General features: G+C 41.1%; 2 protein-coding genes across 3 annotated transcripts in view; one reads left to right on the top strand and one right to left on the bottom strand.

Moving 5' to 3' along the window:
- Positions 1-9,657: 9,657 nt before the first annotated feature.
- RUBCN (rubicon autophagy regulator) lies at positions 9,658-39,732 on the top strand. Of its 2 annotated transcripts, XM_044670017.1 has the most exons (21): positions 9,658-9,711; positions 15,459-15,542; positions 16,993-17,152; positions 17,620-17,726; positions 18,411-18,567; positions 19,171-19,713; positions 21,424-21,468; positions 24,067-24,162; positions 24,910-25,025; positions 25,686-25,890; positions 26,421-26,522; positions 27,130-27,204; positions 30,038-30,098; positions 30,868-31,000; positions 32,283-32,428; positions 33,097-33,161; positions 33,907-34,145; positions 34,772-34,833; positions 35,649-35,802; positions 37,009-37,102; positions 37,549-39,732. In XM_044670017.1, exons 1-21 carry the CDS (start codon positions 9,673-9,675, stop codon positions 37,710-37,712), a joined length of 2,847 nt encoding a protein of 948 aa, XP_044525952.1. In that variant the 5' UTR covers positions 9,658-9,672; the 3' UTR covers positions 37,713-39,732. The 2 variants fall into 2 exon arrangements, with proteins under 2 accessions (XP_044525952.1, XP_044525954.1); XM_044670019.1 differs by lacking the exon at positions 27,130-27,204 and having other exon boundaries at positions 9,673-9,711.
- Positions 39,733-44,507: 4,775 nt separating this feature from the next.
- Positions 44,508-68,193, bottom strand: part of LOC123242340 (deoxyribodipyrimidine photo-lyase) — a 28,757-nt gene continuing 5,071 nt past the window's right edge. The window contains exons 4-10 of the mRNA XM_044670016.1: positions 67,621-67,803; positions 65,428-65,586; positions 61,839-62,037; positions 59,324-59,476; positions 53,691-53,812; positions 52,741-52,900; positions 44,508-45,901 (exon numbers count right to left, since the gene is read on the bottom strand). Coding sequence (XP_044525951.1) covers positions 45,756-45,901; positions 52,741-52,900; positions 53,691-53,812; positions 59,324-59,476; positions 61,839-62,037; positions 65,428-65,586; positions 67,621-67,803 — 1,122 coding nt within the window. The 3' untranslated portion in view covers positions 44,508-45,755. The remainder of the gene's footprint in view (positions 45,902-52,740; positions 52,901-53,690; positions 53,813-59,323; positions 59,477-61,838; positions 62,038-65,427; positions 65,587-67,620; positions 67,804-68,193) is intronic.

Below are 68,193 nucleotides of genomic sequence, written 5' to 3'. Positions count from 1 at the left end.
TGACAAAAACTTAGAAAAACAGGAAATTGGTATTGGAAATCAGGTATATCATGCCTTACACCAAGTTAAACCCTAGGTGGATATATGACTTGGATATAAACAGTGACATAAGCTAATTAGAGGAACAAGGAAAAAAATTACCTTTCAAATATGTGAATAGGGAAAGAGTTCATGTCCAAACAAATGATTGAGAAAGTATCCTAGAAGATACAATGGACAGTTTTGGTTATTCAAAATTAAAACATCTTTGCACAAACAAAATTAGTACAGTTACAATTAGAAGGAAAAGAAATCACAGGAAAAAATCCTTACAGCAAATTTTTCTGACAAAAGGTCCACAACCAAGCTATATAAGGAATTGATTCAAATTTATGTGACTAAGATCCTTTAATAGATATGTGGTCAAGGGGGCAGCTGAGTGGCTCAGTGGGTCTTTGAATTGAGAGCCAGGCCCAGAGATAGGAGGTCCTAGGTTCAAATGTGACCTCAAACACTTTCTTGCTGTGTGGCCCTGGGCAATTCACTTAACCCCCATTGCCCTTACCACTCTTCTGCCTTGGAACCAATATGCAGTATTGATTCTGAGAGGGAAGGTAAGGGGTTTTTAAAAAAAATTTTTTAATTAAAAAAAAATAGCTACATAGTCAAAGGAAAGAATAAACTTTTCCCAAAGGAATATATCCAGAAGCTATCAACATCTATACCAAAAAATGCTCTAAATCACTAATATTTTAAGAAATAAATATTTAAAGCAATTTTGAGGTTCAGAATGACATGTTGGAGGAACTGTGGGGAAAATGAAGTGTATTATTGATGGACTTATGAATTGATCCAACCATTCTGAAAAGCAATTTGGAATTGTGCCCAGAAAGTTACCAAAATGTGCGTGCCTTGTGACCAAACATCATCTACCTATGTATTACTGGGCCTATACTCCAAAGAGATCAGAGAAAGAGGAAAAGGGCCTATGTATACAAAAATATTTACAGCACCTCTTTTGATAGTAGCCTAAACCTGGTAACTAAGAGTGAGTTCACCTCTTGGAGAATGGCTAAACAGATTGCTGTATAAATGTAATAGAATGTTATTGTGCTATAAGATATGAATGAATGGAAAGTTTCAGAGGAAACTGTGAAGAAGCTTTTATCCATTGAGAATGAAGTGCTCAGAACTAGAAAACCAATTATAAAATGGTAACCAAAATTACAACCAATGTAATGCTAAACCACAGAGGACTGGAAATATAACTTGCTACTTATCCCTTGCCAAGAAAGGGGATAGATTTAAAAGGCAGAATGACATTTTCAGATAGCAACAGGTTTGAAAAGTTTTTTGGACTATGCATATTTGTTATGATGGTTTTCTTTTTTGTAATTGTTCACTGTGGTGGAGTGATAATAATGTAAACAGAAAAAAATTGGGGTGTAAAGAGATTATTGCCTTTTGAAATAATAAACTATCAGCATTTATCAAATGGTTTCTGGGGGTCCTGAGATAGCACTCCTTCTCACTCTCTCATTTGGGTGCTTTTAGGACAGAAATCAAAAAAGGATTTTCCCAATCCTGTTGAGGGAAGTTCCTCTGACACTTTTTTCTCCCTTCTGTAACTGCTTTCTGTACCATCTTTGCTTCTATGTGAATGTTACATTTCGTATCAAACACTTTGGAATCCAGATGTATGAAGCATGCAGTGTAACTATTAAGTTTTTATGTAAAACTTTATGGTTTATAAAGTCTACATATATTTTATTTGCCAAATATATTAATAGAATTGTAAGGTAATAAAAGTTTTTGTGTGGTTTAAGGAATCCTCCCTCATTGGGTAATCCATTCTGTGCTGGGGGCACTTTGTATATTGAGAAGAGTCTCTTTTCCCTCTCTTGCTTCCCTGGCAGCCATAGTGTTATAAAGACTCAAATTATTATTCTTTGAATAAAAACGTTACCCCTGTTCTTTCCAAAATGCAGGTGGGAAACTTCTTGTACATTTTGTGTGAGACATTTCACTTAAAAACATTTTTTTATTGATATCTTTTGCTTTTAATTCACCTTCATTTACAAATAGACCTTGAGACCCTTATCTTCTCTCTTAGAATCAACACTAAATATTATTTTCAAGGCAGAAGAGGGGTAAAGGGCTAGGCAATTGGGGTTACTTACCCACATACTTGTCACATAGCTAGGGAGTGTCTAAGGTAAGATTTGAACTCAAGTCTTCCCAAGCCTGGAGCTCTATCCATTGTGCTATCTAGCTGCTCCTAGATCTCTTACTTCTTGTATCAAAGAATTTTTTTTAAAAAAAGGAAATAAGGGGTCGGGGACAATTCAGCAAAACTAACCCAACACATTCAAGTCTGACTATATAAGCCAGTGATTCTCAAAGTGGGCACCACTGCCCCCTGGTGGGTGCTGCAGTGATCTAAGGAGGCGGTGATGGCCACAGGTGCATTTATCTTTCCTATTAATTGCTATTAAAATAAAAATTAATTTCCAGGGGGCTAAGTAATTTTTTCTGGAAAGGGGGCGGTAGGCCAAAAAAGTTTGGGAACCACTGATATAAGCAATAGTCCATCACTATAAAGAAGTGTATTTTCTACCCATTGGAACCAAGCTTAGTCAATATAATTACATGGCATTCACTTGCTTGTTTTTTTTTTTCTTTTATTACTTTGCATCTGATCATACATGTCTTTTCATCCATGCTGCCCTAAATTCTTTGTGTTTGTCATTTCTTAGGACACAATAACATTTTGTTATATGCCACAATTTGTTCACTCATTCCCCAATGGATGGAATTAATTAATACCTAATGCATGTCCTTAAGTGACAAACTCTTAAGAGCATTTAACAAATGGGGCTGGCACATAGTAGGTGCTGTGTAAATGTTTATTCCTTTCCCTTTCTCCCTTTTGCTCTACTCTGGACAGTTTTACCTTTTCTAAAATGAGAATCAAGGTAAAAAACTTATGCCTTAGAAGCAGCCAGATGTCATAGTGGATAGAGTGGTGAATCTGGAGTCCAGAATACCCGAGTTCAAATTTGGCCTCAGATACAGGCTTTGTGTCCCTGGGTAAATCTCTTAATCTCTGTCTGCCTCAGTTTCTTCATCTGTAAAATGGGACGGGGTAATAGTAGCACCTACTTTGCAGGGTTGTTGCAAAGATCAAATGAGATATATTTGTAAAGTGCTTAGCAGATTGTCTAGCCTACTATATAGTAGGTGTTATGTAAATGTTTACAACCTTCCCTTAGGCCTCCAAGTTTCTGAATGGTTCTATTCAGTAATTATTGGTCAGGCATCTATTTTGTATTCATCACTATGCTAGAAGCTATTTGAGTATAAAGGAAATATAAGACTCATCTCCTGCCCCAAAGAAGCTTACAGTCCAGATAAGGAGAGGAATCTTTGTTATTTTAGGTCAGATTAGTATTATATAAAGTAATCAAAGTGAAAATAACTATGTTCAAGGAGCAGTGAAGGCCTGACCTAAGTGAACAGACTTGAAGAGAGGCAATGGTAGTCGATGGTTGGGGAGGTGGTGTAAGAGGGAGATTTTAGGTATTTATAGATATGTATTTGAACTGTGGTCGCCAGGAATCAACAATTCAGATTGATTCCATAATTAAAATAGACCCAAGGCAGGATCTGGTTTAAGGTAGTTTATTGACAATTAGGAAAGTAAAAGGTAGGTAAATAAAGAGAGGGAGAGGCCAGTCCAGACCTGCAGAGGCCTGGACGGAGAGAGAGGGTTAAAAGGCTAATTAAACTAGTCTACAAGCCACAAGACCTTAGAATCAGAGCGGCTATAAGCCTACTTAAAGGCAGAGTTTGGAAACGCCGAGGTAGGCCAAGGAAGTCAGCCTAACTTACCCACGTGACAATTCAGAGTAGAAGCATTCTGAGGTCTCAGCTGAGCACCTTCAGCCCCAAGTCCAAAGCCAGAACTCTTTTACCAGGTTGTAACCCACATATTTAAAGACATAGTGTCTCTCCTCATTTCCTGTGGGTCCACCTCTAATTCAAGTGGACCAATGGCAGTCTCTACACTGATTTGGACTGCCCAAAGGGCAGTCCCTTGTTCTTGATTTGATACTTATTGTCACGAGTGATTAACTATCTCCACTTCCCCTGAGGGAGGTGGGGATGATATAATCTAGATGCCTAGGGTAAGTAGAGTTTTGACTGTGAATGGGCTAGAGCTAATTTCATTTACACAGGGGTTGATTCAAGAGGGGAAGAAAGTCTTTTTTCAGAGAGTGGTGTTTTTTTTCTTATTTTTAAAATTTGAGATGCCTGTAATGTTATAAATTCTATACCTTTTCAAGTAGAAGATGAGATCCAGGAGCTAGTGAAATGTTTGACGTGACGTACTGGCTTGAACTGAAGTCAATTCAAATCCTCTACTAGGATTGTTGTGGCTGTGTGCTTCCTCCTAGTCATTTATTTCTTTTCAAGGAGCATCATAAAAGGATAGATAGGTGAGGTCTGTTAATGACTGCAGAAAAGAAGAGTAGAAAGTAGGTTTTTCCTGAGGTGAAAAGCTTATGGGGGGGGTGGGGGTGGGGGGGCGCAACTGTGTAGCTCAGTGGATTGAGAGCCAGGCCTAAAGACAGGAGGTCCTAGGTTCAAGTCTGGCCTCAGACACTCCGGGCTGTGTGATCCTGGGCAAGTCACTTGACCCCCATTGCCTACTCTTCTGCCTTGAAGCTAGTACACAGTATTAATTCTAAGATGGAAGGTAAGGGTTTAAAAAAAAAAAAAAAAAAGCTTATCCCCCTGAGCCTTGTGGTTGGTATAAACTGATTTTTCTGTACTGGTTTAATGATGATTGACATTTGACATTTGTGTAACTACTCCAAAGTTTATAAAGCATTTCTTTCCCCAGAGTTCTCAAAGATAATATTTTTAAAGTATTTTAGTATATTTGCTATTATTATTACTTATTTATATTAATTAAAAGATTTATAAAAATTTTAAGGATGAGCAGACAGACCAAGGCTGACTTATCTAAGATTACCTTAGTGTTGGAATCAAGCTTTGAATCTAGGTTCTCTCTTGATACCAAATTCACTACTTTTTCTCTTATTCCTGGCTACTTCCCATTAATTAAGACCAGACGACATTCATTACTGTAGGATCCTGTATCCACAGGAATAGGGGAACATGTTCCAATACCTACTAAGGATGGTGAAAACCTCAGATAAAAACTAACCCCTTCTGACCCCAAAGATATGTGCTCTCTCTCCCTGCTCCTGCCTAGTTAGCTTAAGGCTTCCCCCAAACAAATCCTAAAAAAGTTGAAAGTGGCTACAGGGGGGCAGACTTCCTGTGCTTCCAGGGGACTTCCAGCTCTGAGTTGACCTAGAAGAACTGAAACCTAGGAAAACAAATTGTAGATAAGGGGATCCTATTGTACCTGGCAAAGGTTTTACATTCTAGGAACAATAATTTACTGGTTGGGGCTGAGTAGAGTATAGGGGCTCTTCTGTTACTCTCCCTTAACTTTGACCTTATTAACTCAAAGTGATGAGATGCCTCTTTTGGACCTTGTCAACTTGGAAAAACACAGAACCACTAAAGTAGTCATAAAACCAAATCTTTAATCAGGAAAGAGACAGGTCCATAATAACTGGCTGCCACACAGACTCAAAACTCTGGGACTCTGGGGACAGTGTCTCTGAGAGAATCACTGGCTAGATGATTCTCCAAAGAACAACAGAACAAAAAGATCTTATATATCTTTTGGAGAATTCAGTACAGCAAACATACATCAACAGGTTACAAACAGACTTGAGGAACAGGCTGTAGCCGGAGGCTGAGATTTCAGGGAGTGGTCTACTGCAGTGGATTCAAAAAGGAGGGCTCCTGCACAGGTGTTCCCCTTCTTGAGAAAGGATCTCTGATACAATGGGGGAAATTTCTAAGACAAAAAGGGTGATTGAGGACTTGGGCATTTCTGTCACTCCCATTCTGGACACTTAATGGATGCTTGGTGATTCCTTATTCAGTCTTAGACCAGGTCAGTTTTGGACTCCCCCTAAAGGCAAATTCCCAAGGGAAAGGGACAAATTTAGGGTTTCCAGAATTCATGTTGACAATCTCTTCACCTTAGTCAGTTCTCCACTCTTTTCTCCCATCCTTCCCCCAGCTTGTTGCTGGTATGGTCTCCTCCTATTCCCATCCCTTCAGAGCCAAGTATTCTCAAAGTAATGATTAGTTAATCTGGTAAATTAATTGTACTAACTTTTTTTGTGGGAAGGCTTTATAGGAGCTCATTAGGGCTTTTCTTCCCAGTTTCTCTGTGGCAAATGCCTTGCATGGGCTTTCTCTTTAATCATTCTGTTATTCAGTTGCATGAGTTAAATAAGATTATAATGTATAGACCAGTACAAATATAAAATCAGGTATTCATTGAAATTCATATATGTATATAAATAAAATATAAAAATGTAGCTCTTCAAAAAGTTTTTTATTCTTTTTTTTTTTAAACCCTTAACTTCGGTGTATTGGCTCCTAGGTCTTCAAAAAGTTTTTAAAATAAAATGTAATTAATAAAATTTAATAAAATATTGCCCTAAATGGTTCTTTTCCCATGAAATATTGCTAGCCCCAGGATGTATCTCAGGCATAAATCATCGAAAGTGATGCCATAAGGCCATTATGCTGAACCTATGGCACGTATGCCAAAGATGGCACACAGAGGCCTCTCAGTGGGTCACTCAACCTCCTCCAAGAAAATCCTGGTCTGGCCCCTAGTCCTTGGACCAGGTGCCTAAAAGGCCTACCAAATGCCTGAAGCTTCCAGGAAATTCACATCCACTCAAGTTCTAGCTGTAGCCTTTCACTTTTACTAAATATCCCCAGGCCCACCAGTATAAGTGCTTTGTTAAGGGTTGGATCACTGACCCTTTTCTTTTAATATGACTCATACATTGTGTAAAAATTGCACTGGGAAAGCTGTCACTTCCAGGAAGGGAATGATGATATATTCCTCTAATTATGTATACTGGTATCCTCAGTGGCCATGCCTCTGCTTGCAGTTGGTGGGGGGGCAGGCACTGGCACCCAGTCTGGGGGTAGGGTGGGGCATGACAAGGGATCCCTAACAAGTTCCAAAAGGTTGCCTGCCACTGCCATAAGGTATATATCATTTTGTTGTGGGGTGCAGAAGTGAAACCCAGGGGTTCGGGAAGGATACCTTTTGCAAGAATGCAAGACTCCAAAACTTAGTTTAAAAATAAAAAGAAAAATTTATTAATTTGGAAGGTAATGTTGAATCTGGCCAGGAGGGCAGCATAGGTGAAAGCCTGTCTCCTAGGTGGACCAGCATGGGTGGAAAGCTGCTCCTTGGAAGGACAGCATGGATGGAAATGCTGTCCCCCGAGAGGACATCAATTCTGGGGTTTTTATACTCTTTACAACAGTGAAGAAGTGACTCTAGAGTGTAAGCACTGGTATAAGCACTGAAGCAAGGAGCAAGGAGGCATGGGGTGGTTCTCTGGGATTTGGAGGACAGATGAATGAGGTGTGTCTCTTTGTCCATTTTAAATCAATGGGACAATCAAAGTAGGTTAATCCTTAAGGTCACATATTTTGGGTTGGGAGTCCCCAGGTGTCAGAGAGTAAAGGAATTTCCATCAGTCCTGATGTGGCCCTCTTACTTCCTATCCACACCCTACATAGGTAATCTCTGTGATCTATTTGAAACAATCCTTTCTGCTCTGTCAACTTGAAATCTGGAGACCCCAAGTTTGGCCTTATCACATGAGAGTCATCTCAAGGGAGATTTCAGACTTAGCCATTTCAGACTGAACAATAGAACAGAAAGTACTTGGTTATCCTAGTTTCCTGGGGCTAGCCAACCTAAGCAAATGCTAAGTACCCTTTTAAATCTTATTGTATCAGAGATTTGTTCCCAAGAAGACCAATACCTGGGCTGGGACCATCTTTTTAGTTTCTCTTGTAATCAGGCCACTCCCTGGTACCCCATCCTCTGGCAGATTCCTTTCCCAAGCCATGTTTGTGTCCTTTCAGCATAGTTTTAGCTTCTCATTTCCTTGTAACCATGCTAATGCCAGTCAATTATATTTCCCTGTCCCTAAGTTCCCGAAGTTCTATTGTTCCCCGCATTTAGCATGTTCTATTGTTCACCCGAATTTAGCATGGTGATACTCCCAGGGATATGTTCCCAGAGTAGTCCTTGGCATTGGGCTCTGTGTAGCAGCTGATTGTTGGATCTATCCCTCTCCTGATTAAAGACTTGGTTCTTTTGGCTACTTTGAGTAGTTCTGTGTTTTTTCCAAGGTTCCATGAATGCCCTGTTAGAATAGAAACTCTTTTAGGAGAAAAGTACTAGCTTGTTTTTGAATACACCCCTAGTATTTAGCCCAATGTTTGGCACTTGTAATAATTCCATTTTCCACCTCCTCTAGACTGAATTCTTTAAAAACAATTAGGTAAAAACCTCTGATATAAATATCATTTCTGAATGAGTATATATATATATAGAGAGTAGTCTTCCACCTATCTCTATAGGATTTTTGTTGTTTTTTTTTCTTTACTCAGATTTCAAGTTTCCTTTGAGAGATCTTTTCATTTATATACGTCAGATCATATAGATTATCCCTTGGATCTCTGAATTTCTCATGCTAGTAAGTTCTTACAGCAGGAAAATATTCCATTAATTTCTTATACCGTATTTTTCCCTCAGTTGATGAGTACCTACTTTATTTCTAGTTCTTTAATTATCAATGAGTACAGCCATTGGACCTTTGTTTTTGGTTGTTGAATTCAGAGTCACAATATTGATACTAGATTTTCTTATTGAATATAATGTAATCTATTATATTGGAAAAAATATAATCTCCTGAACTTGGCATTGAGGCCTCTTCCTCAACCTGCCCCAATCTATCTTTGTGGACTGTTGTATACCATACATATGAGCCACATTAAACTATTCTTTCTGTAAGAGCCCTGCACTCTCTTCTTTCTGTACTCCCATCATTCCTAGTGCCTGCAATGAACTCTGTTTATTAAATCCCCTATGGACTATCACTGGTACTATGTTTTCCCTGAAATCTGCCCTGGCCATTAGTTTGCCAAGACATATCCTTGTCTTCCTTTCCCTCTTTTCATAGTTTTTGTGTGTATGTGCATTCATCCTATTAGATTATGAGCTTCTTGAGAACAAAGCTATAGTATCTGTTTTGGTATCTCCAGTGTCTTGTGCCTAGCAAGTTCCTGACAAGTGTTTATTTTTTTTTTATCACCTATCTTGTTTAGATTGTTGTTAAGATTTAGTTAAATAATTAAATAAAATTAAATAGTATGAATTCTTTTTATAAAATAAGCATTTAGATAAATAGTATTTATTATCATCATTAATAATTACATCACTGTCACAAACCTGATCATGTAAGAGTATGACATTAACAAGTTAATAGAAATAGAAACAGGACGTGGGGCAAAATGAGGTACTCTGGTCCATTGCTGCACTTGAAGTAATTAGCACTTGGTACAGCGATGTTTTACCTATAACATGTTTAATGTCATTGCAGCAAGGAACACTGGAAATTACTGAGTAATTTGAAGACTACTGTGGAAGGTTTGGTGTCAGCCAATAATCCCAATGTCTGGTCCAAATATGGAGGCTTGGAGCGACTTTGCAGAGACATGAAGGGCATTCTTTATCATGGGCTCATCCATGACCAGGTATGCCAAGACTTTCTTGTTTGCCAGAAACACTTATTGGGAAGAAGGGAAAATTACAATTGAGTTGGGTAGTAAAAAAGGGAGAAAATGGGCAGGTAGGTCACTGGATCTGAATACCAGAAAGTAAGTTAATTATGTTATAGAGGTTCTTCAGTTGTAAGTTTGTTTGTTTGGGCTTAAAAACACATAGTAATGAGATTGTTCCTTTGAGAAATACAAGATATAATATGGTAGAGTTGGTCCTTGACTTGGGCAGAATCTTGATCTCTATAGTTGTATCCATTTTGAGGAAATTTCCTTTTTTTTCTCCTGGAACCAATCTGTTTGAACTGAACAATGAAGTGGTTTAAATATTATGACTTCTTTATCGTCTCCGCATTCTAAGTTCTCTCCTTTACTCTGTAAATTAGAATCTTGAGTTTCTTTTCCTAGTTGAGTTACTTACATTGTCTTCATGTTGGTAATGGGGAAAATTAGCCATGTGAACTCTTGGCATTTTCTTTGCCAAGGCAACTAGAATACAGAATGAAAATGCATTTTCAGAGCAGAAGGATATGGTGAGAGGAAAGAATTAACATTTATAGCTCTTGATGTCAACCAGTTCCACTGCAGAGTAACCTAGGAGATTCTTAGAGATGTTATTGGACCCTTTGGTGAAGTCAAAAAATATTTTTTTGAACTTTTTTTAAACACTTAATGAATTTTCAGTTAATATTTTGAGAAGTTTTCAGTTATAATTCCCTACCCCACCCCAAGAATAAAATGCCTTTGGGATAATTTTCTTTTATGTAAACTTCAAATTTTGAAGTTAGAAAATTCATAATACCATTCTTGGCAATAAACCTTGTTACCATGCTTTTCAGGGGGACCAGTCCTAGGTAAAATTTGTTAAGTCAGTGGGAGACCCTATGATGAAAACTGTCAGGAAGACCTGTGTTCAAACTACTGAATCTCACAGGACTCAGGCTACTCTCCAAGACTTCTAAGTTGTATAGCAGATGTGAATTTGCATAGGCAGAAAGAGTCTCCTCACTTTTCTCTCTGTACTAGTGAAATCATAAGTCCAGATCTGTGTACACCCTGTGCTTTCCCCTACAAACATACTACCCCCCAACACCCTTTTTAAAAATTGAAAGTTGTGTCTTTGATGGTCTCCCATTTCTTCAGATTCTTCTTTCTTTTCTTTCCCAATCCCTAATTTCACTTTAGAATTTAGGGACCTTGTATTGCTTCCAGTAGAGTCTAACAAAGCTTGTGTTCTTCTCTATTAAAACTTGTTCTTAACTCATTTTTTTAAAAGATCTGATGAAATAATTTGTATTTAGACCTCTTAATTTCCAGGGTTATTTGTATTTTAATTGAGAGCAAAATTTTGGAAACAGAAGGGTAGATTTCTTTTTCTTTTTTTTTTAAACCCTTACCTTCCATCTTGGAATCAATACCATGTATTGGCTCCAAGGTAGAAGAGTGGTAAGGGCTAGGCAATGGGGGTCAAGTGACTTGCCCAGGGTCACACAGCTGGGAAGTGTCTGAGGCCAGATTTGAACCTAGGACCTCCAGTCTCTAGGCCTGACTCTCAATCCACTGAGCTACCCAGCTTCCCCCAGAAGGGTAGATTTCTAATGGTTGTATTTCAGGGAACAGGATGAAATTTTTAGGGACAGAGAACAAAGAAATTGAAGTGATTTGTTTGTCCCCCAATAGTGTATGTTCCTAAGATTAGCCTAGGGGTGGATCTGTTACCTTCTCAGCATACCACTATTTGTCTCCTAACCTCACAGATAGGCAATTAGAGACAAAGGAGAAAGGAGTCCTTGAGACTTCGCTCATTTCTCTGCTATTCTTGAAGTAGACAACTTCCTTTGGTGCTGAAGGTCTCTGTAACCCACATTACACTACAAGAGGTTGCCCAACTTCTCATGGCCTCTTAGGATATAATGCTGCTTTTCATCTCACAGTTTTATTTAGGATGGATTTCCCTTAGGAATAGGAGGTACTAGACCACTGTGACATCAAGGATAGTCTACTCCAATGCATTCATTTTACAGGTAAAGAAACTGAGAACTAGAAAGATGAAGTGACTTGCCCAAGGTCATACAGGGAATGGTAGAACCAGAGCTAGGATGTGATCCAAGACTTTTGACTCTAGAATCTTTGTATTTTCTACTCTTGAAAGTCACTAGTATAGCACTCTTAAAGTCTAGTCCAGACATCTTCAGCAAAGACTTGTTGGATCAGTGAAGAAGTAGGTGTCACTCTTCCCTTATTTGCCATTCTCCTCCAAATAATACCCACTTCCCCTTTCCTTTGGATGTAAAACCCCATTTTTAAAAGCGTAACTCTCAGAACAGGATCTAGAAATTGGCAGTTAATTTACAATGAGAACAGTATGTAGTTAGATGCTTCTGGAAAGAAGAGGTCTGAAAACTACATTTCGTCAGCAGATTGTTGTGGGGTTTTAATAATACAGAGTTTAGGCTAAGGCAGCGTTTTCCAAAGTATGCTCTGGGGACCCTTTCAGTGGGTCAGTGAGCTCAAAGCTATTTTCATATTAATACCAGGACCTTATTTGCTAATTAAAATATTCCTCCCTTTTCCGTATGCATAGTTGTGTGTGAGAGCAGATTTTCTTCATAGACTTCAACCAAAACCAAATGTTATAATAAACTGAATGCAGAAGAAGATATGGAATTCTAGCTATCTTCTGTCTAGCTTGCGAGATATTAAAGAAATCAGCAAAAAATTTGTAAAGTAGTGTCATTCTTCTCACAGGTTTTTTTGAAAATAGAGTTATTTTTCATAAAAATATGCAGTATTATTTTTATTGGTTTTGATTTCTGGTGTGCAAATCTCAATGGATAAAACAACAAATAGATCATTAGATAGCCACAAAACTTCGTCCAGGTCCTCATTAATTTAAAAAATTTTAAATTTAATATTAAAATAAAATTTAAAAAAATTTTTTTTAATTTAAAAAAATGTATAGAGGTCCCAAGACCCAAAAAGTTATTTGAACTTCTGGTCTGAGAGTTGGCTTAGATTAATCTTATGTTAATCAGTCCATAAACATTACTTATGGGCACCTGATAGGTATCTGTGATATAGTGCTAGAGATACAAAGAAAGTTAAGAAGCAGCCCTCCTCAAGAACCTCAGAGTCCAATGAAAAAGACAACTCTGAACAAATAAGCTATAGACAAGATGAGTAAGATAATATTAAAAGAGGGAATATAGTAGGTTAATAAAGGATTTTGTCTTTTCTGTTTCAGGCTTATTTGAAGATAGAAAAAAAAATAAGTATTTTATCAGTTATTCAGGAGAATTTTTGCCTTTCCACGCTTGCCAAAGAGATCAGTTTTCATCTTTATCATCTTCAGAAAGCCTAGATTTCTCTATGAAGTGCTGTATAGAAAACTAATTTTTTTTTTTATTTTAAACCCTTAACTTCTGTGTATTGACTTATAGGTGGAAGAGTGGTAAGGGTAGGTAATGGGGGTCGAGTGACTTGCCCAGGGTCACACAGCTGGGAAGTGTCTGAGGCCAGATTCGAACCTAGGATCTCCTGTCTCTAGGCCTGGCTCTCAATCCACTGAGCTACCCAGCTGCCCCTAGAAAACTAATTTTGAGAAATTGTTTTTTAATAAAATCTGGGAATTATGCAGCACCAAGATTAGAGGATAATTCACATCAGGTCACATTTCACTTTACAAAATTATTTGCTTCAGGTATTTTTTTAAAACAACTTTTCCTGTTTTATATGTAATTTAAAAATAAACCTAGAATACATATGTAGACACATTTTCTCTGGGAGTTTAATGACATAAACAGATGCCAGGGACATCATTGAGTAGAGATCAAGAAGAATAAGACCATTTCCATGGAAATTACATGTCTGGTGTCAGGCAAAAGTGATCAGTTCTTCTCTGATTCTGCTAGGAAGCTTCATGGGAGAGCTGTGACAAGTATAATGGAAGATTCAATGGGTTTGAAGAATGAAAATTTAGGTTTGACTCTTGACTGTCATTTACTGCTTGCATGACTTTTGGCAAGTCAAATGACCTCTCTGAGTTGCAGTTTTCTTATCTGCAAAATAATATCTATTTGATCCCTATCATCTTAAAATCCCATGATCCTTGAGGTTGTAATGGAAACAATAATGTTTGTCATGCTGTTTGGAAGCAGGACACATGAGGGTCAAGAAATTGCTACAGATGAGGCTCCATAGCAGAATGGGACAAATGCATGGTGTTTCTGGGCTCAGTAGAATAATAGAACTGAGTATGAAAAACTAGTAAAGTGTAGTCCAGGATGTTCAGATGAAGCTTCATTCAGATAAAGATATGTTCAATCATCCTTCTATAATAGTGACTAATAAATAGTGGGACCAAGCCAGTGATCCCAGAGGCAAACTGTTGGCTTTCTCTGAGTCCAACCTAATAAAGCAATGTGGGAATTTCCCAGGGAAATAATTGAAAAATACCCAGCATGGCTGTGAGCAGCAGCACCATGATATTGGCCCTGTGGCCAATAACCAATAGCAGACTCTCCTTCTGCCTCATATTTCACTATTTGTAACACACAAAGGAGACATGGCATGAGGCTAATATTTATTAGTAAAGTACGATGTATGAAAATATCCAGTGAAAATGATATGGCTAATGTAAAACAGCATTACTTTTTACTGTTGCTAATAACAATTTAAAGTCTATACAGTGAGAAATACATATCATTTCATGTAAAAAAAAATTCCCCTCCCCCTCCAAAATCAGTGCTAACTGTAAACCAGGTAAAACCACTTCACCTTTTATCTCCAGACATAATACAGAATTAAGGCATTCTGAGAAGGAACTTCTAAAAGATGTAGACCAACCTCATTTCTGCTCCACATTCCTTTACAAGTTCTCTGTGAAGAGTTTCATTTCCCCTTTTCATTTCCTCACAGAAGACTTAAGACTTTCAAACTTCTTCAAGTTGCAAACATCATCAGAAAACTATTCTGGGCAAGCAGTGATACATCCAACTTGGACTTCCATTGTACTTTCAAGTAAAGGGTCTTTAGAGAGAAACACTGAGAGCTTTAGGAAGGGGCATTACTGGAACCTTTCTTCCTTTTCCTCTTCAGTAACAGATGGGAAAGGGTACCAGAGGGGATTAGTTGACAGAATAAATAAGATTTGCTAACCTAAATTTTTCCTTTTCCTTAAAAGAAGAAGCCAGAGTACAGAAGAGCCAAGTTATTTGCCCAAGGTCATTTGGTGGCAGAGCAGGGAAGGGAACAAATTCTCAGGGCGGGTCTGCCTCAGAAGCAGCTTCTGGTCCCAGACAGATGCCAGAAACCTGACTGTACTTGGGTGTGATTCTCTACTGCTTTGTTTCCTCCTGCCAAGTAGGCAGCGTACACCAGTGTCAACATATTTTGACGCCTTTCCCATCATAAGACTGTTAGATCTTAGATTGCTAATCTATAAAAAGCATTCCTCCTAGACCCAGGGTGACAAAGGAAAGGCTAATTTTTCCCTCAGTGGCTTGGAACTGCAGGAGGGACTGATTGAAGCTATATCTCTTTGGCTTTCAGTCTGGTACTGCCTGCCACCTTAGAGAAAAACCTTTTACAAGCCAGCAGGCATGTGTGCACATAAGATATAATATAAGGTGTTTTTGGTGATACAAATGTTCTCTCCTGGTACATCAACACTGCAGCTGGCGTGAGGCCAAGATAGTATCTCACTGTGTGTGTTCCCTGGGCAGGTATGCTGCCAACAGAATGATTACTGGCAATTTGTGAAGGACATTCGGTGGCTCAGTCCTCATTCAGCCCTTCATGTAGAAAAGGTAAGAAATGAATTTGAGGGAGATATTTGGGCATGCGGGTGGCAAAATAATATCAAGTGCTTGCTAAGGCTTTGGCCTAAGCAGTGGAGTATGTATGTGTGTATGTGAGGAGGTGTATTGGGGGCAGAGTTCTTATTAACTACATAGGGTAAGAGAAAACCTATTTCCTGGAAAAGGAACTGGGCTGGAGTGGGAGGGGAGAGTGCCTGTCTTATTTTGAGCAGTGAAAGGTTTGAGGTATATGGTCTCTCAAGTTCTATCACAGATCTAAACCTGTAGTCCTGTGAGACATTTATGGATAGTTACAGAGAGCTATGGACTAGAAGGAAAAGTTTCCTCTTCTCTCAAGTGAGGAGTGGTATTAAATGATCCCTAAGGTTCTCTTTTCGATAGAAAGCTATGTATGATCCTGTAACCTAAGGATTGCCTCTGGCTTATATGAACAGAGTTTGTGGATAGAAGATAATAGTGAGGGATTACAGAATCCAGGGCTATTGGCAACAGCAGGAAAGAAGGGACAGGAAAAGCATTTGAATATAATATTGATAAATTTTAAGGAAAAGTAACACCAGTAAGAGAGGAAATAGCAGATTTCAGAGACTCCCTTTTCTCAGAACTAGGTAGACCACACATTAACCTGTGACTATACCATTGCCCTTATCCTCCTATCTCTTTTCGAGTATAGGCTGCTGATTATTTCAGTAGAATAATGGCAGAGAAGGAGAAATAACCCAAGATTTTCCTTACACCTAAATTAAAATGTGTCCCTCGTCCTCTTGAAGAGAAGCCAGAGCGTTATTTGACCTAATCTGGTGCCCTTATCCAGAATTTTTCTAAGATAGTTTTCCCCCCAAGATTTCTGAAACATCTTGTGGGGGAGGCCATTCTCTTTGCAGCTATCTAGCATTGCCGACCACATGAGTCAGTCCACTTTCTTGGGCTTTTCTTAAGTGAAGTTAGGAGGGGGAATGTTGCCAAACCATGTAGGTACATCATGAGCTTTTTGGAACTATTTATCTGGCCTTAACTGCTTTTCCCCTCTGCTGACTGTAATCTGTCATTTGTCTGAGATATTCCTCCCTACCCTACCTACCAGAGAGAGAGAGAGAGAGAGAGAGAGAGAGAGAGAGAGAGAGAGAGAGAGAGATCGAGATCTCTGAATCAGGGAGCCCTGGGTTCAAGTCACCTCTGGTACATTTTACCTACAATTCTAAATAAGTGACTTAACCTCTCTGTGCTATTGAAAAGTCTGGGCCAAACAACAAAAAAAATGGTATAGAGACCCTTACTAGAGATCCTCTTCACCTCATACCCCATTCATTGACCCAGGAGTTTTAGGTGGTATGCCCTTTCTCCCTCCATTCAGTTCCAAAGGTTCTGACAGCCCTTGAGCTTTCTGTGATGATGGATGAAGCTTTCAGTCCTAACATATGCATGTGCCTCTTGTCAGTTCATCAGCTTGTATGAGAATGGCCAGCAGAGCCCAGATGGTGTGAGGAATCAGGCCATCGCAGAACTGTGGCTGCAGCACAGCCTGCAGTTTCATTGCCTCTCAGCTCAGCTACGGCCCTTGCTTGGAGACAGACAGTACATCAGGAAATTCTACACAGGTAGGCAGAGGTCCATGAGTCTTTCCTTCCTCCGCCCCATACCATCCTCTTTACCTTTGTAAGTTCCAAGTTACCTCTTACCTTTGTATGTTCCAAGCCAGTGGCTCCCTGTGTCCATTTCAGGTGTGTACATTCCTCATCAGAGCAGTATTGCCAGCACTCCCTCCCTCCTCACTATTTTACATAACAAAGCCAGTGTTTTACCATATGGTTCTCATTTGTCCTCTCTCTCACTGTCTGTCTGTCTGTCTGTCTGTCTGTCTCTCTCTCTCTCTCTCATATCAGCATTTTATGCATCTGTTCCTGATTCTCTTTCTCCCTTCATAAATTGACTTTGTTTCTCCAAGGCCCATATTCCCTAGTCTTTTTCTGTCTAGAGACTGGTTTCTAGCTCCCCTCTCTGCTCTGTGAAGTTATGGCTGAGAAGGGAATGGGTGGGTCCTCCTGAGTTGCCTTTCTCTTTGTAGAGGCTGCTTTCCTGCTGAGTGGAGCTCATGTCACAGCCATGCTGCAGTGCCTAGAGGCAGTTGAGCAGAACAACCCCCGGCTCCTGGCTCAGATTGATGCATCCATGGTAAAGAGACCTATGAGGAGTTAAACTAACTCTTGTCCTATTGCAGCCAGTGTTCATTTAGGGGTTCAGGAATAGAGAGGAAAGATTAAACCCCCAATCACCACCCTATTGTTGGAAAGTAGAAGTGTCATTAGGTGGACATTAGGGATGAAGAATCTGGGAAAGGATTAGTTTGAAGTCTGCTTTATATTTTGAGGGATTGGTTTCCATTTAAGAAAAAACATTAGCATACTACCAAAAGGTCTCCCATGTGAATAGGCTCCTCCCTAGGGAAGAAGGCACCTACCAAATTTGGGGTGCAATGGGTAAAGCCTCTGAAGGATGTGGGACATAGGGACTGTACTGATTCCCCTAAATCTGTTGTATGTTACACATGATCAGTTTTACCCTGCAAATATTGAGAACATTAGTTTAATTCTTATTTATCAGTCTCCCAGCTCTCCTACTTAGTCATATGCTCCTGATCTGACCATTTAGATTTTTGCAGTTGAGGTCAAGATTTCCCAGACCTTCGTTTAGTTGTAGAAGACGGGATGCTGCATTGTTTGACCACAGGTTCAGGCTGCAACAGTATCCTGAAACCAGAAGCTGGCTTTCTTTAGGGGACATGGGAGCTGCTGTGTCTATAGACAGTCCTCTTCCTTTAGGAGCCTTGTCCTTGGCTTCAACCCTGCATCTTTTCAGTTTGCCAGGAAGCACGAGACCCCACTTCTGACGACCAAAAGCCAGAGCCTGACAGCACTGCCTGGCTCATCTAACACACCTCCTGCCAAGTATGCCCAGCACTGTTACTTTGGCTCCTTTTCAGGCCCTTACCAGTCTACCCCCATCCACAGCACAGGTGAGAGAGGCTAGGAGGGTGGTAGGGATCCCATGTTCCCTGCTCTGGTGGATGTAGAATATGTTGGGTGGGTGCAGTTGAGTGTGTAAGTTGTGATTTGGGCTTTTAAAAGCTCCCTAAACCTTGTTTACAAACTTAATCTTCTAGAGCAGGATAAATAGGATAGATAAAGGTAGTGAAAAGAGAAATGTCTTAAATTTTTCCTGATTTTATTGGCCACATGCCCAGGAGAGACTTTTTAAAAAATGATTTTCATTCTATTATGCTTCTTTCTTCCATGGTATAATAGAAAAGGTTCTGGATTTGAAGTCAGGGCCTGAGTGTGAATCTAGGAACTGCCACTGATGGTGTATATGGCATTGAACAAATCACTCAACAGTTCTGGGCTTCAGATTCCCACATAAAATGAAGGGTTGAGCTAAATGACTTCTTGGTCTCATCCAGCTCTAAACCTCTGATCTACTTTTCTTACATATCTAGCATATCTAGCATGAGATTGGGCATCTTATATAAATACAAGTGGATTGTCTGGTTCCTTTGGTTGTGTGAGCATTCTTTATAACTACTATGTGATAACCCTTGCCCCTTTTCTTTGTATCCTAGAAAGAAGACCCACTTCCTTCTCCCTCTCTGGCCCTTCACGGAAACCTCAAGAAAACAAAGAGTCTGTCACACTGGCTGGAGATCGATCTTTCCAAGGCTCTTTAACTCTTTCTGTAGTCTCAGCATTGGCCAGGGATTCACCACCATCCCCAAACGACATGAGCTCTAGTGCCCTGACCAGCCCCAGTGAAGAACCTTGGACCAGCAGCCAGGATGACCCCCAAAGTGATGCCAATGATGGGCCTGAATACCTAGCCATTGGCAACTTGGGCAATCGAACCCGAGCTTCCAGCTGTCAGAGTAATAGTAGCACCACCACCAAGAGTAGCAGTTCTAACTTATTCTCTTCCAGCAGCTCCCAGAAGGCCAATTCTCCTGCTTCCTCCATAGGGGAGCAAGAGGGAGTTGGTCAGAGTCAGGTGCCCGGGGTCATTCGTAGATCCAGCTTTTCAGAGGGCCAAACACTGAATGTTTCTGGTGGAGCCAAGAAGAGCCATACCCGTTCACATTCTGACACCAACATAGCTTCTAGGAGAGTCCCAGGTAAATGAATGGTTAATTCACTTCTCTCAGCCTTGTTGAATTGAAATTGGGATAGGTGTAGCTAAGAATCTCTAGATCAGGGGTTGGCAACGTATGGCTCTTTCTGCAGGAGCCATAAAGTCAATTTTTTTTCAGGCACTGTTACAGGAGCGCGCACTGTGAGCACTGTACAGATCTCACGAAATTACAATTTAAAAAATGTGGCATTTATGGCTCTCATGGCCAAAAAGGTGCTGACCCCTGGTATAGATTAAAGGAAGCTCGCCAATGCTGATTATCTTGTAAACATAATCATTCAATGCTCAGCTAGGGGAAGGAAGTCTTCTGGCCTACCTGATTCTGTGGGTCTTTGACTATTATCTTCCTTTTCTTACCAGTTTCTAAACTGGATTGACTCTAAATGGATTAAATAGCCTTTCATGGGTTCTTTTCCCTTGACCTTGAGCTCTAATGGAAGTCAGCTCCCATGGCTATCAGAGGTAATGAGATTATTCCCTTAAGAAGTCCCCAACCCCTTAAAATCAGATAAGCTACAATCCAAGAACTTTTAAGGGTGGTTTCACTTAATTCCTACTTCTTCCAGTATTTCCTTTGCTTGGGTTAGTTTTGTACAGAATGCTGCTTTGAAAACAATCCAGTGAGACATTAGGGTTTGTTACTGGAGAATGGAGGGTAGAGATGTTAGGAGTTGGGGAAACCTTTGTGACCTAGTAAATGGAACTGAGGGGGCTGGCTCCTCCATTATTAGTTCTGTTTGAGTGGCGGTAGGGCAAAAGAGTACTAACTTCCTATACCTTCCTCATATAAAGGCCATATAGCAGCAGGGAAATGGGGATTGCCATTTGCCCCATCATCATCATCATCATCATCCCCAGGCTATATGGATAGCTGGCAGCCCTCTAGTGGGTTTTCACTGCAATGGCATTCTCACAAACTCAAAAAGCTGACATGAACCTCTTGTTCTTGAAACCAGCCTTGGGTGGGGAAAATCCCCATTTAGAAAAGAAAGGACAGGAGGAGAGCCCTGACCAGCAAGTGGGGCTGTCTTTGGTTTCTGGTGTTATTCCTACAGATTCTAAAGGTTTGTTTCTTGGAGGTTAGGAGATGAAGTCTTCATCCTCATCTGCCCAGATACAGCATAATTCCTTTGACTATGTTGTTAATTTGGCTGATCAGGAGAAGTCTTAAGAAAAATTCTGAAAACAAAGTCCTTTTCCTATTTATTCTCATAGTGACACCCCAAGAGCAGTTCTTTGTTCCAGAATTTTCTCTAGTATCTGATGCCTGCTCTGCTTTTGTTCACTGACCTGTGGCCATATACTTTCCTCTGCCCCTTATTCCTGAATCCATGCAGAGGGGAGCACAGAATTCCAGAAATGGTGTTAGAAGAGGGAGCCAGGGAGGGTTTTACCATCAGGATAGGCCATTCCCCTGAGATGATGAAAGAGGTTCTAAATATAGTAAGTAAAAGTGCTCGCTCTCTCCTGTCTCCTGCTGCGTGTCTCTCTCTCTCTCTCTCTCTCTCTCTCTCTCTCTCGCTCTCGCTCTCGCTCTCGCTCTCGCTCTCGCTCTCGCTCGCTCTCTCGCTCGCTCTCTCGCTCGCTCTCTCGCTCTCATCTCTCTCTTCCTCCTTCCCTCTTTCTCTGATCCTCTGTCTCTTTCTCCCTCTCTCATTGTTGTCTCTGTATTCTTTCTGCTTTCCATCTACAGAAGGCCTCAGGAATATCACCATTATAGTTGAAGATCCTGTTGCAGGTTTGGGAGCCAGCACTGTTGTTCTTTTCTCTTCCTTCTCACCTGCAATTATTTATTTGGTCTGACTCAGAACCTTCCATTACATTCTGGTGTTAAATCAAGTCTGGTTAGTTTGGATCACCTTTGCCCTTCTCTTCTATAGCATTTCCTATGTTTCAGGCACTGGGCTTAAGTGCCAAGAATACACTGAAAGGCAAAAAACACTCCCTTTGCCTTCAAAGAGCCCACACTGTCTAATGGAGGGGGAGACACCATGCAAATAACTATGTACATACAAGATAGGCAGTCTCAGAGGGAAGACACTAACAATTCAAAGGGTAAGGTGAGTCTTGAGGAAAGTTAGGGAAACCAGGAGGCTTGGCACCAAAGCCAGCTTGACTGACCCCTAAGGGCACTTCTGTTGGAAGTTAAGTGCTTCAGTCTTTTGGCAGCTTCTAGAAGTCAAAAATTATCCACAGAATTTTTCCCATTGAAACTGAGACCTATAAGTCATCCAGAGATTTTACAATGGGTTGGGTGGCACAACTTCTCAGAGACTAGTACAAAACTATAGTCCTTCCCTTGAATTAACACTAGTTTGTATTTTTCTTCCTATGGCCCAGAAGCAAGTGCTGCATGTTCCTTACCACCCTCATTTCTTTTTGCCCCTATTTCCATTTTCTATCACTCTCCTGTCTATGATTCTTTTGTTTTTGTTTTTTCTTTTCAGCCACTGCTCAAGATATTCTCAGTGAAATAAGTCTTGTTCATGTGGTCTCCAACATGATCATTTATCGAACATCAAAATTGTGTCATGGGGTTTCTATTCAAGTTTAGGTGCTACATTTTAAAGTGGGGCACTAGCAAACCAGATGAAAAGCATTCTGAAAAGCATGTCCTTAAAAAAGAATGATTGAAAAAAAATAGGTATACCTAGCCTTGGAAGAATGAGACTAGTTGGAAGTATGGTAGTTGTCTTCAGCATTAGCATTTTTAATATATTGGAAGAAGCATTGCCCTTGTTCTCTGTGTCTCTAGAAGACAAAACCAAGGATGGAAGTCATGAGAGGGGAGATTTTAGCTTAACTTAGAAACAAAACTCTTAATTCTTTCAGTCTATACAGTTATGGCTACCTAACAACGGAATGGGTTACTAGTAGTGAGGTCCCTGTTGCTTAGAGTCAGAATTACTATCTGCCAGAGGTATTGGGGAGGAACTTTTTCTACTGCATAGTAGGCTGATACATTCCTAGTGAAAATTCTGTCATTTCTGGGTCACTAGGCATTCCATTCTATGACTGCCTAAGCACAACAGACTAATGACTGATTATCTAGCACTGACCTCAATGACATGGCTTTATTACACACTACTAGCCTTGACATTCTCTCCTTACTCTGGTGTCTGCTGGTTGGGGACACATAGTTTGACCAATGAGATCCTTTAGACCTCAAAGTCGAAATCCTACACCAAGACCTCACCAAACCATGTGATAGATAACAGGCCATAAGTAGAACAGCTGACAAGTTGGTGTTCTTTGTCAAAGAGGAGAATTGGATATCACTTATCCTTTATTCATCTGCCTAGAACACCCTCCTTTTCTCTTAACAACCTTGGGCTTTACTCTGGAGGCTCCTTTCCTTTTTTAGCAGAGCTCTCCATGACTACCTCTGTAGAATACCAGAATATGTTTTCTTGCATGTAGTCCCCAGTGTTCCTCATAACCCTTTAATGTCAGGACGGCAAGTAACCAACTTCTGTCACAACTCTGATAATGCTGGATATAACCAATTCTGTCTTGGATTCACTTGATATTTTTAGCCATGGCTCTCCTATTTTTTCCTTGACTACTTGGTGGCATTGCTTTTAAAATGACTGCTTGATTTATTTCAGTCCAGGAATAAGTTTAATTTGTATGTATTAAATTTGCAGTCTAGATCAAATTGTGTAAAATATAATTGAGTGGCCGGTGCAGGCCTTTTTGTGACTTTGAAATCTAACATTCCGGAAAGAAGAGAAGTTTGCATTTGTTTGCCTTCCTTTGGCAGTAAAGAGGTGACTTCTGGAGTCATTTGCCCTAAATTGAGGATGTTTGGAGAGAGATTCCTTATTGGAAGATAGGTGAAATAAATTGGGATGGTTTTTCTAGTAGTCATTTACCCCTTTGCATAAAAAATATGCTTTTCCCCCCTCCTGCATGTTTTGAAACAATACAATAGCTATCTAGATAAGTCCATGTCTGGTGTCTTAGTCATTGAAACACTAAATGATCCTGGCGCTTAGCCAGAAATTCCCTAGAAACAAAAAACATTGGGTAACGAAGAGAAAGATGATGGGATAACTGATTCTTAAACCCCTTTTGATTTGCTTCTCACATTTTTATCTACTCTTGCTACCTTCTCTCTTACTGTTGGAGACTACTTGACTTGGCTTCATTTCTCTTCTCCATGTGTTCCTGGACTGTTTCCCTGTTACTATGCATTCTCCGTATTTTGTCAAAAGAAATAGGAGTGGGTACATCTTAAAGGCTTAAGTTCCAAAGTTGAAAGGGGATATTATTCCACTGTTTACCTCATTTTTTCTATCTTTTTTCTCCCTTGGACTGCTGGCTGATAATCCAGAATCCAGAAATGATAACTCAAAGATGAAAGCACCCATCTCCTCCTCTGTCCGAAACAGTGAAGTCAGTACTCCCAGCTCTCTGGACATGGAATATGGTGAGTGCAAGAAGTACCAGAAAAGCCAGGGCTGGACAGGTGTTGGGGTATGTCTTGTTTGTTTGCCATCTTAATCTCCCTGCTTTAGTACTGAACTCTGGCACTCTAGAATAGCTCAGCTGTGTAAAAGGTACATTCTGTACAGGCTAAGTTTTCCTTTTGCCATTCCTAACTGGTGTTATAAGTCACACTTTTCTGTTACTTTCCTTTCTTGCTTCTCTTCCTTGACCCTTCTCTTCTCTCCTTCTGTGGGGTTTTTCCCTTATATTGCTACTGATGATCTAGATGGGATGACCAGGATCTCCAGCAGAGTCAGTGGAACCTTGAAGATGCCCCATGGAGACCTTGAGTAGATGACTAGAGAAACTGCTGTGCCTAGAAGTCCTCAGTGTTAGCAGGGGTACCATATCCCTTTCTGATTTTTAGCAAAGGAATTTGGGGCATGGGGCAGGAACTATCTGTTGCAGTTGTAAGCAGAGAACTACTCATGCTCCATCTTTGGTACTCCCAGAGATCTGGCTATCCTCACCAAACTTTCCAACCAAGAGTTTCAGTGAACTGGGCTTCCTGAGGTCTAGAGACATTCCCACAAGAAATAGAGACTTGTTCCATCTGTCTCGGTTCTTATGCCTGGAAAAGGCTGGGAGCATCTTTGCTATTGCAGATACTTTATTCTTTGACATGCAAGCTCCTGAGAGCTGTGTCCTTATTCAAAGCTGACCACATTTCTGCATTATTCTTTCCCAGATGGTAATCAGTACCTGTGTTCAGGGGAAGGCATGTTCCGAAGGCCTTCAGAAGGACAGTCCCTCATCAGTTACCTGTCCGAACAGGATTTTGGTAGCTGTGCAGACCTGGAGAAGGTAAAGAGGCCCAGGGGCTAAAGCTGAGGTGGAAAAGGCTGGCTTTGGAGGCCATGGTCCTCACTTGAAGCAACAAAGGGATTTTAAAATGAATGTGGTGAACAGAAGCTAGCTCAGGTCCATGTCTGGCTAGTTTTACAGGGACCGTTTCTCCCTGAATCTGAATAGTTCATCCCTGCTTTTTTTCTGGAAAGTGGACAGTGAGGACTTGCATCTTGGGGTGTATCATCTGGTCATTGATTTTGTCACTTAAGGCTCTTTCTAAACTCCCTTCTAAGTATTTTGTTACAGCTCATAGAACAATAGTATTCACTGTTGTTTGTGGCAGACTATAGGAAAGATTCTACTGTGCAGGCCCTACACAACAAAAGATGGCTCTTGGTCCTCTGCCATGGCTTTTGTTTCTGCTGGAAGTGATTTAGGAATAGATGGGCTTTGGAGAACTAGAGGGAAGGGAACTGCTTTGAAATGAGGTGGAGCTTGGTTGCCAGAGATTAGGGTAGAGAGAACATAGAAGAGAGTTTTCCTGGCAGTCAGTTCTTTGTCTGGTAGCTTCTACAGAGTGTGATGAGCCAAAGCAGTAAGTGTCTTGGGAAACCAGTTTTCAAAGGTTTAATCATTGAGACCTGTAACATTCCTTTGGTACATTCCTTGTCCTAGGAGAATGCCCACTTCAGCATCTCAGAGTCCCTGATTGCTGCCATTGAATTAATGAAGTGCAATATGATGAACCAACACCTGGATGAGGAAGAAGAGGATGACAGTGATAAGGAGATCCAGGAACTGAAACAGAAAATCCGTCTTCGGCGGCAACAGATCCGCACCAAAAACCTCTTACCTGCCTACCAGGAGACTGAGCATGGAAGTGAGTCTCTGACCTAGTCCTAGGTTGCCCTGCCCTGCTTGCTTTAGTCTAGCCCTCTGGGGATATCTTGGGTTCATTTGGAACATTATTCTCTCCCTGTCCTGCTCCTCTCCATCATCTCATCTCTGTTGTTCCTACAAGACCCAGGATGTCAGGCTTGACCTACCCAGGCCCCATCCTGTTTCTTGTCAAAGGGACTACACTTTCCCTAAGTTGGTTCCTGTGTTCCCAGGAGCAGTTTTTTCTTTCCTCCTTTGTAATATGCTAGGTAACTCAACCCTCTTGGAAGCCAAGGCCACAAGACCTAACTTTGCAAAACAACTTTACATTCTGTTTACAAGATGGATTCTGAAATGACAAACTAGTAAAACATTCCCATTTTTTTTAGCTTGTTTACCATTTAGGGTTTCACTTTTGAGTTTCCTTTTGAGTTTCTGTTGTCTCCTATTCCTTAGGACCTCACAGCACTACCCCTTCTCCTGTTGCTCTATGGCAATTTTGTTAATGACTTCCTCTCACCCCAAAAACAGGCTTCCTGGTCACTTCCAGCAGCTCCCAGTTCAGCTCACGTGATTCAGCACGACTCTCTGACTCTGGTTCCACTGATGAAGTTGATGAATTTGAGATCCAAGGTAAAAGATGTCACACTATTAGATACAAATTTCTATTGTTTTCTTCCATCAGGCTTGTATCGCAGCCTCAGGAATCTACCTTAGGTAGGCACTTACTTAAAATGAAATATGTTCCCTATAGGAAACTAGCTGATGTGATTATTCATAGCCACTTGCTTGCTGGATTAGACCTAGCTCTCAAAGACTCTGGATTCCTGATCGTATCGATCTAGGGAACACATTTGCTTATGCAGATTTCCAGATGTAGTAACAAGGCAGGATCATTTTTTTTTCAAGTTGGTAACAAGTAGAGCATTTGTGAACTTACCAGAGCAATGGTTGTCATCTTGCTTTAGGGAGCATGCCTTCAGAGGGGTTTGGAGAGATGTAATCAAACTATGTTTGAGCTCTAGTGGGTACTTGCTCTCTGGACTTGACTTCAGTCTCCCAAGGAAGGCCAGAGTTTGATTTGGGGATGTCAAAGTGAAGAGTAAAAGCCTGGCATCTGGAAGGAAGTAGTGGGCTCCAGTCTTGTTCCTAACTTAATCCCCTTTCCTCCCCCTCCCCCATTACTTCTTGCTCTGATCTGAGCACTGAAGTGCCCCATTTTGTTACCATTGTCACACAGATGGTAGTGACGGGTCTAACCTGATTCACACGTCAAAGAATGGACTGTCAGTGTCAATGGCTTCATTGTTTTCAGGTAGCCTGTGTTAAGAGTGTTCTCTGTGTGTGTTTATGTACGTCTCTAGCACATATTTGTTCCCTATAATTAATGTAGCTCAGTGTCAGTGTTCTGGAGAATGGCCAGGCTCCTTGAGGAACTAGACAGAAACCTGACAATGGAGCCACTTACGTAGAGCAAGCCTCAATGAGCTCCCTGCTTCCAAAGTCCCTGTTGGATATAGAGCAAGACTACTTTTTAAAATAACCTTTACCTTCTGTCTTAGAATCAATAATACTGAGTATCAGTTCTAAGGCAGAAGAGTGATAAGGGCTAGGCAATTGGGGTTAGATGACTTGCCCAGAGTCATGCAGTTAGGAAGTATCTGTGGTCAGATTTGAACTCAGGACTTCCTGCCTCCACCCCTGACTTTCAATTGACTGAGCCACCTAGTTATCCCCTAGAAGAAGACTTCTTAAGCTCACTACCTTCACCATCCTTGTCATCCTTGTCTTGTGGTTCTCTCATTCTTTCTTGCTATGAAAATTCCAAGGTAATTGGTGAACTTGGGGGGAAATTGGAGATGAGAAGTCAAGATTTCTAATTTAGTCACTGGTGCTGTCTGGGTAGAAAGATTATATTAAAGTGGTGTGATAGGGATTGTGGAGTCAAAATTCAAGAGGCCTATATGGTTTGCCTGTACTTAATATGGGCTCTTTCCAAGTGGATAATGGAGGCTTGATTATGACCCAAACTACTAGTTCTTCTCATGAGCTTAACTGCTCAAAGGTAGACCATATTCTCCCACAGTTATGATATGAAAACAGAATGTTTTATTAAGTAGCTAAGCATACAGATTAATAAGTAGTCACTTTTACTTGCAATTAGAAGCAATACAAAAATACAATAGTTTAAATACCTTTCTCATTCATCAACCTGTTATTTGTCATCATTTAGTCTCTCTTGAGGAATAGAACCAACTTACCCTGGATCCCATGCCATTTTAATATTAAAAGATTTTCCTCAACAGTAAGACATTTCCATTATAGCTATATTCCCTTCACCATGGATAGGCTGTAGGAGCTTGGTGGCAGAAATTCCAGAGGGTGAGATTCCAGGCAGAAGGTATGGCAACATCTGGAGGGCACCGTGTGTATCCAGAATGTCCCAAGCATGGTTGTTCATGTGGAGATCAGGCATGGTGGGAGATAATAGAAATGGAGATCTGGATCAAGTTATAGGGGAGCTTGAGTATTGGACCCAAAGTCACAGCTCCTTCACAGTAGGTTTTTTGAGCACTTGGGGAAATACATCAAAATTTGGCAGATAACATTTTGTGGCTGAGGACACTGGAAATTTCAGGTGTTTCTTCTGCCTATCCTGTCACATTTTCTTCTTACCTTGAAAAGAACTAGTTATCTGAGGATTATCTTTTTCTTTTTTTTTTTTTAACATAGCAGCCTCTTCCATTTCTGGGAAACATTTACCTCTTAAAGTTTCTGAGAAATCTTACTTCGCTTCCTTTTTTATACTCTGGGGTCCTAGAAACTTTAAAGTTCAGTCAGCTCTCTCTGTTACAAGAGAGTGGAAGTCACTCTTGTGGGCTTCATTCAATTCGATGTACAGGGGATAGAGCACTTGGGTTTAGAGGATTTGAATTTGAATCCCAGCTCAGTTTCTTAATTGCCTGTTTGACTCTGGACAAGACAGTTGACCCCTCCAAGCTTCAAATTTAGCATTCAGATTTATTTTTGTAAAATATCAAGATTGGACTAGATCATTACTTCAGGTCTCTTCCTACTCTGAATTCTTTCATCCTAGGAATTTTCCAGGAAATTATTTGATTAAAAATGCTCTAGCTCATCTAAGTGAAGGACATACTCTCCTATGTCCACCTGCCTTGAACCCCCTGCCAGATATTCATAACTTGAAAAAGTCGTCATGCACCCACAAGAACACCCAAGCATATATCAACATGAGCATTAAAGTTCAACATAAAAAATTTGTGTTAAGGGAGAACAGGGGGAATAGTCAGACTTGGAGATAAAGTTCATCATGGATGATAAGTTTAGGGCTGGATTTTGAAGGAGACAAACAAGAGTGATGGGAGCATTTGGGTCTTCCTGACTTAGGTAGACCTTCGTTTGGGTCCCCTTCCCCCCCTCCAGATTTCAAGAATAAGTGTATAGGATGGTTGAGGATACTTAGAAATTTTCTCCCAAAAGATAAGAGGGCTAAAAAGATTTACCAGCTTCTCATTAACTTAAGCCTAAGAGTTCTAGGAAGGAATACATACACTATCTCCTTTCAGATCTGTGTTTTACCAAGATTTTTCTTTGAAGATTTATTCAACTATTTAAAAAAATGTCTTTGCTTGCTATTTCCTGGGATTATGAAGCCTGTTTGGCAACATCTTTCATCTTTTAGGAACTCTGCCCTAAAGTCCAGAGATCCATCCAGTTCCTTCCCTGCCCCCCCCCCCCCTCGGCTCTTAGGATACATTTCAGAATTCACTGGGGCAATATCAGAAAGGAAATGTCAAAATAGAGTTTGTTGCTTTTGATCTTTTTCCTCTACATTTTTATATGCGTTTATGTGAGTCCATAACCACTCTGTCACTCCTGGTGCTGTGCATAGTATCACTGGCTCAGTCTAATCCTCCCCCGATGCTGTCACCTGTCACCCCTGAACTTGGAGATATGCCTAGAGCATCACTGAACCTTTCCCACCTGAGACCCTGCTTCTTACCTTCTGTAGATGACAGCTTTTAGTTATCCCCTGCCGAGCATCTCTCTGGCAGTGGCATGTATTGATTGCCTGTCTCCTGGTCACTTACCCTCTTCTCTGTCCCTCACATTTTGTCTTTGTTCAGATGCTGACATCAGGAGGAGCACAAGCTCCAGCAACAGATCCCACTTTTCCTCAGAGTCCTTGTAAGTGTTTTCCTGTTAAAATCTCCTTCCCCATGGTATATGGAGAAACCATCTGGTCTCTTGGGAGACAGGGGCTTTTAAAAGCCCTTGGCTGCTTCCACAGTTAAGGTCACAGGTCTTCTTGGCTCTGTTCTGTAATAGTGAGAGTGGGAACAATAACATTGCATGGTCACCTGTTCAGAGGAGCAGGAAGAAGATTCCTGCTTTGAGAGGGAGGGGGGACTTCCTCTAGGAGTAAATGAGACACGTTTGTAAGGTTGATTAGTACAGTGCCTGGCACAGAGTAGTTGCTATACAAATGCTTATTCCACTCCTCGTCTAACCCTCCCTCCCTCTTGAGATTCTAGGATTCTGTTCTGAGATGCACTAGGCCCTAGTACTAACACATACTTGAAATGGGGGCGGCATTTCTTAAGTGTAAGTGGTTACTGGACCTTAAACCCAAGGCCACTGCTGTGTCTTCCATACCATAAATCAGATTCCAGCTAAGGAAGCAGTAGATCTTAACTTCTGAATATGAAATAAGAGAATTTTTAAAAAACAGACTTAGAGTTGAAATCACTTTTAAGTAACTATCCCCCAGATAGGATGAAAAGAGAAGCTAAAAGAAAAAAAAATTGACACAAACTGGCCTACAATTCCTTATTGTAGCCCTTATTCACACAGTCTGGGTAAGAAATAGGGGGGCCTCCATCTGACCCGAAAGCCTTCCCTCCTTATTCTCAATGTTCATGTTCTTAGTGTTCCCCCATCTTGTTCTTACCACTAGCTCCCACAGCTTTCTGCATTCCACATCAGCTGAGGCAGTAGCCATGGGACTTCTGAAGCAGTTTGAAGGGATGCAGCTCCCAGCCGCCTCCGAACTAGAATGGCTGGTTCCTGAGCATGATGCCCCACAGAAGGTAAAGGTCCCCCTCACACTCCTTTCACATTCTCCACCAGACTGCCTGCCTCACGCAACATTTCTCCTTTCTTCTTCCAGATCTTTTGCCCTGGGGTGAAGAGGCATGTTCTCTGCCCAGGGTTTTCCTATCAGTTGATAGGAAAAGGAGGTGGGTTTTATGGCCACCACTTTGGTACTTATAGGCTACACATTAGATTGAGCATTAGAACTCCGACCTTCTGTGTCGTGTCAGTCTTCCATCAAGGAGGACAAGCCAACTGCCTAAAATCACTGTGTATCACCCAGCTGTGTCTGTGAGGGAGTCAGGGCCAGGCTTACTGGGAGAGCCAACTTGCCTCTTCATCCTAGAGTACTTTTTCTATTTTCCATTTTGCTTTTGGGGTGCTAGCTAGTGATTGGTGAATTTTGACCCTAATCCTAGTCTCCTCTCATCCATAGGAAGAAAAGCAGAGTGTCAATAAGATGCAGGACATTCTGTCAAATTCATTCAGAGAGTGGCCAGCTGAGTTTGGGGTCAGTCTCAGGCTTTATGTTCATTCCATAGCAAATTCAGGGACCCATTCCTGTCCCTATCCCATCACCTCACATTGAACCTGTAAGGAGCATGAGTGTAGCTTCCCAACATCCTCCAGAGCAGGGGTTTTTTTAACCTGGCATCCAGAAACTTCTTTTAAAATATTTTGATAACTATTTCAGCAAAATAGGTTTTATTTGTAACCATACATATTTTATTGTGTGCATTTAAAAACATTATTCTAAGGAGGCCATCCTTAATTATTACCTTTGACACTGACAGTCAAAACCAAAAGATAATTACCCCACCCCCGATATTAAAGCTAGGTCTGGTCTGGCAACCTAATGATCTCCTCCCACTGGGCCATAGTTCTCCCCAGAGGATAGCCACAGAATGTTAACAGCAGAAAGCAGGCACTAAATTAACAGGGTCCTTTGGGGAGATTGTTGGGAAATTCTGAGAACCAGTGCCCTTGACTCAGAAAGACCAGGACAGAGCCCAGGAAAGGCAGGGTGAAGACAGAACTGCTCAGAAAGAAAACTAGAGTTACAACTGAGGTGTCTTTTGCATTGTTCACAGGCAAAATCTGTGCAATAGTTCATAAACTCTTAGAGGGTAGGGGCAGTTTCATTTTTGTCTTTGTAATTCCTTATACAATATCTTGCAAGTAGTATGGAACTTAATATTCCTGTTGGTTAATCAACAAGTAAGAGATGGATTTCTTGACCTGCTATCCTCCAGGTCACTCTGTGCCTTTGTCTTTTAGCTCCTGCCCATCCCTGATTCATTGCCCATCTCACCAGATGACGGGCAGCATGCTGACATCTATAAGCTACGCATCAGAGTTCGAGGGAACCTGGAGTGGGCCCCACCCCGGCCCCAGATAATCTTTAACATTCATCCTGCCCCCACGTAAGCAACCAGTGAATACATATTTTTTGTTTTTGTTTTTCAAAAGGTGCTGGTGATTTATTTGCCAAAGGTCTTTCACCCTCTTCAGTATGTGGCTCCATCAACTATGGTACCCTACCATCACATCTAGTTCTCTATAAATAAGAAAAGAACACACCCTATCCTGAATCTTATTTTTTCAAAGTATTGATTAGTGACTAGTCACTAGCTCTAGCACCTACCCAGAATTACTCTTTAAAGAAGATTGCCAGCCACTGGCAATCTTTGGCTTTCAGCCGCTTTTCAGTAGTTTTGAGTGGTTTCTATTATGTTTTTACAGTATTTTGTATTTAGTGTTTTCCTTCTATTCTGTTATTGCCCTTCCTTCCCTGCTTTTTGATCCAATATTCTGAAAATGAAGGCTATCTATTGTAAGTATCCTTTTCTTAAATTACACCCTTAATTCCTCATGTGTCAGTCATGATCCTTATAAGTCTCTGCCAGTCTGCTCTTAATTGGGTCCCAAAAGTCAGATAACCAAACCAAATAAGCATTTAATCTTTTCACTGTAATCTATCCTTGAGAATTAAAAGTCCAGTGTTAGTATCTTGCAGCCTCTTGAAATGGAGATATTCAGGATGGACTAGCCAAGAGTCTGTCAATCCCTGACCCATTCTCTCTTCCCACAGAAGAAAAATTGCTGTGGCCAAACAGAATTACCGATGTGCAGGGTGTGGCATCAGGACAGACCCTGGTGAGTCACTTCTTCCCATTTTGCTCCATGGATTTCTCTTTCCCTATGGCCCACAAGGAGACAAGGAGGGATGTTGAGAAAAGAGGTGAAAAGAAAATGATGGTACACTATCTAGGGCAGTGATGGGCAACCTTTTGAGCCCGGTGTGTCAAAATTCGCCAAAAAAACGAGCATAACTTGGGTGGTGTCACCTTGAGAAAAAATAATTTTGCAATATTTATAGTTTAAATAACAAAAATGTATAATTGTAATATATAACTGTATTTAATAAACCAAAAATTAATTATTTAACTTACCTGCTTAGTGACAGTTGTTTTGGCCTACAGACCTACGGCACAGAGTGTCTGCACTACTCTACAACAAATGTTTCATCCTTGGCATGTGGCTGTGTGTCATCAAAAATGGCTATGCATGTCAGTGCTGACACACATGTCATAGGTTTTGCCATCAGGGATCTAGGGGAAGGAGAAGAACAGACTTAGGAAAGGGTGATATTTGAAGAACTCTGGAAGCCTATGAGAACACTATCAGTTGTCTGAGATTGTGATAGAGGAGAAAGCTAGATGTTTTCAATCAGATCTCTAGAGGCTAGATCCTTAGTCAGCCTTCTGGGTGGGATTCTATTATTCCCCTTCCCACTAATGTCCCAACTGTTCCTCACCCTCAGTCAGCTACGAGGCTCTAGCTTTACTATTGCTCTCTACTATGACCTTACAAATGTGGCTCCCACCTTCCTGCTCCCCAGACTATATTAAGCGGCTCCGGTACTGTGAATATTTGGGCAAGTATTTCTGCCAGTGCTGTCATGGGAATGCCCAGGTGGTCATCCCTAGTCGAATCCTACGCAAGTGGGACTTCAGCAAGTACTATGTCAGCAATTTCTCCAAGGACCTGCTCACCAAGATTTGGAACGATCCACTCTTCAATGTCCAGGACATCAATAGTGCCCTCTATAGGAAGGTCAAGCTGCTCAATCAAGTCCGGGTAGGCCATGCATGGGGAAAGATCCCATCCTAGATTCTTTTCTCTCTCATTGCCTCTTGCCTCCTCTCTTTTGTACACCAGGCAGGGTCTGCATATGCCTTCCTACTTTTCCTCCTCTTGGCCTTGGACTTCCAAGTTAGATTCCTTTCAGCAGCTTCATCCTCCCTGAATTCTCTGCACCTTCCCAGATATTTAGCCTAAGGCAAAATCCCAAACCCAGAATAGCCCTGACTACCTGCCCCAGAGAAGCAGATTTAACTCTATGGACATGAGTCACTCAAAAGTATTGTTCTCTGGTAGATTTAAGTATTTAGTATCTGGGGTGGCCAGACTTTCTGAGTTCTCTTTCCAGCTCAGCCATCAGCATTGTGCATAACCTGGAAGACCCAGGTTCCTCAGCTCTGTCATCATTGGACTGACTGCCCTTAGAGCAGGTTGGAATGAGGGATTGGGGGTGGAGGTTGGAGAGGGACCAGGTCTTCTTAAATCCATGGTCTGCTGTATTTCTTAGGAGCCTTACAGCATAATTTCATGGACAGGGAGGTTTCCTAAGTGCCAGGCAGTCAGCCTCTTCTGAAGCCCTGACCTCCCTTGTTCTTTTCTCCTTCTCTCACATCTCTGCCCAGCTGTTGCGGATCCAGCTGTACCACATGAAGAATATGTTCAAGACTTGCCGGCTAGCAAAACAGTGAGTCTAGTGGGAGCACTACAACCCTGGGATCCCTTCCTAGCAGCCACTCTCAAAGTGCTGGGAGTCAGGACTTCTTCACACCTAAAAATTATTGAGGATCAACCCTGAAGGGCCGGCCATCCTTTACATGGGTTAACTGTATTGATAGTTACCATATTATACATTAAAATGACAAATTTTAAAAATAATTTCATCTTAACGTCATTAAAATTTATTAAAAAAAACTATTTTCTGAAACAACTCTGAGGAGTGGCATCGTTTTATATATTTTTGCAAATCTGTTTGAAGTCTGGCTTTAATAGAAAACAGCTAGGCTTCTCATCTGTGTTTCAGAATTTAATCCATTGTAATATGTTACTTTGACTGAAATATGTGAAGGAAAATCCAGTCTTTGAGGAGTATTTTAATAGGCAAATAATATCTTAACCTTACAAACCTTCCTTTCCCCTCTCCATAAGACCCCCAGGGTCTGTGAACCACCCTTTGCGAACCACTGCTTTGTAGTTTCTTTGTTTCTAAGCTTCCTCTAAGTGAAACTCAGACCATTAACTCTTGGGATATCTGAAAATGGCAAATGACCATGAAGACTCCTTTGGTGATGGTGCCTGGAAGTATGAAGGAGGGCTGACATCTGTGCCCCATTTAGTTGGAAAGAGTCCCTTTTTAGGTATCTCCTCGCTGTCAGGGTTGGAGATGGCAGGAATATGCTCTGGCTGGAGCTTGAGGATCCATAGTTGCCCATGATGGGATCCTTTTTGGAAAGGATTGTTTCTACAGAACCTCACTCTGATCTCCCTCCTATGTCCTCACAGCCTCCTGGATGCCTTTGACACAGTGCCAGGGCACTTGACAGAAGATCTCCACCTGTATTCCCTTAATGACCTGACTGCCACCAAGAAGGGAGAGCTGGCACCTCAGCTTGTGGAGCTCGCTGGGGCAGGCACCACACATGTGCAGCACTGCATGGTAGGAAACTTCTTGCTTTTTGATTCATGTGAAATGCTTTGATTGATAGTAGTTGAGTTCTGAGTTATCAGTGAAGGAAATGGCATAGGGTTGGTTTCTACTAGATGATAATTTTTTTTTCCAAGCCCTTACCTTCTAACTTAGAATCCATACTAAATATTGGGTCTAAGGCAGAAGAACAGTAAGACAATTAGAGTTGTGACTTGCCCAGAGTCACATAGCTAGAAAGTATCTGAGTCAGATTTGAACCCAGGACCTTCTGTCTCTAGCCCTGGCTCTATGTATTAGATCAGTGATTCCCAGAGTGGGCACTACCACCCCCTGGTGGGTGCTGTAGGGATCCAGGGGAAGTGGTGATGGCCACAGGTGCATTTATCTTTCCTATTAATTGCGATTAAAATTTTTAAAAAAATTAATTTCCAGGAGGCTAAGTAATATTTTTTCTGGAAAGGGGGCAATAGGCCAAAAAAATTTGGGAACCACTGTATTAGATTATTCTTGAAAAGGTAAAAAGAACAAGAAAGAGAAGCAAGCTAGAAGTCTTTAGTCTTGGCAGTGCCCTAGTACTAGTACCTAGTACAAAGGCCTGGTGTCCCTATTGCCTAAAATCTAGAGATCCCTTCCTTCGATGCTCAGAGAATTCCTATTTTGAGTTTTTAGGGAAGGGGTAGAGAATCTTTCCTGGGCTTAGGAAGATGGCAAAGGTTTCTACTTCCACAATGGAGAGATGGCCTTATCCTTTATATTTAAAGGTTGTGTCCTTAGGACATTTCATCTTTAAATGATGATCCAAACCTGGAGCCCCATATTTAGGATGTCCTAGATACAGAGAATTTTGCTAAGTGTCCCTGATAGCACTGTCATTTCTTCTTTATTCTCATTGAGATTTAGCCCAATGATCAAGGGCTCCAGGGATCCAGTCTTGTTGGCCTTTCCAAAGCTTCTGTCAATATTCTTGACTCATATTGCTAGGTTTAAGCCCTTTTCTTCCCCATGGGGATATAGAATTTGCCGCAGATGGAAAGAAGCAAGTGAGTCTGAATCTCGTGGCCACAAGGAGAATGCATTCAGACTTTCCAACCTGGGCACTGTGGTCCTGACCCCCCAAGCCCTGCTCCTTGCTCACACTGCCTTCTAATCTGATCTTGTGGGATTGGCCCCTAGTATTGTGCCCTTCATCCCTTTCCCTTCTGTTTTCTTCTTCAGCTCTGCCAAGCCAAGGGCTTTATCTGTGAATTTTGTCAGAATGAGGATGATATCATTTTTCCATTTGAACTTCATAAGTGCCGGACCTGTGAAGGTGAGGCTAAAGGGAAAGGGGAGAGAACAAAGGTAACCCATCTCCTGTTGTCCAGAGTTACCTTTTGGAATATTGAAAAGGTTAATAGCCTGGGGGTCAGGAAATCTTGAGTTCTCATCCTTACTCTACCACTGACTGCCAAATGACTTGAAACAAATCTCTTTAAACTTTTGGGGAGGGGTTTGCTTTGTTTTCTTTTCATCTAAAATAAAATATGTGAAATAAAGGAGTGAAACTAAGTGATCTCAGGAGCACTCTCCCCACTCCAAATTTCAAATGTCTTTTTGTTTTGTTTTGTTTTGTTTTGTTTTAATGAACAAGAACTACCTGTGTTTTTCTGGTAGTCCTGTGCTTCACTTGGTGTGTGAGTAGTAATTAATCCAAGCTTAGTGTAACAGAAACTTGTTCTCTTTGTTTCTCACTACTCCTGCCCCAACCCCATGTAGAATGTAAAGCTTGTTACCACAAAGCCTGCTTTAAATCTGGAAGCTGCCCCAAGTGCACACGGTTGCAGGCCCGGAGAGAATTGCTGGCCAAGCAGAGCCTGGAGTCCTGTGTGTCAGATTACGAGGAGGAGCCAGCTGAAGCTGTAGCCCTGGAGGCCACCTGAAGAATGGCATGTGTCACAAGACACTCAGATTGGAGCCATCCCGTGGACTCTCCCCCTTCCCAACCTACCCACCATCCTGGGGTTTTTTTATTTTATTTTTTATAACTAATATGAGCCCCTCATTTGGCACCTTGCCTGGTATGTGCCAGGTTACTGGGCTCCCTGAGGATTTGTTGGGAACCAGGCATTTCCCCCAGAACTGGCAGTGGTCAAGAACTGATGGACCTGATTTCCTTTGCCACCTTCTGATCCTTCAGGGCTTGCCTGCCGTTCCTGACCACTGCCTCATGTCTTAGTACTTTTCCTACTCTTTTCCTTTTGGTACTTCTGAACCAAGGTTCTCCCAAGTCTTTAATAGAACCTACTTGCTTCTCCTTTCCTGCTAAAACAGGAAATGGGTTTTTTTCCCCCCTCACTTTCTTAGAAACTCTGGAATTAGGTTAGATTAAATTCTGAGGAGGGTCAGCATGAAGCAGAAGCAGCATCCTAGGCATGTTGCAGTTGCTGCAACTTCCCAGGCAAATTAGAGGGCCTTTTCAGGGGTGGGGAGTGGGGTTGGCACAAGGGAGAGGAACACAACAGCTCTCTGATGGCAGCCCCTGTAGCTTTCCAACCGAAGCAGGAGTAACTGATGTGGCAGCTCATTGCCTTCTTTAAAGAGGTAGGATTGAAGTGTGGCCATCCCATTCCATCAGCCCTTGCTGCATGTTCATATTCTAACCCTAAACCACTTCAGCATTGAGGTACAGGAAGAAGAATCTTTGATGATCAGGCAGGTTCCCTAATACCAGTATAAGTTGAGTGCAGAAATCCTGCTGCCTTGCTTGATTATGGGAGGCCGTAGGTGAGAAAGTAAAGTCCAGTTCTCCTTCCTCTTGGTGTCTGATGGGGAATCTGGTGCCTGGGGTTTGCCCCTCCCCCTTGTCTTCATTCCTTTCATGGTAGGTACTCTACCTTAGGTGAGACGCAGCCACGCTGTGCTCCAAGGGGATGGGTCCATGTAAGCTCACAACGTAGTCCTTCTTTCTCCAGACACAAGTTAATCGTTGCCAATTAATGCACTTCCAAGCCCTTAATCTAGCCTGCTAACGCTCAGCTATCCGACTGTCCTTTTCATTTTAAATTATTTTTTCATTTTATGCACTTCGAGGAAAAGTTTTCAGTTTGGAAATGTGCGCATTTGTGAGGGTTTTTGGTTACTTTCACATCTTTGCTCTTGATATCTGTGCCCATCTCCACCACAAAAAAGCCAATAGCCCCAGACTTTGAGGATTGCTGCTATGGACTACATTGGGCACTTCTGTCTGCTTGTTCCTGTCTTCCTACTGTTGTGTGTGTTTAACACGGGCAATTTTGCCTGTGTGTTGCCTCAGGAGGGGGAATGGAAAGTTGTATGTGGTTAGTGGAGGCTGATAGAATGAGTGAGACTTAAGCAAGATAGAAAAGTCTCAGGGAAAGAAAAAACGTAATTAGAGCATGGTCAGAGCTGGGACGAGGAGGGAGAGCTAAGTAGTACAGTTTCTCCAGAGAAGACTCAGACCAGTGTAGCTGCGAAGACCCTGGTCGTTATAGCCGCGAGTCTCCAGAAAGCCGATTGTCCAGCCCTGTGGCCTTACTCTGCCACAATGCTGAGCACAGTGTTTACCACGTCAGAGGCTGGAGATGAGCCTAGAAGAGCTGCTGGTTTGGAGCAGCAGTGATCTCGGCCTCCAAGATGGACTTGCACTACCAGGCCCCGCGTCCTTGCTCTCCTTCCCCACACTGCCGGAGGAGAAGCGTCCCGTCCGATGCCCTGCCTGCTTGCCTTTGGCTAAGGTTTACAACAGGGAACACTGCCCTCCTCTCCACGGCCCAGTTGGGGAAACTTGCAGTTTTCTGGTTCTCCTTTTATTTTCTTCCCCTGCACTCTGGGATGTTGATCTGGTTTAGTAACTGTCAAATCCCTATCACCGTCCAAGTGGTTCCTTGTTTTTTTGGGGGTGGGGTGTAAGAAAGTGGGGGTGGCAAAAAGGAGAGAAGGATGTTGTATATGGGGGAGGGGTGGAATGTGAGAATGTTTTGAAAGCACTTTTTCCATTTTTCAGTATCTGAAAACCCAGTATTCTGTACAAGGAGGAACTTCTCTATGCACTGACTTAGTGAGGGGGCCAGATAGAGGAAGCACTGAAGGAAGTTTCTTACTCCTGTATGGAGTGGGTAGCACTAAGTGTCTTATTTCCTGGGAGGGAATGAAACACAGCTGCTTAGGAAAGTGGGGATGAGATTCAAGACATGGCAGAGGGGTGGAAAGTAAGTGTTCTACGCTAATGAGGCTGTTCTTGACTTTCTACACCGAAGTTTTAGAGCCTGTTGTAATAATGTTGTGATTAATAAAGTGTTGAGTGTAAATAAAGATGGTCAGTCTGTATGTCATAAAGTACATTGTATTTGGAGCTGGATTTTCACTTGTTGTATTGTACTTCTTGCACAGCCTAACAGTCCAATGTCACCTTTAATAAACTAAGGAAATGAAGTTCTTCTTGTCCTCTCCTATCTTTGTTGTGAGGGTCCCACCAGGAGCTAAACATGTCTGAGAATGGGCAGGTTTCCCAGTTTGGACCATGATGAGGACTAAAAAGGACTGTCATCCTTATCAGATATCAGATTAGTTTGGCTAGAACTTGAGCAACTCAGCCTCTTTTGGTCCAGCAGCTTCACCCATCACACCTGTGTTCATCTATTAACACCCCCGCCCCAGGCATCTTGACTTCTGTCTGAGGTTCTCATCTTAAAACTCCAGCTGCTTGTTTAACATTTCCACATGGATATTCAAATCCTTAAATTCAATTCATCTAAAATCAAATTTTATTTTCCTTCTTAGGTTGGTTCCTGATCCTGCCTAGTCTATTTTTATCTGAGAAACTGGGGTAGGGGGAATAGGGTGTTCTGGGTTGTATGTGCAAGTGTGTCAGAAACCGTTTTTTTTATTGACTTCTTAATACAAACATTTTTCTAGTTTAGAGGAAGAAACAGGTAAACTGGCAGTCTTCTCTTGCCCACATGACCTCCCAAATTTTGAAGTAACATTTATAATAGGAATAAGGAAATTCCACCCAGTGATAAAAGTTACACAACTGAGGATAAGGTGAAAGTGAACATGTTGATTCCTCAATCCAGAGCAATAGTTAATCTTAGAGGATAGCTTCCCTACAACTACCACTCAGTTTCTCTTATTCTTACCTCCTACTCCCCTAGTTGTATACAGGGGACCTAATGTAACCCAAGACAACTGGAATCCCCACAGCCGAATATTGACGTAGAAAACCACAAATGAGTGATCTATGTTGTACTGGGTCTTTATTTTATTAAGCATTTCCCAATCACATTTTAGTCTCGGGGTGGAGGTGGGATGCAGTTACATGTAGTGGTTCATCATCCTTATCCCTTCAGAGTATTTGGAAAGAGAATAGGTTCTACTCCCAGGTAGATCTGTCAAAGGCCTCTCTGCTCTTGTCCTTCCTTGATGGTCATTACTGTAGTTTACACATGGAGGGAATTGTATATGGGCTCATCAGAGAGGGCAGTGGTACATTTTTTCAGTATCCATAGTTGAGGAAAGACAAGAAAGTAAGATATGTGTGTGTGTGTGTGTGTGTGTGTGTGTGTGTGTGTGTGTGTGTGTGTGTGTATGCAGGTTGTCTGAATATGTAGTGAGCCCATTGCAGGGTTAGCTATGATTGGAGGTTTAGCCTGCCTTTGTAGAGAGTAGGAAAAGGGCCATGCCTGCTTCCCCATCTGCTCTTCTCTGGATGCAACTTAAGAGACCATCACACAGAGAGTAGATCTATTTGTCCAAGCAAAGAAGCAGACATGGGAGAGGTTATATGGGTTTAACTAAAAGAGGAAAGTTAGAAGAATAAGTGAGCATCTCAGCTGGGAGCAAGATAACTCAGCTCAGCCTTAGAGAGAGAATGAATGATCTCACCCAAAAGGGGATCCTCAAATTCTCTAGAAGAATTTTACAAATCCTGGAGATCAGTACTTGTCTACAGCTTAGCCACTGAAAGTCTTCATTGGCTCCTAGGTGGTCCTTTCTCTCATCACTAAACATTTATTAAATGCCTACTATTTGCCAGCCATTGTGCTAAGCATTGAGATACAAAAAGAGGCAAAAGAGAATCCATGCCCTCAAGGACCTTACAAGCTGATGGGAAGACAACATGCAAACAAATATGTACAAAGCAAACTATACAGGACAAATAGGAAATAATTAACCCAGGGAAGGCTCTAGAATTAAGAAGAGTTCAGAAAGGCTTCCTGCAAAAGGATTTTAGTTGGGATTTAAAGGAAGCCAGGATATGATGGTATACTTAGAGAATCCTAGAAAATCAGCTAAAAAGCTAATGGAAATAATTTTAGCAAAGTTGCAGGATACAAAATAAACCCATATAAATCATCAGCATTTCTATATATTTCCAACAAAACAGCAGTAAGACTTAGAAAGAAAAACTCCATTTAAAATCACTCTAGACAATATAAGATATTTGAGAATATTTGCCAAGACAAACTCAGGAATGATTTGAACACAACTATGAAACACTTTTCATACAAGTAAAACTAGATTTAAACAATTGGAAGAGCATTCATTGCTCATGGGTAGGATGAACTAATATAATAAAAAGGAAGCCAGGGAAAATCAGTAGGTAAATTTGAGGAGGGGGACCATTAGAGACATGGGGAGGTCAGAGAATACCTGGAAGCACGAAATAGAGCATCCTATTTCTTCCTGAAACAACCAGGAGGCAGATGTGAGAAGATGAAAGATTATGTGTTGGGAGGAAGGTGTAAGGAAACTGGAAAGGTAGGAAGGGCCTGATGTGGAGGGCTTTGAGTGCTAAACAGTCTTTTTGTATTTGATTGGAATAGGGGACCTTGGTGAGATAATATAGGATCTGACTCCTAGGTTTCAAGGAGGTTTTGAGCCTGAGGGACTGGGAAGATGGCCTTGCCTTCTAGAGTCACAGGGAAGGTGGTGAGGAATGAATTGTTTTAAACATGGTTAGTTTAAGATTTCTGCTGGGCATGCAGTTAAGAAAAGTTTGAAAAGCAATTGGGAGATACGTGATTGCAGGGCATTGGGGCAGCTGGGGAAGGACATAGATCGAATTTGAGAATCATTAGTGTTAGAGATGATAGTTCAATCCATGGGAACTGATGAAATCACCAAGGGTAGTACAGAGGGAGAAGAGAAGAGAACCCTGAAGGACCCCTACAGCTAGAGGGCATGAACTGAAGAGGAAAAGTTGATGAACGATGGAAAGGGAGGAGAATCAGGTGAGAGTGGTAGCCCAAAACCTAGAGAGAAGAGAATGTCAAGGAGGAGAGACTGGCCAAAGGCTGCAGAGAGGCCAAGGAGAATGAGGCCTGAGAAAAGGCATTGGATTTGGTAACAGATCGTTGCTAACTTTGGAAAGAGCAAAATGGGTGGAAGGATGAGATCAGAAGCCAATAATCCCAGAGGAGACGAAGTGGAGGCACCTATTGTAGACATCCTTTTCAGAGCTTTGAGGTACAAACGGCAGAAGAAATGTAAATGATATTCCCCCTGCTGGGGATAGACCAAAGGGCTGTAGCTGGCCATTAAAAGCTTTTCCCTGGTGCTTCCCAGGATGTCCTTTTTCTGAATAAGTCTAAAGACTCCCAAGAGTCTAGAACCATCTGCAGTCTTTTACAGGATGCATACAGCATCTTACCCAGTATTCCTCCTCCAATCAAGAGCCATGTCTGCCTCTGGATAAGCAGCAACAGTACCAGCTATTCCCCTGCAAAATTGAGTGAGGCTTGGGTGCAATTGTTTGCATTTCTTTTTCAAATTCCAGTTCATCCAGCCTGCTGCAACCAGATAATAGTGTCATCTGAGTCGGAAGGAACCTCAGCTCCCTCCTTTTATCAGTGAGGAAACTGGCCTCCATTCCCACTTAAACCTTTACCTTCCATCTTAGAATTAATACTGTATTGGTTCCAAGGCAGAAGAGTGGTAAGGGCTAGGCAATGGTGGGGTTAAGTGACTTGCCCAGGGTCACACAGCTAGGAAGTGTCTGAGGCCAGATTTGAACCCAGGATCTCCCATCTCTAGGCCTGGCTATCTATCCCGAGCCACCTTGCCTCCCCCTTGTTAATCTTCTTCAATGAGTCCAAGTTCCTTGACTGACAATCTAGCCCTCAAGCAGGTGATACTATAAAGCAAGGTGCTATGATACAAAAACCATCTGTGGCTCTGGAGCTGGAGAACCTGAATTCAAATCCTGAGATCTCTGTGACCTTGGACAAAACAGTTGGCTTCCCTGAGCCTGGGTTTCCTCATTCATAAAATAAAGGGATTGGACAAGCTAGTGTCTGCCAACTCCACTAGGCGGTCCTTTTCCATCTTCTGGATCTGTATTCAATAGATAAGTTGGGCTTGTCTTTGTCATTTTCCTTAATGTTTCATCTAGGTATCTCACTTCTCTTATCCAATAAGCTAAAAGGAAAAAAGGTTGGAGCAAGCCCTGTAAATGGGGCCACTAATGCAATTCTATAACTTGGGTCAAAGGCAGTGAAAAGCCCATGGACTTAAGTCACAACAGCCGTGTACAGTTTGTTCAGAAGAAGACGAAACATTTCTAAGTCAGTTTGACTCAGTAATTACTATAATTCGCCAGAAACACCCAAAGGAAAGGATGAATTATTCCATCATTATCCCCCTGCCCCCCACAAATGAACAATGACTCTTAAAGATTAAAGGCTACATAATTCTGAATCAGACACAGTCTCACATTAGTAGAAACAAAAAAGCTGCATTTCAATGGATTTTACAAAGGAGAGATTTAACGAAATAAACACTCCCATTGACAGGTTTGGGTTCCAGTGAAACCAAATTCCAGAGAAGGTATAAAATAAAACTCCCGACATGGGCATCTAAACATTTCAGGGACACATCTGTAAAACTTTAGACTATTGTAAAAAATAAACTTTTATTAACATCTTTTGTTTTGATGTCTCCTATATTTCCTACCATATTCGTCCCTTATCCCTTCCCAGAGAACATTCCTTATAATCAATTTACACAAAACTAAACATCTCAAAAAAAAAAAAATCTGATGATATAGGTAACTATCTCACACCCTCGGTCCTCTGGTGGTGCCAGAGAGCTGAGGAGGAGGCCTCCTCCTCTCTTCTTTGGAGCCAAGATTGGTCTTTATAATTTCCCAGCATTGTTTTGAGGTTGTTCTTTAAGAGTGTTGCAGCCATTGTGTCCTTCAATTACTTCCTTCTGCATCAGTTCGGTCTTTCCTTTTTTTTTTTTTTTTTTGTTTTTGTTTTGTTTTCAACACTTCTTACAGCTCAGTAACCATTCTGTTATTCAAGGACCAACATTAGGTAAACCATTTCCCCAAACGAAGAGCATCTACTTTGTTACTAGCAACTGTTTCCAAGGCAACAGACCTCGTCACAACCCAGCTATAATTGGTACTCCTGCGTAGCCTAGCAACCTGAGGACCGAGGTCGACATCCCAAAGAGGATGACCGGCCCCGTTCTGATGAAGGGAAACCGGTCCTCCCCGCAGCAACGTGCCCCGGGACACGAAGTCCTTTTGAAGGTTACAGCGGCAGCCCTTGGGTAAATACCCAGCTAGCCTAGAACTTTCAGGAATTCTGAACCTTTTGGGGTACTGAACCTAGAAAAACAGAAAGCGAGGAGAGCTAGGTTCTGGCTAGACGTTAAATTTCCAAATAATATCTGTGAAGCTCTTAGAAATGGCAACCGAAAAGCCCTGGGTGGCACCGGGCGTCCCAAAGCCAAAGGGACATCCTCTGCATCGACGCCGGGAAGGAGGTAAGAAACAAGAAACGGGAGCCAGCGAAGCCGTTTAAACAAGACAACTGGGGCCTGGGCGGCGGGCTCTCCCCCAGTCCCTGCCCTCTGCACAGACCGCTCCGTGCGGGGAAGAGACTGGATGTAGGGAGAGAAGTTGGAAGTGGAAGGCCTGGAGAGGCGGGTGGCTGGGAGGCCCCGGAGCCCCCTTAATCCGCAGGGCTGTATTTGCGCTCAAACTCTGCCACGTCAAACTTCCTCTTACAGCCGGCATAATTCATATAGCGGATCTTTCCAAAGATTTCTCGTTCTGCCCAACCCTGGTCATGGATGCCGCAGATGGACCACATGCAGCCTGTATCAGAGGGAAGGAAGGAGAGCGGGTAAATGGAAGGCAGCCGGGTGGTGCGGGCCTGGAGTTGAGAAGCTCATCGTGTTACATAGAAACCTTTTACATACCCTTCAGGTGAGAACGTTTGGGTGCAAAATAAAAAATTTTCTACATAAAAAAATTCATGCTGGGGGCAGCTGGGTAGCTCAGTGGATTGAGAGTCAGGCCTAGAGATGGGAAGTCCTAGGTTCAAATCTGGCCTCAGCCACTTCCCAGCTGTGTGACCCTGGGCAAGTCACTTGACCCCCATTGCCCACCCTTACCACTCTTCCACCTATGAGACAATACACAGAAGTTAAGGGTTTAAAAAAAAAAATTCATGCTGAGAAAAAAACTTAGGCCCACAAGTTTCATTTGGCTGTATTATTATCATGGAATGTGTTTCTTTTAAGTAGAATAATAATGAATTCTATTTTCTATTTCATTCTTTACCTCATTTTTGACAACCAGATAATACAAACCATTTATATTTATTATTTTTATTAACATATTATATTTTCTTCTTTCCTTTATTCCTAGTTTTATATAGGATTGATATTTATCTTTACATATTTCAAATTTCAAACAAGGTAATGTTTTCTAGTTTAAATGTCACTTTATCTAGACGTTAATATTGTAATTTCTGTCTTATAATAAAATTTTTAAAAATTATTAAATTTTTATTTATTTTATTTATAAGAATTAAAAAAAGAACTCAAATCTAGCTTTAGACACTGACTAGCTTTGTGACTGAACAAGTCCACCTCAGTTTCTTAATTTATAAAATGGAAATCATTATAGCACCTGCCTCCTAGAGCTGTTGTGAGGATCAAATGAGAGAATGACCCTAGAGTGCCTAGTACGTAGTAAGCATTACAGAAATGTCAGCTATTATCATCATCATTATTCTTTTTTTTTTTTTTTTAAACCCTTACCTTCCTTCTTAGAATCAATACTATGTATTGGTTCCAAGGCAGAAGAGTGGTAAGGGGTAAGCAATGGGAGTTAAGTGACTTGCTCAGGGTATCTAAGGTCAACTTTGAACCCAGGACCTCCCGTTCCTAGGCCTCGCTCTCCATCCACTGAGTCAACCAGCTGCCCCCATTATTATTATTCTTAGTACCAGGTGTATGATCCTAGGCAAAACACTGGACTTTTCTCAGCTTCATCTGAAGCTTAGAAATTGTTAGCATCTACCCTCCCAGGTTGTTGTGAGGATAAAATGACCTCATGTTTATAAAGCACTTTAAAAACCTTAAAAGTGCTACTTAAGAGCTATTAGTATTGTCAACTGTTGTTTTTGTTTTTATTAGAGACAAAGAGTTGTTCCACCCAAAACTACCCCGTACTTCTCCACCATTCACCAGTGAAACATCAGAACCAGGGAGAGGGATAAATCTCCTTTTCTGAGGGCATTTAATTTTTTTTAACTTTTATTAAAAATTTTTTGCCCTTGGTTACACATTTCTTATTGTCTCCCTTCTACCCTTCCCATCCTCCCAGAGCTGACAAGCAATTTTATTGGGTTATACCTATATTATCACTCTAAACCTATTTCCATAGTATTCATTTTTGTAATAGAGTAATCTTTTCTTTTTTTTCCCCTTAGTTTAAATTTTATTTCTAGTACCTCAATCTTGAGAGACAGTGTGCCATAGTTCAGAGTGGGCCAGTTTTTTTTTTTTTTTAAACCCTTGTACTTTGGTGTATTGTCTCATAGGTGGAAGATTGGTAAGGGTGGGCAATGGGGGTCAAGTGACTTGCCCCGGGTCACACAGCTGGGAAGTGGCTGAGGCCGGGTTTGAACCTAGGACCTCCTGTCTCTAGGCCTGGCTCTCAATCCACTGAGCTACCCAGCTGCCCTGGGCCAGTTTTGAGGATAGGAAAAAATAGGTTGCGGTCACATACATCCTTGGTGAGATAGCCCCCCTCCCATTGCCCCATAAAGTTCAGTAAGACTAGCCATTTTATCATACGCGTTGTTGGAAGGAGGTTCACATCACAAGTTCCTACAATCAATGACATCATGGATTAGAGTAATCTTTAAAATCGAAACCCCAAGTCCTATACTCAAATAAACAAGTGATGGATCCTATGATTTTCTTCTGCATTTCTACTCCCACGGTTCTTTCTCTTGATGTGAATAGCACTTTTTTTCTGGTAAGTCCCTCTGAGGGTATTTAAAGAGTGGGGAAGTCCCCCAATAACCAAAATAAGGGTTTTAAATGTTGGTTTGACTAGAACGGAGAATAATTCCCTTACAGAAACCAGTTCTGAACACCTGATTCAAACTAATTTCAGAAGAAAACCAATTTTTTTAGTTTACATAACAGCATTACAGATAACAGCAATAGGAACACTGTCAATGCAGAGTACTTTAAGGTTTGCAAAGTACTTTAAAATTTGATCTCATTTTATCTTCCCAGTAACTCGTGTGTATGTATGTGTGTGTGTGTGTGTGTGTGTGTGTGTGTGTGTGCAAATAGAAGGTAAGTGATTTGCACACTCTTCACAAGTCTTAGCCTATCAGAGCTGAAAAAGACCTTAGTAGGTAATCCAACTTGTTCATTTTATACATAAAGAAACTGAGGACTAGAGAAATTGGTAGCACACAGCAAGGTTAAGATCTGAATTAAGATGGCTCTATTGCAAAAATGAATAATATGGAAATAGGTCTAAGTGATAACATTTGTATAACCCAGTGGAAATGCTTATTGGATTCGGGAGGGAGAAGGTTAGAGGGGAAAGAAAAAAAAATGAAATATGTAAACATGGAGAAATATTTTAAAAATTAAAAAAATAAAGGAAGCATTTATCTTTTAAAAATCTGAATTAAGGGGGCAGCTGGGTAGCTCAGTGGAGTGAGAGTCAGGCCTAGAGACAGGAGGTCCTAGGTTCAAACCCGGCCTCAGCCACTTCCCAGCTGTGTGACCCTGGGCAAGTCACTTGACCCCCATTGCCCACCCTTACCAATCTTCCACCTATGAGACAATACACCGAAGTACAAGGGTTTAAAAAAAAAAGAAAAAAAAAAAAGAAAAAAAAATCTGAATTAAGTTTCCTTTGATTTACAAATCTAGTGGTTTTTCCACTATAACCTGTTGTATACTGAGGAAGAGGTAGAGAATCTAAGGTGCAGGGGAGCTGGGGGCCCCTGCATTGAGGGATGAGGATGTTTTATTGTTCAGCCCTGATTCTTTGTGACCCCATTCGAGGTTTTCTTGGCACAGACACTGGAGTGGTTTGCCACTTCCTTCTCCAGCTCATTTGAGATGAGGGAAATGAGGCAAATAGAGTGAAGTGATTCTTCCAGGGTCAAACAGCTAGTACTTGAATTTGAATTTGAACTTGGGCCTTCCTGACTCCAGGCCAGGGACTCTTATCTGCTGTACCACCAGAGTGGTACAGAAGAAGACAGATTTTTTTGAATAGTCGATAAGAGGATTTGTTTTGACTACGAATATTTGTCAGAAGGAATCCCCCTCCCCCTCAACTGGAGTGAGGAGAGAAAGAAAATGAATTTCTTTAATTTTTAAATTTTAATTTAAAAATTTTTAAAGAAAATAAATTTCTGAAAATTAAGAAAATGCCTTTTATAAAGACAGAGTAAAATGGAAATGGGGATGGCTAGTAGATCTGAGGAGGCAGGGAATGGGGGAAATGGAATCAGAGGTTTATTCTCTCGTTTCCATCTGCCAGCACAAGTCTTATGGTTGTAGGTCCCACTCTGGCAGGTTAATAAAACCCTGGCTGCTACCTCAGAGAGCATTCTTTTTTTTTTTTTTTCCAGGGAAGAGGAAACGGAATCCCCAGGAAGGAAAAGTGACTTGCCAGGAAGTGTTCCTTGTTGGAATACAGATCCAGTGCAGAAAGAGGATTTGGACCCTGCGCTCCCGACTCCAAGTCTAATAGGCTTTTTACTACACTATGCACAGGGCCCATTAGGGGGCGCCAAAGGGCATAGAGTGCCAGGCACAGAGTCAGGAAGACTCGTTTTCCCAAGTTTAAATCTGGTCTCAGTCTCTTACTAGTTCTGTGACTCTGGGCAAATCGCTCCACCCTGTTTGCCTCAGTTTCCTCATCTGTGAAATGAGCTGCAGAAGAAAATGGCAAAGCACGCCAGTATCTTTGCCAGAAAAATCCCAAATGGAGTCGCAAAGAGTCAGATGCAGCTGAAACACACCACTACACTCTGTCCATTCTAAAAACCTCCATTCGGGCCGAGGAAAGCCATAAGACAGGATGGGTATGCAGAAAGGGGTGGTTAGACCCAAAGAATAGGCATTAGGGATTCCACATCAACTTGGAGGGGGTTATGGCAACTACACCCGAGTTCAATTCCAGCTGCAGACCCTGCATTGTTTAACCTCTGTTTGCCTCCATCTCCTCAACTATAAAATAGAGATAATAAATAACAGCATTTACCTAGCAGGGTAATGTGAAGATCAAATGGAGCCATATTTGTAAAGTTATTAGGGCAAACAGAAGGTGCTGTATTTCCTGCCCTTCTCTTCTTTTGTTTCAGCAGACCGCCTCAGGAATAGATTTCTGGCCCTTGGCTGTCTGTCAGTCAACAAGCCTTTATCAACATCATGATGTGGATAAAGGCAAAGATGGCATGCTTATCAAATCAGCTGATGATGAAAGTTAGGAAGGACAGGAATGTGATGCATGAAATAATCAGGAGCCAAGAAGGTGCCATTCATTAATTTTTTGGACCTGGTCAATAAGGGATGTAGTTTCGCTTGACTATGCATTTTTGTTATAAGGGTTTTGTTTTTCTTCTTTCTTTGGTTCCTAGATGGGGGTGAGGGAGAGGTCAAACAGGAGAGGAATATATATACTTAATTATATACATATGCTTAATTATAAATAAAAAAAATTTTAAATGTCACCAGGCTAGATGGCTTCTTCTTAGATTCTATCATTTCATGTATGGGAAGCAGGTAGGGAAATATGTTTCTGTGGTCCCTGCCACCTGCATATAATAATAATAGCTAGGATTTAGGTGGTCCTCTAAGGTTTAGGAGGTACTTTATGTTAACTATACATTAACTTTTATTAATAAACATAATAATAAATAAACAATAAAATAATAGTAATTCATATGCTAAACTCATCTGCTATAAATTAGTAGTTTTTACCTGGGGTCCATGGCTAGATTTCAGGGAGTCATAATATTTAGGATGAGGAAAAAAAATTGCATCTTCATTTTCACTAACCTTTGGTTTCCTCACTAATCCTATTCATTGTAGTTTGTACATTTAAAAACAATCTGAGACAAGTCCCTAGATTGCAGAAGGGACCTGGACCACCCAGTTAAGAGTCCTTGTGATAGAGGCTGGAAGTTAGGAAATGCTTGTAGTTCTTTTTGGAAATGGGGAGGCGTGGATGAGATGACCTGGGGAGGATCTTTCCAGAGGAAGAATTAGCAAGAGGACAAGATGGTAGAATAGGGAAGAACTGGAATGATCAACCCAATACCACTCACCCGATCTCCTTTACGAGTGTGGTACAGCACTGGGATTGGGAGTCAGGGGGTCAGGGTTTGAAGCCCTCACTTTATAGGCTCTAGAAAAGTCATTAAAACTCTTTTGGCCTTGGTTTCCTTTTTTGGGAAATTAAGAGGTTGGATCAGATGGTCTCTAAGGTTCCTTCTAGCTCTAAGTCTATAAGCCTAAACTCAACTATTCTAGACCTTTCTACCCCTCAGCATTTTTCATCTTAGAGAATGGGGGCTGGAGTCAGGAAGATGAATTTAAATTCAGCCTCAGACACCGATCTGCTATTTGATCCTGAGCAAGTGGCTTAAGCTCTGTCCACCTCAGTTTCCTCACTGATAATAATAATAGCAACCTACCTCTCAAGGATATTGTGAGAAATATTTGTAAATTTTTAAATTTATAGTATATATAAATTATATATATTAAATGAGAAAATATTTATAAATTGCTTAGCACAACACTTGGGACAAATAGGCAGTTAATAAAGGGTTCTAAAAATAAGAGGGTTCCTTCCTTCTCCCCTTCCTTTTCTCCTCCCTCCCCCTTCTCTTTCTCTCTTCCTTTCCTCCCTCCCTCCCTTCCTTCCTTTTCTCCTCCTTCCTCTTCTTTCCCTCTTCCTTTCCTCCCTCCCTTCCTTTTCTCCTCCTTCCTCTTCTCTTTCCCTCTTCCTTTCCTTCCTCCCTTCCTTCTCTTTCTCTCTTCCTTCCTTTCCTCCTCCCTTCCCCTTCTCTTTCCCTCTCTTCCTTCCTCTTCTTTCCCTCTTCCTCTCCTCCCTCCCTCCCTTCCTTTTCTCCTCCTTCCTCTTCTCTTTCCTTCTTCCTTTCCTTCCTCCCTTCCTTCTCTTTCTCTCTTCCTTCCTTTCCTCCTCCCTTCCCCTTCTCTTTCCCTCTTCCTTTCCTCCCTCTCTTCCTTCCTTTTCTCCTTCCTCTTCTTTCCCTCTTCCTTTCCTCCCTCCCTCCCTCTCTTCCTTCCTTCCCCTTCTCTTTCTCTCTTCCATTCCTCCCTCCCTCTCTTCCTTCCTTTTCTCCTCCTTCCTCTTCTTTCCCTCTTCCTTTTCTCCTCCTTCCTCTCCTCTTTCCCTCTTCCTTTCCTCCTCCCTTCCTTCTCTTTCCCTCTTCCTTTCCTCCTCCCTTCCCCTTCTCTTTACCTCTTCCTTTCCTCCTCCCTCTCTTCCTTTCTTCATTTTCTTCTTCCTTTCCTTCCTTAACCTACTAAATAGTTCTTCTATGTTGCTTCAGATGCATGCGGAATCTTTTTCCAAATGAAGATGAGCAGGGGAGCCCAGACTGCCCTGCCAAACCTTTTCCCAGCCGTCCTCACCCACGTAGCCATTGGGATCCCTGCCATCCAGCTGGAACCGGTCATTGAGATAGATGGCAAACTCTAGGGCTTCTTCAGGAGAGCGAGTCCACTCCAGAATCTTCTTGGCCCAGTACATGCGGAGGAATCCATGCATCTTCCCTTCTTGCACCATCTGCATCTTCAGGGAGAAAAACAAATACCATCAAATGGCTCCTCCCGGCGGGTGGGTCACAGCAAGCTGTCCTTACACAGCTGGACAGTCCCTCGGCACTGGGAGGCTCTGGGAACCTGGTGAATGGCTCCGACGAAAATCAAATCTTAAAGTCAGAAGAGTGCCAGACTTCCTGGGGTGCATTTGTGATGGAAGCATCTCACTAAGAGCTTCTTGTGACCTCCTGGGTCTGTCCCCCCCATCGCCACCCTGAGGGGGAGCTACTGATCTGAGGGGCTGATGGTAATCCATAAATTGGGTCCATGGCCTCTCTCCGTCTCTCAAAAGTGTGCCTGACCAGACCCGTTAGAAAGGTCAGGCCTGGGGGAACGAGGGCGTGTTTGGACGTGCTTTCACTGATCTATCTAGACAGTAGGGATGGAAGGACTTTTTGTTGTTGTTCTGCCATTTTCAGTCACGTCTAGTCCTTTGTGACCCCATTTGGGGTTTTCTTGGCAAAGATACCAGAGTGGTTGACCATTTCCTTCTCCGGCTCACTTGACAAAGGAGGAAAGTAAGGCAAACAGGGTGAAGGGACTTTCCCAGGGTCACATCACTTAAGCTAGGAAACTGAGACTTGTCCAAGGGGATACAGGGGCAGAATCTGAACCCAGGTCCTCCCGGCTCCAAGGCTTCCTCCCCTGTAGCCTCTTCTCTGTCCCATTTCTCCAGAAGCCTCTCTTCCGAGGGGGGAGGGGAGGGATTTCCAACCTGGAAGAGCTGCCCCTGAATGCTTGACCAGGCTGGGGAAGATTACCTGCGCGGCGTTCCAGAGAGGGTCATGGGTCTTCCCAGACTCCAGCTGTTCCAGCGAGTACAGGTGAGGCCTCTTGTCCTTGGCATGGAGCCTTAGAGTGGTTTGGGCCCAATCGTAAGCACCTGGAGAGGAAACACACTCACGTATTAGCTCTCTGCTCCTCTCTCCCTTAAGACTCTCCCGTGGCTCTCAGTGAGAGGAGGAAGAAAGGCCCTCTTAGAATGAAAGGCCAAGAATTTACCAGCCCAAAGGTATTTTTCATCCATTTGTTCTCTCCCTATCAGGCACACAATCAATCTTCAATAATCCATAGGAAGGGAAAAGAGCAAATAAATCCCTCAACCTTTATTTAATTATTTATTACAACAATTTAATTTCCAAATATATCCCTTCCTCATTCTTCTTCTTTACAGGAGAATATTTATTTATTCATTACTTATTTTTATTTTAAAATATTTTTCTCTGGTTACATGATTCATGTTCTTTTCCTCCCCTCTTCCAGAGTTGCTAAGCCACTGCACTGGATTATATATGTGTTATTACTTGACATCTTATTTCCATATTCATTTTTGTAACAGAGTGATCTTTTAAAATCCAAGCCCCAAATCATATAACAGGGAAATAAATTTAAAAAGAATAAACTTCAGGCAGTCATTTTTCAGTTATTTAACTTTTTTTGTAAAATCCTGACCTTCTGTTTTAGGATCAATACTAAGTATTGGTTCTAAGGCAGAAGAGTGGTAAGAGTTAGGATGGGAGGTAAGTGACTTGTCCAAGGTCACCCAGCTAGGATGTGTCTAAGACCAGAACTGAACTCAGGAAGAAGAGTCTTCCTGACAAGGGCTCTATCTACTGTGCTACCTAGCAGCCACTATTGAAACTGTAGGGATATGAAGAGTTCATTTCATTCTTATTCATTGTTCCAGAAAATATATACAGAGACCTTATTGTCCATTGTTCTGGGCAATGAAAGTGATATAAAAGAAAGGGTAAGGTCTTCCAGTGCATTACAATTTTAGTTAGGGGAAAAAAGGCATTCATCCATACATGAAACAATAACACAAGGAAAAATCAGAGAATGGAGTAATATCAGATGAACTCAAAAAAGCAGGGTTAGAAATCATGATTTCAGACAAAGCTACAGTAAATGTAAAAAAGATCAAAAGAAATAAGCAGGAAAATTACATTAGGACCATGGTACCAAAGATAATCAATGTCATTACTTATGTTTCTAATAAAAGAATCTAAAACTCAAAGGAAAGGTTAATCAAATTGGAGGCAGAAAGAGATAATAAATATAATTGTGGGGTAAACTAATATACCCCTTTTCAGAACTAGATGAAGCTAATTAAAGAATAAACAAAGAAGGTAAGGATCTGAATTGAACTTTAGAAAAGTTAAAGGTGATAAATTTCTGGAAATTATTGAAGAGGAAGAAATTTATATGCTTAGGTATACAAAGCACTCTTACAAAAATAGACCATGTGTTGGGGTATAAAGATCTCTCCTCAAAGTGTAGAAAAACAGCAATGTGAACAAATCATTTACTGATCATAGTGCAATTGAGGTTATAATCAATAAAGAGCCTTTAAATAAAGAATTTAACAGCAATTCATCATTCTAGAGAAGAGATAGAGTCAAAGAACAAATTTATAAACAGAAAATTTCATCAAAGAAAATGGCAACAACGAGGCAACGTACCAAACCTTATGGGATGCAGCTAAATCAGTTCTGGGGGGAAACATATATCTTTAATTCCTTTCATCAAAAAGAAAAAAAAAAGAAAAAATCAATGAATTGAACATGCAATAAGGAAAAAAAACAAACCACAACAAATAAAAAATCCTCGACTAAGTAATAAACTAGAAGTTCTGAAAATTAAGGAAGGGATTAACAAAGCTGAAAGGAAAAAGGACAGTGAATTAACCAAACTAGGAGCTGGTATTTTAAAAAAACTAAAAAAACAGATAAATAGAAAATTTGGTTTAAAAAAACATTAAGGAAGTAGAGCCAAGATGGCTGATTAGGGATACCCAATATTCCCTTCTTAATAACTTTAAAATAATACCTCAAGTCAAGTTTTGTAGTGGAAGAGCTAACAAAAAGGGTGATGTTTTTGCAGTTTAGAAAAACTTAAGAGGTAGACAGGAAAAGTTTATAACACTGGGGTTGAGGTCTCAGGAAGCTCTGTCTGGATGCTGGTGTTGGAAAGAGTGGCCATAGCAATAGCTTGGGGAACTTTCAGCCCAGAGATGGTGAGGGGACTGGACACTGCTCAGAAAGAGATTATAGGCACTAGTTTTTTTGGGTTTTTTTTGCTGGCATTTTTTTTTTTTTTTTGCAGCATTTGATTGCTGCTAGTACTGACTGATAACTCTATTGCCCATAAGTAGTTCTGAGTTGCAGATCCAGTGCTAGAGCTTACAGATACAGGTCCTTGGTAAAGATCAGCCTACAGACCAGGAGAGCAATAGACTATACAGTACATCTCCCAGGATCACACCATCATCTCACAAGGATTTAAACCACCTTGAAGGCATCCAAAAACTCACAGACAGCAGCACAAACCCCCCAAAGCTTGGAACAGTGCCTCTCCACCCTCAGAATCCCACTTAAACATAAATTTCAAGTAAAAAAAAAAAACAGATTAGAAAAATGAGCAAATAACCAAAAAAAAAAGTGACCCTATGAAGCTACTACAGTGGCAGGGAAGCCCAAGATATAAACCCAGAAGTCAACAATGTGAAAACAGATACCAAAAAACCCTAAAAGGCGAGCGCTAACTGGACCCAAGCTGGACAAGAATTCCTGAAAGAGATAAGAGTGGTACAGGGAAAATTAGGAAAAGAAATGAGTTATGCAAGTAAATGTATATGAAAAAAAGAAAATTAACACCTCAGTAAAGAGGCACCAAAAATACTAAAGAAAACCACACCTTAAAAAGCAGAATTAGCCAAATGGAAAAAGAGATATAAAAGTTGACTGAAGAAAATAATTTTTTAAAACATAATTTCCTCACACAAAATAGGCTCACAAGAAAGAGTTTTTACAAAGAAGGAAAAAACTGGAGGGTGGCAGATAATGCCTGAACCTTATTCTCATTAGAACTGGTTCAAAGAAAAATATGTACTCTCAGTTGTGTAGAAAAATATAATTTACCCAATAAGTGGAAAAAGGAGGGAGAATGGTAGAAGAAAGAGGGTGAATGCTGGTTAAGGGAGGCAGTGATTAGAAGCAAAACAGACTTTAGAGGAAAAACAGAATAAAAAGTGAGAGAAGAAGAAACAAGATAACAGGATGGAGGGAAATACACAGTTTTTAAAAAAATCCCTTACCTTCCATCTTAGAATCAGTACTGTGCATTGGTTCCAAGGCAGAAGAGTGGTAAGGGCTAGGCAATGGGGGTTAAGTGACTTGCCCAGGGTCACACAGCTGGGAAGTGCTGCCACATTTGAAACCAGGACCTCCCATCTCTACACCTGGCTTTCAATCCTCTAAGCCACCTAGCTGCCCTACACAGTTATTAATTATAACTGTGAATGTGAATGGGATGAGCTCACCCTTTATAAAACAGAAGCAGAGAGCAGAATGGATCAGCAATCAGAATCCAACAATATGTTGTTTACAAAAGACACACTTGAAACAGAAAGACATACAAGTAGAGCTGGAGTAGAATTGAATTTATCATTCTTCAGCTGTACCCCCCCCCCCCCCCAAAAAAAAAGGCAGGCATAGCTATCAAGATCTCAGACAAAGCAAAAGCAAAATAGGCCTAAGGGATACTCAGGGAAACTACATTTTGCTAAAAGGTGCTATGGACAATGAATATAAAAAAATTTTACAGTAAGTTTCTCTGATAAGGGTCTTACTTCTCAGATATATGCTTGAGTATGAAGCCAAGTTAAAAATATAAAAATCAGAGCCATGCCCCAAATGATAAATGGTCAAAGGACATGAACGAGTAATTTTTAGAAAAAATCAAAGCTATCAATAATCATGTGAAAAATGCTCTAAATCACTTTTGATTAGAGAAATGCAATTCAAAGAACTCTGAGGTACCCCCCTCATATCTATCAAAAAATGACAAATGTTGAAAGGGATGAAGGGAAAATCGGTACACTAATGAACTGCTGGTTGAGAAGTGAATTGTGGGTCCAACCATTCTTGGAAAACAATTTGGAACAATGCCAAAAGGCATTGATACCTCTACTAAGTCTGTATTCAAAAAAAAAAAATCAAAGGAAAAGGATCTATGTGCAAAAATATTTATAGCAACTCTCACTGTGGTGGCAAAGAATTGGAAATTGAAGGGACACTAATCTATTGGGGAACAGCCGAACAAGTTGTGGCATGATTGTGATGGAATAATTTTGTACTATAAGAAATGATAAAGGGGTGATTTCAGAAAAATGTGGCTAGAGCTATATTAACTGATGCAAAATGAAGCAAGATGATCTGGGAGATCATTTTACACAGTAACAGCAATGTTGTTAATGATGTCCAACAGAGAAAGGCTTGGCTAATAGAGTCAATACAAGACAATTCCATGATCCATGATCCAAAACGATTCCAAAGGATTCATGATGAAAAATGTTATCCTCCTCTAGAGAGAGAACTGATAAACTCTGAGGGAAAACTGAAATATAATTTTCTCTCTTTATTTTTCTTTCCTTTTTAAAAAATATGGTTACTATGGAAATGTTTTGGATTATTTCACATGTGTAACTGATATCATACTGTTTGCCTTCTTGGTGGGTAAGGGAAGTCATAGGAGAGTAGGAGCAGAATTTGAATTCAAAATTTAAAAAGAAAAGGATATTAAACATAAATAATAAAAAACAGAAACAGTAAGCAAAAACATTCATATCAAAACAAAAAAGTAAAACTTATAGCAACTGAACTGAAAAGAAAAGAATTATTAGAAACTATTTTGCCTAATTACATGCTAACAAAGTCAATAACTTAGAGGAAATAGTTTAATACTCAGAAACATTTAAACTAGATTAAAAATGAAGAAATAGACTATTTAAATAACAAAATATAAAAAAATTAATTGAATAAGCCATAAATTAATTCCTAAAGAAAAAAATTCAGGACCATATGGATTCACAAATGAATTCTATCAAACAGTCAAAAAATAAATAATTCCAATACAACAAAAATGTTGACAAAAAGAATATAAATATAGTCTTGATGCCTAAATTCAGAGACAAACCAGAGAAAGAAATTCACTCACCAGTATCCCCAATGAACATTGTTGCAAACACTTTAAATAAAATATTAGAAAGTAGGCTGAAAAAATGTTAAACATGTGATTCAAGATGAGTTTATATCAGGAATATAGTTAGTTCAACCGAAGATTATAAATATGATAAACCACCTGAAATAATATAAAGAATAAAAATGCTATGACTTTATATCACCAGATATCAAAAAGACATTTGACAAAAACCAACATTCATTTCTTTTAAAAGCTCTAGAAATCAAAGGAATAAATAGATCTTTACTGATAATATAGTAAATAGCATTTGTCTAAATTTAATTCAAGAGTAAATATTTTATTAAATTGAGAAAAGTTAAAAAGGTTTTCCAATGAGATCAGGTACAAGCAGGGTTTGAGGGGAGGTATTTACCTTCTAATTTGTCATAGTTCTTGTTGTAGAAGCAAAAATTGTCTGCCAGCTCCCTTCTCACCACAGCCTCTTCCACAAAGTTAGCCACAGAATCTGGGTACCGGCTTCGATGTTTCTGCACTTCCAGAATGGCCCGCTGAACTGATACCTGCCCTGGGTTGGGGATGGGAGGAGAAAGTAAGGACACTAGAATTGGGGAAAAAAAATTGAGCAATGTCTTATTGGAAATTTTAGGCCTTTGAACTACATTTCCCAAGAGCCCGCTGGCTTCCTGTTGTTACAAACTGACATAGACAGGGGGTTAAATTGAAGGGTCTGGCCTGGCTAGTTCTCTTTCCTTCCTATGGTGGCGTGGAGCTGGGAACGTGGGCTGTTTGAACAGGTAGATTAGCCACGACACGTGGTTTTATTTTGTTATTTATTTCTTCCTTTATTTCTAGTGATTAATAATAAATCTTATAAAATCACAATATTTTTTAAGTTATTGTTTTGTATTCATTTTAATTTTTACAGCAACTAGGCCAGCCCCGCTCAGGGCACAGAAAGCATCCTCGCCACCCTAGAGACCGCCATTGCCATGGTTCAATAGTTTCAGTCGAGTTCGACTCTTCGTGACCCCATCTGGGGTTTTCTTGGCAAAGACACTGGAGCGGTCTGCCATTTCCTTCTCTGGCTCATTGGACAGAGGAGGAAACTGAGGCAAACAGGGTGAAGTGGCTCAGCCAGGGACAAATAACGAGTAAACGTCTGAGGCCAATTTGAATTCATGAAAATGAATCTCCTTGACCAGGCCTGGCACCACCAAGCACTCCTGCCAGGGCAGTCCTTGACTCCACAAGCTTCTCTACAAAAATATTGCCAAACGTAGGGCTGTCAGGCAGTTTTCGACGTGATTCCGTTCCTCCTCCCCTAGCTTTCCCGCCCTGCAAATTGTATTTTTGAGTACTTGACTGCCCACAGTGGCAGAGGTTATTGGTGGATTATAAGATCATGGATTTAGAGAGAAGGTATAGGGCTTTGTGTTCAACACCCTCATTTTACAGATGAGGAAACTGAGGCTTGAAGAGGGTAACTGATTTGCCAGGGTCACACAGCTGGTATCTATAGTATAGAGGCAGGATCTGAATGCATTTCTCCTATTCCAAGTTCAGTTCTCTATGCATCATCATCATCATCATCATCATCATCATCATCATCATCATCATCATCATCATCATCATCATCATCATCATCACCATCATCATCATCATCATCATCATAGCTAACATGTATATAGTGTTTACTATGTGCCAGGCACTAAGTAAGTGCTTTATAATTACTATCTCATTTGATCCTCACAACCCAGGGAGATAAGTGCTATTATTACCCCATAATACAGATGAGGAAACTAAGGGTGAAAAAAGATAAAATGACACTATAGGATCACAGATTTAAGGTTGGAAGTGATATTAAGAGTCACTGCGTCAACCTTGATCCTTCTAGCTCTGAAGTGATGACTCTAAGAGCCTACAAAAGATGTCATATTCACAAATACAAAGGAATAAAAGGAGATTTGAATCTTAAGTTCAGATGAATGCTGTTCTTTACTCCTTTGTGGTAATCTCACCCATTCCATCTCCATCTTCCAGAGCAAGGATTCTTAAGCTCTTTGTATCCCAGACCCAGGCAGTGTGAAGCTTATGGACTCCTTCTCAGAACAGAGTTATTATTTTATTTTTAAATAGTTATAACTGTTCATTTTTATTGCATATATAATTATGTAGCAAGTTTGGAACTAATCAAATAAAATCATAAATATAATTTTAACATACACTTTTAAATTTTGTTGTTTTATTTTCTTTTAAAATTTGCATTTAATTAATTAATTTAGAATATTTTCCCATGGTTCCATGATTCATTTTCTTTCTCACCCCTTCTCCCACCCCACTGGGTTTTATATTAACATTCACTTTTAAATAAAAATTTTGAATACTTTTACATTTATTTCATTTTAAGGTTATAATTGTTAACATATATATAAATATATAGCAAGTTTGAAATTAATCAAATAGAAATTATAATTATAACTTTAAATTTTTATTTTATTTTGAAGAACAATGTTTTTAAAAGCCTAAAATAAAATACATAGGGGGGGCAGCTGGATGGCTCAGTGGATTGAGAGCCAGGCCTAGAGACGGGAGGCCCTAGTTTCAAATCTGGCCTCAGACACTTCCTAGCTGTGTGACCCTGAACAAGTCACTTAACCCCCATTGCCTACCCTTACCACTCTTCTGCCTTAGAACCAGTACACAGTACTGATTCTAAGACAGAAGGTAAGGGTTATAAAAATAAAATAAAATAAAATATATAGGATTACAAAGAAAACCAATTATATTTAAATCGTTATTAAAATTCTTTTTAAAGTTCAAAGACCCAAGTTAAAAAACCCTATTCTGGAGCCAGCCCACTGATAAGAGAATGAAATTGTAGAGCTCTGATGAAATGCTACAGAAAGAAAAAAAGGTGATTGACTCACCAAAGTGGAACCAGGGAGAAAGGTTGCTGAGTGCATCCTTGTTGGGGTTGTTTCGGTCAGATCCAAAGTAGGGGAGCCTCTGGGAAATGAAGGACTGCAACATGGTCAGACCTGAGGCAGTTCCTGGCTTGGCCCAGGACACTTCCTTCACTGATCGATCCACCTGCAATCCTGCCCGACAGGCATTCCAGTCCACAGGCTGTGTTCATGAAGGGGAGGAGAAAAAGTAATTACAATTAGGAATTCCCCAATGACACCAGGAAGATCTCAGGCACCCTCATCTGACCTGCTTCCATGGCCTAAGGACCCCCTCCCATGGCCTAGCCGTCTGCCCTTCTGAGGCACCCTCAGGACTTCTGGGTTTTTCCATCCTCTCTCCAGTTGATTTTCTTTGTATTATCTTCCTCAATTACACCGTGAGCTCTTTGAGAGCAGGAACTGCCTTGAAATTTTTTTTTTAATTTTAATTCCTTTTTAATGAACAAAAACCTATTTTCTCCTTTTCACATGGCCCCTCTTTACTGTAAATGACTTTAATTTTTTAAATCTGTATTATCTAAAATAAATTATTATTTATTATTTTAAATTTGTATTACTTAAATTTGTAAATGGTTGGCAGATTGTTCTTAAGTTATTTCAGTCCTGCCCAACTCTTTGTGACCCCATTTGGGATTTCTTTGACAAATACACTAGAGTGGTCTGTCATCTCCTTCTTTGGCTCATTTTACAAATGAACAAACTGAGGCAAACAGGGTTAAGTGACTTATTCAGGGTTCTACTGCTGGTAGGAGTCTGAGGTCAGATTTGAACTCAGGAAGAGGTATCCTTTCTGACTTGTTATGTAAACCTGATATGTGGGATCTGGAACTGGGTTAATTGTGGGTGTTGAATCCTAAGTGGAACACCTGAGTAAGAACCCAGAAAGATCACCCACTGTAGTAGATGTTACTAGAATATAATGAATCTGCTTGTCCCAAACTCCAGGTGCTAACAGTATCCCAGGGCTACCAGCCACGCAAGGAATCTGCTGATAGATTTGTTCAGCTAATTCTGCCTAACTGAAGCCCTGTGCCTTGGATAATGCTTATGACTGACTGTGAATTACTCACTGATCTTGAAGGATATAATAAGCCTCTTCCCTTAAGATGTCCCAGGAAATAACCCATTAGAGCTCACTAGGTCTTTGATGAAGCTCAAGCCAGTCGTAAATTCAAAGATGATTTAATATCTAATTGACTTAGGGAGGAGGAGCACGGTAATGGTTGGGAAAGTGGGAATAGGAAGTCCTTAACTGTATTAAACTAATTATATTATTGATGAATCTTCTCATATACTGCTGATCAAGGTTTGTTAATAGCCTGGCTGGGCCAGACAGGCCCAACCTAAAGTCAAGGTTATCCTGCTGAATGATATATTGTTGGTCTTCTTGGTCAGTGAAATTCAGAAACAGGGACTGATGAAATAGATTTATAGTTGGTTGCTGGCTAATGATTGAATAGAGCACACCTCGGTCTATCAAAATCACCCTTCACCCAACCAAAATATCTCATCACTGAGATCCAAATGGCTTCAAATCCCTGACTTTTATACCGAGCCTAACTGCTTTTGGCTCCTACCAAGCTCTTGCCAAGCTCAGGTCTTCCACATTCTAATCAGGTAACTGTCCATCATCTTGACTCCAACATGGCTGTCAAATATTTTCTTACAGACTCCAGGCCTAGTGCTCTATCCAGTGTGCCACCTAGCTGCCCATTTGACAGCTTGGCAGATAAAAAATGCTTAATAAATGCTTTTTCATTCGTTCTTTCAAAAATGGGCACTCCCCATCCAGGAAAGAATCATGAAATTTTAGAGTTGGAAGAGACCTTAGAGGTCCAACTTATTCAATCCAAACAGAAAGAAATCCCTTTTACGACCATCTAATGAAATTAGTGGTCATGCAGTCTCCCCTTGAAGATGTCTAGAAATATAGAATTTAAGCCATCTCAATGCAGCCCACTCCACTTTGGGACAACTTTAAATGTGAAAAAGCTTTTACTCAGATGGAGTCGAATTCTACGTTTTAAAATTCTGCAATTTTAGGTCAGAGATTCAGAGTTAGAAAAGACCTTGGGGATTCTTAATCCAACTCCCTCTTTTTACAGGCAAGGAAATGAAGCCTCTGGGAGATGGAAGTAACTTGCCACAAAGGCAGGAAGTAACTGAATCAGGTGTGGCCCTCAAGCCCCCATCTCCAACCCAATGTTTTTGTACTAAGTCACCCTGAAGAATAAGTCTAATCCTTCTTCTAATATCGTAAAATAGCTATTCTGTTTCCCCTCTCCTCCAAGCCCAAATTCTTCTCTTCCCTAGGCTAGATATCCTCATTTCCTTCAAATGACCATGATTTCAAGTCCTCTTATCTTTTTGATTTTTTTTAAAACCCTTACCATTCGTCTTAGAATCAATAGTAGATATTGACTCCAAGGCAGAAGAATGGTAAGGGCTAGCAATGGGGGTTAAGTGACTTGCCCAGGGTCACACAGCTAGGAAGTGTCTGAGTGCAGATTTGAACCTAGGACCTCCCATCTCTGGTCCTGGCTCTCCATCCAATGAGCTGCCCAGCTACCCCTTGATTTTTTTAAAAACCCTAATCTTCTATTTTAGAACCAATCTCTAGGCCTGGTTCTCAATCCACTGAGCCAACTAGCTTCCCCCACCATATCTTATTTTTATTAATAACTCATTTTTACATCATCTTAATTCCTGAATAAATCCTATCTCTCTTCCCCTATACTGCAAATCATCCTTGGTAACAAAGATATGAGATGAAAGGAGGGAGAAGGGGCTGGTGCACAAAGAGTCCTTTAACTCCTTATCTATGAAATTTAGATTTTAAAATTTTATATTAATATTCACTTCCTTCATCTGCAATGTGGCAAACTTGGCATTTCTCTAATATTCACACACTACACTCCCTCTCTCATCTCTTTGCCATTGATCTGGTCATTCCGAAGGCCTGGAATAACTTCTTCACCTCCTCCTCATAGACTCCATCTCTTCCTTCTAGTCTCAGCTTATGCATCCCTATTTTTTTATTCTGGAAAATGTTTGTGTGTGTGAATATATATGTAATATATATAGTTACAGTTACATGTAAAAACAATTTTTAAAATCCATTTAAACAAATGTTGAGTACTAAATTCCCTCTTCCCTCCCCTTTCTCCTAAGAAGGCAACTAATTTGATATATGTTTTACATGTGTAATCCATATTAGCTATGCTGCAAAAGAAAACACAGACAAAAAATAAAGTTTTAAAAAGTATGCTTTGGGGAGAGCTGGGTGGCTCAGTGGATTGAGAGCCAAATCCTGAGATGGGAAGATCTAGGTTCAAATCTGGCCTCAGACACTTCCTAGCCATGTGTCTCTGGGCAAGTCACTTAACCCGCATTGCCTATCCCTTACCACTCTTCTGCCTTGGAGCCAATACACAGTATTGATTCTGAGACGGAAGGAAAAGGTTAAAAAAAAGAAGAAAAAGAGGTCTTTGGGTCCTTCCCTCTCTCTGGCCCAAGCCCAGCCCTCCCAGAATGGACAGGCACTTCTTACCTCAGCCTGAATGTTTGAAGGATATGGATGACATATAATAGGGGGAAACTCGGTAAGAAAATGAGGAAGCCGGTCATGGATCTTGTGTCGAATGGTGCGAGCACCATATTCCTGCTTGTCAGAGGCTATCCAGCACGGAACAATGTTGTGAGCGTCTACCTGCGGAAGAACCAATTTGATTATAAACTCCCTGTGGGCAGAAACCGGGGCTTCCATCCCTCCACAATGCCTAGTATGGCATGGCGTACAGATCAGCTAGTCAACAAGAACCTATTGATGGGTTAATGTTTAACAATCTGAAAGGAATCATGGTTTCTTCCTCAGTGATGAAGTCGTTGCCTTCTCAGTAATCTCAGAGAAAATGCTTACTTTTTTATTTTATGTCTTAACTTTTTAAACCCTTACCTTCTGCTGAGAATCAATATTAAATATTCATTCCAAGGCAGAAGAACAATAAGGGCTAGGGCAACAGGTGTTAAGTGACTTGCCCAGGGTCACACTGCTGGGAAGTGTCTGAGGCCAGATTTGAACCTAGGACCTCCTGACTCCAGGCCTGGCTCTCCATTCACTAAGCCACCTAGCTGCCTCCCTTATATTTTGTTTTTATAAATAACTTTTGTTTTTACATCATCTTAATTTCTGAATAAATTACTCCTCTCCTCCCCTAGGCTGTAAACCACCCTTGGTGATGTAATAATTAAAATTAAAATTATGAGGCTGATAGTAGCTTAATAACTTTATTAAATCAAAGAGAGGGAAAGGTAGGAAAGAGGTAGAGAGGTCTCTATAGCTTACTAATCTATTGGCCGCCATGATGGATTGAAGCCAACCATGGACACACTACAACCAGAAGACCCCAAAGACCTCCTGGTCTCTACTTATAAGCTCTTTTCTCCACTCACTAACGCTCACAGGTCACATCTAAGGAACCAATCATAGTTTCTTAATTTGCCACAGGAGGGGGGTGCCCTCTCCCCCCCCTCGCAGTGCCTGTGGAATCAGTTTCAGTTTTCCTTGGTTCCTAGTTTCTTTTAACTTTGTGTCATTTGAAATTGTTATAAGCCCTGGAAGACTACAACTCCCAGGACTCTCTCTGCTACAACTTCCCCTGACAACTCTCACTTCCTTTGTGGGAAGTGTCAGGGAAAGTATAAAAGGGAAAGTTTGGCACCTTTTCTCTCTCTCTCTGACCCTGGAAGCTCTGCTCTCTACCCTGGAGCTCTCTCTACCCAGAGAGCACTCTCTACTCTGGACCTTGATCTCTCTCTTGGTGCCTTTTCTCCTTTCAGTCTACCTCCTAGTTTTCCCTAGACCTTCCCTTTCCTAATCTAAATAAAACCTACCTATTCTAAAGCCTAAAGTTGCTCTCAGATCTTTTATTTGAGCTCTGTAGGGCTCTGATCGATTTCCCCCACTGGGGCTGGGGACACCACCTTCCTTTCCCTTCCTCTACCTTCCTCTCTCCTCTCTCCTTTCTCCCATTCCTCCAATCCTCCTCCCTTCCTCCCTTCACTTTCACCTCACAAATTCCTTTCTCTGAGCCTTGCCTCATCTATATCTGAATTTACTCAGTGGTCTTTGACCTCCAGGTCACTGACAGATGACGTTAAAAAAAAGCGACATAATGGAGAGAGAAATTCTCTTCCAACAATAACAAAGCTATAAGCCGAATGGAGGAAGGGGCTGTTATGAAGAGCTTCTGAGTGGCACCCAATTATGGCCAACAAAGAGAGGGAGAAGTCACATCTGATGATAAATGCCCTATCCCTGTTACACATCCTTTCTCTACTATGGCTCCTTTGGTTAACTGTTAGATGTTGTCTACAAGTGCCTCGTTTCATTGCAGCCTGGAACCTGAGTGACCAGACTGTCCCGAGGCCTGCCTTACAATGGCTGTGGTCCCATCCCTCTGCAAATAAGAAAAGCAGAACCACTTTCCCAGCTCCTCTCCATGGCCAGCATTACGAGCTCTTCTTGGAGTCAGGAAGACCCGAGTTCAAATCTGGTCTCAAATACCTCCTATCTGGGTGACCCTGGGCACCCACCCCATTGTCTAGTCCTTACTGCTCTTCTGCCTTGGAACCAATATACTATTTTGATTCTAAGATGGAAAGTAAGGTTAAAAAAAAATACAAAGAAAGACGAGTCATGTAAACCCTTCCAAACAACACTATTTTTTTTGTAGGCACCTACCTGGACAAAAGGCACCTGCTTTGGCAGCCCATCCTGGACATCCTTCACCCACTGAGTGTGGTGCAGCAGAGGGGAGAAGTCCGTTACGATGCCGCCAATGCCATGTGCCTGCACGAAGGCGGGTAGTACATCCTTTGGCAGGCCCAGAAGCAGGTGGAAGGGGATGTGCAGCTTCTCACACTCCTGCAACAGAGAGAGAGAAGGGTGTCATTGCAGATCAGGCAGGGGCCAGGTTTCTCCATCACACTCTATCTGTGGCACGCTCCAACTCCTCAGCCTGGATGGACTCCAGGGCTGCCCTCCCTCCCTCTCCTATTCCTCTCCCTGGGCACTAAGGCCATAGCCATAGGGTTCTCTCATGTCACTCTGGAAGATTGGAAGGTCCCTAGTCGCCAGGATTTACGAAATGCCTTCTATGTACCCAGCCCTGGACTAGGCGCTTTGCAAGTAGATTTCATAGAATTTCCTCGCCAGCCCTGGAAGGTAGGTGTGACTCTTATCCCCATGGTACAGTCGCAGATTATCCAATGGTTCTGAATGTAAATTACCCAGATGTTAACGTCACAGAAGCCT

This window comes from Gracilinanus agilis, chromosome 3 (genome assembly GCF_016433145.1).
Source record: "Gracilinanus agilis isolate LMUSP501 chromosome 3, AgileGrace, whole genome shotgun sequence".
Taxonomy (NCBI): Eukaryota; Metazoa; Chordata; class Mammalia; order Didelphimorphia; family Didelphidae; genus Gracilinanus; species Gracilinanus agilis.
This window is presented reverse-complemented; position numbering and strand designations above follow the sequence as displayed.

Excerpts from the sequence above, each read along its gene's own strand:
- RUBCN (XM_044670017.1), top strand. The coding sequence starts at position 9,673 with ATGAAGGGCATTCTTTATCATGGGCTCATCCATGACCAG. Across the intron at positions 17,727-18,410 it reads CTCAGATTGATGCATCCATG|TTTGCCAGGAAGCACGAGAC; the intron begins GTAAAGAGACCT and ends GCATCTTTTCAG. Across the intron at positions 30,099-30,867 it reads CACTTTTCCTCAGAGTCCTT|CTCCCACAGCTTTCTGCATT; the intron begins GTAAGTGTTTTC and ends TCTTACCACTAG.